Source organism: Ixodes scapularis, unplaced genomic scaffold (genome assembly GCF_016920785.2).
Source record: "Ixodes scapularis isolate PalLabHiFi unplaced genomic scaffold, ASM1692078v2 PGA_scaffold7__128_contigs__length_106722199, whole genome shotgun sequence".
Lineage (NCBI taxonomy): Eukaryota > Metazoa > Arthropoda > Arachnida > Ixodida > Ixodidae > Ixodes > Ixodes scapularis.
The window spans coordinates 86396881-86468969 of NW_024609882.1; the positions used below are offsets into that span (position 1 = coordinate 86396881).

General features: G+C 45.9%; 1 protein-coding gene across 1 annotated transcript; it reads right to left on the minus strand.

The window, feature by feature from the left end:
- Positions 1-27198: 27198 nt before the first annotated feature.
- On the minus strand, positions 27199-28067 carry LOC115330848. Its single transcript, XM_029992895.4, has one exon. The coding sequence runs from the start codon at positions 28065-28067 to the stop codon at positions 27210-27212; it is 858 nt and encodes a 285-aa protein (XP_029848755.2). The 3' UTR covers positions 27199-27209.
- Between the last annotated feature and the right edge of the window lie 44022 nt (positions 28068-72089).

Consider the following 72089-nt stretch of genomic DNA (forward strand, 5'->3'; position numbering starts at 1 on the left):
ACAAGCTCTGTTTGCTGTCGTCAGGGCCTACGCTATTCTTATCAATTCCAATCTTCGCAAAAGAAAAGATAGGGGAAGGGACAAAACCGGAGGAAAGTTGCGCCGTTTACGTGGTCGATGTAACTACTCATGCTAAAGATAAATCACATGTAACTATGGTTGTTTGAGATAAATCTGTTTGAAAGGGTGTCTTCGCTATGCCAATCTGTAAACATATTTTTCTTTAAAGCTGGAGACCAAGTGACACAAGTATCATCGCTGTCTTCTCAACTGGTTATTTCAATATTTTATTAGGAGTACTTGGCCATGACTTAAAACAAACCAAAGACCAGATTCGGGCTCATGTTGGCCTTAAGCTGAATTTTGCCAGAGAAATAAATGCTGAAACTAGACAACATAATTCAAAGCAAACTTTCTGCAGCGACAAAGAGTTGGAAATAGTTACTGAAAGAATAGGGGAAGCAGTTTCGGGGCAACGGTATACAGATTGGACCTACGAGAGCCTAACCAGGCTTTTTGCTCTGGAACTAGACAAAGTTCAGAGTAAACGAAAGGGGAAGCAAGGACATAGACCAAAAAGCTGGTGGGACAAAGAAGTGAAGCAAGCGATACAAAAACGTCAAGAAGCCTATACAGAACACAGGTATTCTAAGCGCAGTGGGGATTCCGAAACGGAAGTAAAGTGAAAATGGGACACTTTTATAACTTGTCGCCGAGAGGCATCCAGTTTGATCAATGCGAAAATTCAGAGAAAGGGTGAGGAATGGATGAGTAATGTAAGCAAGAAAGATAGAAACGCAGCTAAGAAGTTTTGGGAGCACTTGAACTCACTCGGTGAAACGACGCAAGCTAGACAGAGGTTCATACTCTCGCGTCAGGGAGATCAATTAGAGGGAGATGATGCGTTACGATATATAGGAGCAGTGATAGAGGAGAAATATCGGGAACGGGTACTTGTGGAAGATAGGAGAACCGAAGGAAGTAGCAGTCCAGCTTGTGATATCGCGGATTTTGGACAAACAGAATGGGAAAAGGCAGAACGAAGAGTCCCTAGTGGCACGTCGACAGGCACAGATGGGATCCCAATCAAGCGGGTGAAGAATTTGGGTCCTAAATCTAAGGCAAAACTAAGGGATGTAGTGAGCGCTATGATAACAGAAGGAAATATTCCAGATGAATGGAGGTTTAGTAGGATGAGTATGATATATAAGGGAAAGGGAGATATTTCTGATATTAGGAATTATCGCCCCATAACCGTGACACCAGTTATTTACAGGTTGGTAATGCAGATTATAAAGCACAGACTGGAGGAATGGGTAGATTGCGAGGGCATACTGGGCGAGTTACAGAACGGGTTTCGGAAACAAAGAAGGTTGGAGGACAATATATTTTCTCTAACACAGTGTATAGAAATAGTTCAAAAACAAAACAGACAGCTCTGGCTGGCATTTCTGGATATCAAGGGTGCCTATGACAATGTGAACCAAAGGAACCTGTGGGACATACAGGAGAGCTTAAACCTAGATTAAGGACTAACAGCCCTATTAAGGAACATTTACAAAGATAATAAGGTGATTATAACATGGGAAGGAAAGGAGACGGGGGAAATAGAGGTAAGACGAGGCCTTAGGCAGGGGTGCCCATTATTGCCTTTGCTGTTTATGTTGTATCCGAGAGGATTGGAGGATAGACTAGAGAAGAGTGGGCTTGGATTCAACCTTTTGTACAGTAAACTAGGCCAAAAAATTTAGCAATCCTTACCGGGATTGATGTATGCGGATGATATTGTACTAATGGCTAACAACAGGACAGAGTTGCAGGAATTAATGAGCATCTGTGGTAAGGAAGAAGAGGAATTAGGTTTAGAATTCAGTAGTGAAAAATCAGCAATCATGATTTTTAACTGTGATGAAGTTGAGAGGCTGAAAATACAGAATATTACAGTTAAGAGAGCTAGTAAATACAAGTATCTAGGAGTATGGACATGTGATGGTGCAGAATATCTCAGTGAGCATGAAAAGTATATAATAGGTAAGGGCAACAGAAATGCAGCTGTAATGAAAAATAGAGAACTTTGGAATTACAACAGGTATGAGGTGGTGAGAGAGATCTGGAAAAGGGGTCATGGTGCCTGGCTTGACTTTTGGAAACGCAGTGCTATGCATGAAATCCGAAGTGGATGCAAGACTAGAAATAAAACAGCGCGGAGTAGGTAGACTGGCTTTGGGGGCACATTACAAAACGCCAAACCAGGGAGTACAAGGAGACATGGTTGGGCGTCTTTTGAGAGCAGGGAAGTGGTGAGCAAGATAGGATTTGAGGATCGGTCGAGGCAAATGGATAGGGACCAATGGGCACGAAAGGTTTTCAGCTATTTATGCATGAGTAGTATAGACACAAGGTGGAGACAGCGCACTAGGAAATTAAGAGGAAAGTTTTTAGGCTATAGTGGAGATACGGAAGAGCAGGTCTCAGTTAAGAAGAAAGTTAAGGCCACAGAAAGAGATCGGTGGCTAGACGGAATGCAGACAAAGACGGCTCTGGAAAGCTATAGATTAAACAAAACAGTTATTGCCAAAGAAAGCATTTATGACGACTCTACGGGAAGCTCGTTGTTTGAGGCGAGGACGGGTGTTCTGCGAACCAGAACATACAGAGCGAGGTACCAGGAAATGGATACAGTGTGCACTGGTTGTGGAGAGGAGGACGAGACGGCTGAGCACTTGATAATATACTGTAAAGGGCTTCACCCTATGCCTACTGAAGACAACATGAATTTAATAAAGTCATTGGGTTTTAGAGACAGCGAAGGGAAAGTGGATTTCAAGACTGTAGAGATTACCAAGCCAAGATTAAGTGAATGGTGGCAGAAAGCGAGAGAAAACTAGGTATTTTCTTATTAACTGATGGCAAGGGGTTTCATAGCCCCACTTCCTTTGCGGTGCGGAGTGAATATAGATTTCACATATAAATATTCTAAGCTTAAATGGTGAAACAAAATGGCTAAGTGGCATAAGCTACCGTCCGATCCAAAGGGCTCAGCCGGATTCATCCATCTATCCATCCGTTGTAAGAGGTTTTAAGGAACCCAGTTTTAAGAGGTCGCGAGAGTGTGAACGGGCCTTTAGAGAACCATGCAGTGAATGGAAAACTTAACAGTTCATGCGTTCTTGGCATTTCATCAGGTTCTCGGCAGGCCTCTTCACGATGTATATTATGTGCATTACTTTGGTATTTGTTGATTTTTCTGGAAACAGGTGCCAGCAGGTAGGGCATAGACAATGGTAATTATATTCGTGCATCTGTACAACTTTTTTTGTTATTTTATTTTAAAGCTTGCTATTTAGTTTTGAAAGAACTTTGTGGTTCCCATGGCAAAGTTGCAAACATGATATTGGTGCACTCAAAACCAGTCCAAGGTCAGAACTAATGCCAAGGCATCTAAAAAAAATAATGTGACCAGAAACAATGTCATTTATTATGTTGTCAAGGTAGGCCTCGCAAATGTTAGCCAAATCGGGTCCACTAATGCCCACCCATGTAAGAGGGTGTCTTTAGTGCCCATGCCTGTTGTTTAATTAGACCTTGAACATGATTCCTTACTACGTAGGACTTGCATTTTGAATGAGTGTTCTAGTTAACGGCGGTGTTCCTGTTAACAAACCATTGTATTAGGTTGGTAGAAAATAAGAGTGAAGAAGTGAACTTTGGTCTTTAATGGCAAGTAGGTTCATATGGAATCATTTTTGCTTCAGTGGAGGCTCAAGTATGCACGACACTGAAGGAACTTTCCTTTCAGTCGACGGAGACAAGGGTACTACAAGAGCCAGCGAGGGAAAGAGAACGGGACCTCTTGGTGTCAACGCCTTGCCGCCTGCGTGGGTGTGCCCCGAACCGTGCAGTTTTTGCCGAGGTAAACAATTCGGCCTTTTGAAAGTTTTGCGGATAAAAAAAAACATGACTCACTTGCATGCCTTGCTGTAAACAATCCAATGCAGCACTGAAATTTGTGAGTTGCAGATAATGTCACAGGTAGGATAGATAATCTCTACATTCTCAGAGTTCTGTGGACAAAGGGGCTGCCCAAAGATTACACAGCAGGATGGCGCCCCGCTACAGAGCACCAGTTTATGTCGTATCATAGCCTCCTTTATACTGACGAAACCTGGCAGATTGCCACGAGGAGCGGTCGCCGAAATGGAAAAATGTGGGGTGGCATACAACGGAGAAGAGTCTCGCTGCAGCGGACGCGAAACACGAAAAAAGTATGTTTTGGGATCTCGCCACTGCAAAAGCTGTGTGCTGACGTCCAGGTTCCCCGAGGAATGGCTCTTTAATGCTTTGTGCTACCAAATCCTCACGTTCCAAATCTGTGACCAGGCACTCTATGACTCCGTCGTCGAACTGGCAGGCTTTATGAGTATAGAGGTGCTATGGTCATACTCTAATCCACTTCACTCCTTTTTTTTTTTTTCAGTGGGAGAGCATTCGTTTGTTTGCATTCTTAAAAAAGAGGGTTAGACTGTTATGATTAAATTGGTGCGGACAACCACTAACAAGCTCAGTTTGCTGTCGTCAGGGCCTACGCTATTCTTATCAATGCCGATCTTCGCAAAAGAAAACAAGATGGGGGAAGGGACAAGAGCAGAGGAAAGCCGTGCCGTTTGCGTGGTAGATGTAACTACTCATGCTGAAGATAAATCACATGTAACTATGGTTGTTTAAGATAAATGTGTTTGAAAGGGTGTCTTCGCTATGCCAATCTATAAACATATTTTTTTTTAAAGCTGGAGACCAAGTGAGATAAGTATCATCTGCTGTCTTCTCAACTGGTTATTTCAATATTTTATTAGGAGTACTTGGCCATGACTTCAAAACAAACCAAAGACCAGATTCGGGCTCATGTTGGAAGGCGGGTCTTTCCTGCCAAACTTCAGAAACATTTATCTAAGCAAAGATGATAAACAAATTACTATTAGTTTTAGTGTCCCGCCATTCCTGCATGCAAAAGATGCCTATATAGGTACAGCACATGAAAATTTATAAGAGACTTTGTAGTGCAGAGATGCATTATGTACTCTTTTTTTTATTGTTGATGAGTGATGATGGAAATTGTAATGATTACTACCTTGTAGTAGGCCTTGTACATGAAGCATTCCCTCACATGCACACAGATGTTAAAGCAAGCTTTAAGCCCTCTCTAAATTCCATCGTGGCTTGCTTTCGTTACAACTCAAAAGGGAGCACAATAAGACGGGGACTAGAAAGGAAGAAACAAGCGCTCACTACCAACTAGTTTATTCAGAAAAAAAGTCTTCCCTTCCTTTCTTGTCCCTGCCTTAATGTACTCTTTTCTTTCATTGCAGCCGCGAAGCACCTTGCCCAGCAAAGAATTTTATAATGCTTCCTTTGACTGTACTAGACACTCTCAGTAGATAAGCCCCAGTCTTGCCTAGCAACTAGATTATGCAGGGTGCTGCAGAACAGGTTCAGCTAGACTTGGTATCCTCCCCTCTTTCCTCAGTAGGGACCGTGCCCCTTGTGCTTCAAGTGCTCTCAGTGCACTTACTGATTTATTATTTACGTTCCCTTTGAGCCTTAAATTGATATTCTTTTAAAAGAAAAAGCAGACAATAGCAGCAGCAGCCTCCCCCACCCCTCCACTCTCTATCTCTCTCCATGGGAATATTTTAAGTTCCTCCTGATGGCTAAAATAGTTTTGAATGCAATAGTCTGCATTTTTATGGTGTCCATCTGTAACCTGATACATCATCAGGGTGTCTACCAACCTGAAATTCTCAGGGAAATCGTCAAAAAGTTGGCTTCATCAGGGAAAATGACCACTGAGAGTGGAACGGCGATACGAAACAAAGCTTGATGGTTGCACATGGGCACGACTATGCTGAATAATGTTTCCGAATTATGATCCTTTGACCCAGGAGTGGTCAGGAAGTTTTTATCAAAATAGTCAAGGGAAATTTTAGAAAAGTCGAGGAATTTGAAATCAGAAATTTGGTAGACACCCTGATGCACTAGTTCCACCGTACAAAATGCTTCACAATCAAGTGAGAATTGGGGAAAGCAAAATATAGAAAGGCAGCAATGGGCGTCTGCCTCACTTGCCTTCACCCTGTTGCATGGACTTTCCATCTATGACACTGCGAGCACTTAACATGTCCTCGACAATTTTACTTTGCTCACCTACAACTTCGTCCGACTTCCAGAACTTATTTCTTATCATTGGCTTTTTTTTTCCCAGGACCCACCCGGTAAAGACTTTCGGGAACCCGGCGTTAACTTTTCACTGGAAAGCACCCATGGACATCTGGCAGCATGTGCGTTGTCTGCGAGGCCCTATCAATCGACATCCTGGACTTTTCAGCAGGAATCTCTCGGGTATTAGCCATGTACTGAGCATAGAAAGGTCAGTATGTGGGGGGAATCGACGAAGCACACTTTTTGTGTTTGAGCACCCTCATGGGTAAAAAAAATACAAAGATTTCGGTAAGAGCTGTGAAAGTTGTGACAGCACTTAAAGCACATTCCTAGAACAGGGAAAAAGAATTACCAATATTGGTTACTCTTTTAATGTTTTCCATATGTATTTGGTGAATATTCCAGCTATAATACAAAGGTTTGTGTGTTCCATTGTGTATCTAAACTTCTGTTAGATTTTTTTTTGTGTGCATCTGTTGATATGAGGATTCAAACCATAGAAGAAGAAACTGCAAAAAGAAAAACAAAGCTTTGAAAAAACAGCAAGTAGGCAAACAAAGCTTTTAGGAAACTTGTTGTAATTTTTTTTAATTCTAATTTAATCCTCAACATCAAGCAGGCAAAGCAAGCCTTCACAAAACTTGTCATTGTAATTTATTTTCGTTCTTGTCTATTAGTTATACCAGTTTTGTGTATTAGTATTATTTCTTATGATGTTATTTGTTTAGTGTTTGTGATAAAACCCCTGTGATAAGCCGAAGCAGGCTTTTGAGCCAATATGTATCACATTAATTTCTAATAAAGTAATTGTTTTAAATACTTGTGGCTTGTTTTGCAGTGCCTGCATGGTAGGACTCATGAAGTTTCATTTCCACAAATGGCAGTGATATGAGCTGAGAGAAAACAGCTATCTTTATTGTTAAATTTGAAGATTCCTGCAATTTATTGCCACCCACCTGCCCACTCAAAGCAGGCATAAAGCAACAGAACATGCTCGTTCACACCAGCTCTTGCCAATAGTATAGACATGTGACAAAAAAGATATACAACCTATTGTAAATGATAAGTATAACCAAACTAATAGAAAGTTAAGCTGCCGATTAAAAAAAAAACTTTTACTTTTTTTTTTGTTGTGTGCAAATTCCAATGTAACAAAACAATGCTGTCCTGAAAGCTTCTGTTGTGTTTCATGATAAATTTTAGAGCAGCATTCAGTTCAGCATCGTTAAGGCCACCATCGTTCATTTTTCCATGTTTCATTACAGGAAATTGTAAGATATCAGTTCTGCATTTCGACGTTTACACTTGCAGACAATTGATGTTACCGCTTCTTTTAGGTGGAATCGAAATTCCCATTTCAACTTTTATATTTTCACACAGTTGATGTTACTACCCTTGTTTTAGAGTAATTCAAGTTGAACCTCGCAGGCGACAAGAAGTCTCCTAGCGATCACAACGCCTCCCTTTGTTCAACAAACTGATACTTGACTAGGGCTGCTATACTCCAGACAAAGTGAGAGCCAGCACTGACTATCTTTCGGAGAGTCGCTCATACACTCCCATGACTCTTTTGCGATAGGAGTCGGGGGACTCTTCATAAAAGGAGGGTCCTCACAACTCTTGTTAGAGAGTCACGGGGATTACCAGGATGGAGTCGTGTGACTCTTTTTCTTCGTTGGATAAGAGTCGTTAAAGAGTCGCAGTTGACTATGTCACCTGGAGTCGCCCATACACTACCATGACTCCAGTGTGATGAGAGTCGCGGGACTCTTTTTTAAATAAGAGTCAAGTGACTCTACAAACGAGTCGTGGAGGAGTCAAATCTGTAGCGCGCAGAGACCCCCCACGGGGAGTCGTGGCGACCCTTTTTAAAAAAAGAGTCGAGGGACTCTACAAACTGGAGTCGATTCTGCGGCGCGCCAATACCCCCCAAAGAGAGTCATAGCGACTCTTCTTTTTTTAAGAGTGTACCGGAAATGGAAGTTCTTTTAGCCGAGCGAGAGAGCCGCGTTGGACACGAGCCGTCGCCAACAATTATTCCCCTTGACGAATATTTGAATTCGTTTTTGTAGCCAATGGGTGCCGTTACGGCATTTATCGTCTCTTGAGAATGACAAGTTCCACGGTGTGCTTAAAAGCCAACTAACCATGGCCTCTTTGCAACTCCGCAGGAAAGTCCCTCAGCTGTGCCTTCTTCATAAAATCTACTACTACATTTCAGACCTTAAAAATGAGCTGTTATCACCCCCCGAGCGAACATCATCGCGCCTTAACAACATACGTCCCATCAAACGTATTTCAGGCTCGACGAACGCATTTAATCGATCATTCCTTCCTTAGGCCATCAGCGACTGGAATAAACTCCCATCATGCACTGTCACCACCCTGGACCCGAATAATTTTCTGTCTTGTATTAAACTTCATTTTTCTTCTTACTAGTTTTATGATTTGTGTAATTACGAGCAGTCCTGAATTTGTTAACTGCGTTAAGTTTATTAGTTTCCTTTTGTGTTTTTTTATGTATTTGTGTTCTCTGTGTTGTATAAATCTTGAATACCCCCCCCCTCCCCTTATGTAATGCTTCTCACGGGCCCTTTAGGTGTAAATAAATGAAATAGAATGAAATGAAAGTACGGTGGAAGCTTGGAGTCATCGTACCGGTGCCCAAGCACTTCGCGACCACGTGATTTCTGATTTCGCTTTTGAGTTGAGAACGAAAGCCAAAAAGAAAGAATTTGAAAAATTATTCCATGGTTCTTTTAAGGGTGAATGAAGTATATTATTTCTTTCTAGGCAACGCCAGTCGCCAAAAAAAATTTGAGAAATATGAGCATCCTTCATTCCCACTACTCAGAGCCCAAACAGCGGCCACGTGGCCTGGCACCTATCAACGTTAACCAGAGCCACGCGCTGGGGTTGGCAAAGTAGAAAACGGGTGCTGAGCTCCAGGCATTGTTGTAGTTCGGCTATTCTCCTCACCGCAGTGGTTAAGCACGAGCCACTACCTGAGTGTCCGCCGAGGCATTGATTGTTAACAGACGAAGTCAAGCGATCACCGCAGTTCTCGTGTACAACTCATGAGCCGCGATCAACGGCCGTCATGCGGGTGGTTTCGATCCCACAATTACGTCATCAAATTTTGCGAAAGCCAGACCTAAAGAAATCGTTTTCTTTTATCCTCGCAATTTCACCGCGGGTGGTTTCAATCCCACAATTACGTCATCAAATTTTGCGAAAGCCAGACCTAAAGAAATCGTTTTCTTTTATCCTCGCAATTTCACCGCGACACAAAGTTTCTGAATAGGTGATTGTCTGTGCGAGTATACTTGGGCCAGACTATAGGACCAGTACGCCTCTGCAGGGTCATGAACATTCCAACCCGATATCAATTCATGACATCTTTGAGGAAGTAAGTGGCGAGTGCAAGGCCTTTTCCTCCCCCAAACATCATGAGTAGGTTCACGCAGTGCCGTCTAAATAGCGTCAGTGTCGCCGTCAATGCGTCTTGCAGCGTCTAACAGGGATCTCGACGCTAGCAGACGGCGGCGCCAAGACGTACCCCCGCGTCTGCCGCTTTCCATCATACTCTCATTAAGCTTTGGCGTGCATTCTGCTTGGGGAATTGTCGGAAATACCATAACGATGACGTCATGCTCAGGCCTTGCATTCTAGGTGGTATTGCGCCAAGACGCAGGAATCTACCGCTTAGCGGCATCCTTTCATCCAGCGTCATCACGTTTGCCGCTTTAGGTGGATTGGGAACCTAGTAATGTAATGAGCAGGCCTCGTACTGTTGGCGGTCTCGCTTTAATGCCTTCTCTACTCACCAGAATCGACAGGCGAGTTGAACAGTGTCATCTCTCTCGACGCTCTTTACGTGCACTTCGGGCTCGAGGAGTACCGTAGACGATGGCAGGATCCTCGGCTCGCAAACCCCTCGGACAGATACCAAAGCTAAAACCACAACGAGAAAATAAACTCAATTGATCGTACCGTAAAATTCTTCCAAAAGGTGAACGACACGTTCTATGATGAAACAAAGCATCGACTAGTAACCCCACGTGTAATAAAAACTAATGGTATATTCGGCTGGTCACTTTCGAGCACTCCAATCATCCGAGTCGTAGCTACCAGATCCCGGAGCACCTCCGCATCGGAGCGAGAGAATCGGCGCGCCCAGCCGAACGCTCTTCAACTTTTCAGAGCGGCAAGCCGAGCGGATAGAGGGTGGCGTGCGCCACTACGGATGGATGGATGGATGAATACGGCTGAGCCCTTTGGATCGGGCGGTAGCTTACGCCACCTAGCCATTTTGTTTTACCATTTAAGCTTAGAATATTTAAATGTGAAATCTATATTCACTACGCAGTGCAAAGAAAGTGAGGCTATGAAACCCCCTTGCCATCAGTGGATAAGAAAATACCTAGTTTTCTCTCGATTTCTGCCACCATTCACTTAATCTTTGCTTGGTACTCTCTACACTACAGGACGGCGCGAACCGCCCTCTAGCGGAACTTTTGCTCTTTGGATTCAAAGGGTTGAGCAATATTCAGTGATCCATCCATACGTAAATCCTTGAAAAATGGCAACCGTCAACGCGGACGCTGATAAGGTCATCGCAAGCCAGCCGTGCCAAGCGGAAATTCCTGCGAAACTATCAAAAAAAGACAACATTACAGATTGAAAACTCTCGTACTTTTGTACTTACCGGTTTGTCCCAGTAGGTTCGCACTATAAAAACGTAGGCCTTGACCTTGGGCACAGTACAAGGCAACGTTGGTACAAGGCAACGTTGGTACAAGGCAACGTTAGGTACAAGGTGCGTCAAACAACTCGGCAAACTTCGCTTCGCAAACACGGTCCTCGTCGTCGTAGTCCGAGCTGCTGGTGTTGTCCCTGTCTGCTAGCAGCACTGGCGGTGCCACCACTAACATTAAACGTCTTCGTTTCAACGACATTTTACTTCAATTCGGGGAGCATAACACAACGGTGACGGCGTCGAGACTGACGGCTGTTTTTCACAGCCCTCTTTTTGCGGAGTATCTGCGTTCTCGCCGTTCGCTTCCGACACAAAAGCAAAATGGCGGAATGGCTCGAGTCATGTGACCGGTCGGCAGCCAGATCTCTCGCGCGCTCCCACTTCCAAGTCAGAGCGCCTCAAACCGCTCCGATTCGGAGGCCCGCGAAAGTCAGAGCTTCGAGAGCGCTCCGAAAGAACCTAGGCGAATATACTTGGAGCACCTGGCATCGACCAACCGAACGCACACCGGCTTTTCAGAGCGCTCCAAGAGGCCGAAAAACGACCAGCCGAATATACCATTAGAATGCCTCAGAGCACCTGGGTGGAATTATATCGCCCTTTTGACAGCTATCCTGCACAAAGGGCCATATGAAAAAAAAGTAGGTATCACGTAGAAAATAAAGGATGATGTATTGGTCTCTGCCAAAGGGCCTTTTTAAGAAAGGGACCAACGGTCAGCACGAAGGTAGCTTTCACACGGGTCCCTTTGCAATCGGCAAATGATCCAGCGCTCTTACGGAGCGAGCACATGCCACGTGCGGGGGTTCGCGAACCGATTCGTCGCTGGCCACGACAATCCCTTAGCTAAAGGTACAGATGTGGAAATAGCCAACGAAGCCAGAGGAGCGAGCAGTCTCGAGCTAAGCGCTTGCGTCACACTGGCGGCGAAAGGAACCACGCAAGCCGGGCGCCGGTCGTTTGCGAGAATAGCGGCTATCAACATCCGGCTACCGGCCTTGTTATGTTCAATAGCGCTGACCTATTTGCGGATCACTTAAAAAAAGGGCAGCGCTATGAAATACTAGAAGGCCGGATGGTCGATGGAGATAGCCGCTAGTCTCGCAAGCGGCCGGCGCCCGGCTCGCGTGGTTCTCCTGGCCGCCAGCCTGACGCGCGTGTGTAGCTCGAGGCCGCAGGCTGCTGTGGCTTCTTTGGGACTTTCCACCGCATTTATTATAGTGTGAAGAGGGCGTCATTACGCTATTCACACGGGCAGCATTAGGTACCTTTGATATTAGCGATGTGCGCGACCAAAAGCGTCGCTGCAATCAGCTTTCCACGATTGGCCAAATCATAGGCATATGAGCATTGTCAGATTGTAAACCTTGACGGTGTTAGTTTCGGATTGCGGTGGCTCCCAGCTTCCACTGTGCTTTTTAAAAACACCACCGAACTCGTCGTTGCACCTGATGGTAAGTAGCCAGGATAACAGCTGGTGACGTCACGGCGAGGCAAATCCCAGTCATGACGTCACGGATGGAAACCATAAGAGGGCGCCACCGAAACATCTCGGCGCTAATAGACCCGTCTGCGAGTCATTCCGCGCTCTTGGGTCGTGGACACCCGTCACGCGCGGAGGATTGCGAGCTGATTCGCACCCGACTATAAAGGTCCCGCAGCTAAAGAGACATTTATGTTCGCTCGTGTGAATGGGGTATAAAGTTCAGTGTGATAAGGTTAACATTTACTTTTGAGTAATTACATTTTAATTATTGAATTTAAATGCATGCTTTCAATAGGGAGCTTTCTCTGCACAGATGGAAACAACTAAATCAACCCACTTCGCCAAAATATACGGCATTCGGAGCATACCAGAGCATCCTGACAAAATAATAAATTCGGGCGCGTTTTAATTTTCTCTTTCCTATAGAAAAGATGCGGAGATTTTTCTGGATGGCGACCCCTAATATACTTAAATGCTGACCGGCGAATCACCCTCCCCTGTCCCGTCCCGATTTTGTCGTCGCATTTTATTAAAGGCCAAAAATAACTCGTAAACAATTTTTAGTAAACCATGGTTTCCCCCCACATAAAAAACTGCTGTTTGCGAACGTCAGTGTCTGAGGGCTGCGGCCTGTGTGCTCCTCGCAATGGCGTCGATGCTTCGTGGAAATTCAGGATATCGATGGTCGACTACACCAGCTCGGAGCAAGTGGAGCGAAAGCTCGCGCTGCAGAAGCCAGGGATCCTGGGTTCAATCCCCACACCTGCCCGGTTCGATCTGGATGAGCATCATACCCGCGTGCGGTCGTGTATCCCTACTGCGTGTACTAGACGGTTGTACTTACTGTACTGCAGTACACTCAGTACAACCGTCTAGTACACTGCAGTACAACCGTCAGAGACGGTTGTACTGCAGTGTACTAGAATACGGGGTAGTGTTGGGACCGGAGCGGCTTGCGCAAGGCGTGTGGTGTAGATAGCGAGAGGTGTCGACACCGGCGCGTCGGCAGGAGGCTCAGTATGGTGGTGGTTGTATGCGTGCACCTCATGGTACGCGCACGTGCGGGAGCACATGCGGAGTGCTGCGACTTTCTGCTGCCTTGTTGACTGCAGCGCCGCGTTTATTGTCTACCCGTGCAGCCTCACTAGTTCCCAGTATCGAGTGTCGCCGGTCCAAACTCTACCCGGTATTCTAGTACAATGCAGTTGTGCTTCACTGACTAAATTTCTCATCGACATCTCAGACACCTGACGCCCATTGAAGCTAACTTCCGGCTGTCTTAACATACACACAACGTTATTATACTTTAGCGAAACTTCAGAAACGGCTAGTCTGAGTTCAGCCTCTACTTGCAGACGTGACTGTTTTTTTTTTTTTTTGTCGTCATTTATTTATTCAAAGTTACTTAAGGTTCCTTGTTAAGGACTTAAATGACACGAGAGAATTAAACAGTAACGACATAATAAATAAATACACGGTTTGTTGCAAGACAACGCGTCCATCGCCAAGGGCATTGCCCGTGGCGGTGCCCTTGGATTGTTGCACGGGGAATGTTGTCAAAACTGAGAGCTCAGATGCGCACAGGTACGTTGACCCGAAGGTAGGAATGCTTCAATAGCTCTTTTCGGTCGTATTCGCACTGTATTTCCAACCAAAAGGTTTACAACGTCACACGCTTAAAGTCTTCCTCCCATGTACCGTAGTCGTCCATTTACATGTTTGGTCTGGAAAAAGAATGAGGCAAGATTATTTTTATTAAAGTAATTCATAACGCAGTCACTTTTTCCATCTGGAAATTCTTGAAATATATTTAAGAAAATGGGTCTGTTTCTACGGTGCTTCGTAGCAGTTGTTGTTGTTGAGTGTTGTTACACACGAAGAGGGGATGCCTGCACGTAATGTTAGCCTCCTTAGGCAGGGGCAAGACTCGCACAGGCGGGGATAGAGGGTGAGAAAAGAAGAGAAGAGGGGTTGAAGGTGATTTGGTCACCAACCTCTGGATGAGTAGGGTCGAATCAGGAGGCTAATTTCTTGAGGGAGAGGGGACACTGCAGAACTGTCTTCTGGTATGGAGATCACAAATTAGTCGATGACAGTTGAGACGAGAAGGCGTGGCTGGTCTAGGTGGCGGGCCGGTGGGCTAGAGGCGCGTTGCAAGTCCAGTGGCTTGGAGGTATTCAAGAAGAAATTTATAAACAAGTTCTCTTCTTCGTCGACCTCCGGTAGGAAAAAAGATTTCGTTCTTTTGAGTCACAGTTGTGCTGGCACTTAGGATGGTGGTAAAAAAGGACCGTCGAGCTTGATCGTATTGAGAACAATTAAGGAGGACGTGGTCAAAGTCCTCTGGGACATTGCATTCGGCACAGTTGGGTGTACTATACCTGGAGATCTTGTGAAGTGTCGTTGATGTGTAGGCGCAGTTTGCACGAAGGCGATGGAGTAGCGTGGAATCTGATCTGGTTAGGTTTGACTCGGGCAGCGATGGAGGAGGATTCCCGCTTGCAACTTCTGAATGGGGGTGACGCATTGTGGTAATTAATTTGCACAGTCTGCGCGCTTTGCAATAACGTGGGATGAAAAGACTGTGTCTTCTTCCTTATGTGCCTTTGAAGCAACGGTATCGGCGCGTTCGTTGCCGAGGATACCCATATGTGACGGAATCCATTGAAAAGCCAACTGCCACCCTCGCATGCAAAGATTTCGGGCCTTGTCGGCCACACAGTGGGCCAGAAAGGAGCTTGGTCTGAAACTTCCAAATTGGATAACGCACTTCGAGAGTCGGAGAGAATAACATTCTTGCAAGGATTGAGGTTGTGAAGCGCATCTAATGCCGCTGCTAGTGCAGCCAGCTCCGCTGTCGTTGACGTGGTTGCGAAGTTGAGGCTGTGTGATGCTTCGATTCCGGCATCGGGAATGACGAATGCCGCTGTAGATGTTGCAGTTGTGGGATTCGTTGACCCGATAGTAAACACTTGGAGCCAACCATTATACGTGCTTGTCAGTTGGTCAGCTACAAGCGACCTTCCGACAGTGGCTGAGATAGAATTCTTCGGGAAATAAGGAAGCGTTTCTCCTACAATCTACGGCGGTTGGGTTATGAAAGGTACCGGAGGAAAGTAATGGCTATTAGGAGGTCCAATTTGTAAATTAAATTCTTGTACACATCGACCTATCTGCGAATCAAAACGCTCTTCAATGTTGGACAGCAGTGATGTCGCAGATCGTGCTCCATACATACGAGCGATACGATTCATTGCTCTTATTCTTATGTGCATAGCTACTGTTTGATCCTTGGCCTCTACGAGTGTCGCCGTATTGCCCGCGAAGCGTGGCAGTCCAAGGCTCTGACGGAGGGCAACACGGTGAAAACGTTCGAGTTTGGTCATTTGATGAGCCCTGATTGTGATGAGAGGTAGGCTGTATAATATTCTTGAGAGGATAAGGCCACGATAGAGAATCAGGAGTCCCTGAGGAGGCAGTCCAGATTTCTGGCGATGGAAGTGACGGAGCACAGTTTACAATTTAGTACACTGCGTTACAAGTCGTTTTATCTCGGGTCTCCATGTAACGTGGTCATCGATTTCCATCCCCAACTATCGGTACGTTGAAACTCTCTCGATCGGTATTCCTTTGATGGCTGGCGTATTTGCAACTTTGCGGTTTGGATGTCGACCAGGGCGGTAACAGAGGAAGGCTGTTTTGCTTGTAGATGAAGTAAGTCCTAGTTCTTCTAGAGTAGAAGTCGGGCTGTCAAGAACTTTCTGAAGCCTTTTTCCGATGGTCCTTGACAGTCCGGATGGACCGACACACCAAATTGCCACATCATCGGCGTATATCGTCATGGGAACTGTTTTACTGGACCAAGTTGGTGAAGAGGAGCGTCGCCTCTAGGTGCGTATGGCAGGCCATAAAGAAATCTTGCCACCACAGAATGTCAGAAGGCCTGCAAAGGCAAATTACCCGACTACAAGCAAGCGGCTACCCAGAGCCCCTGCTAGTAGTGGTGGCAGAAAAATGCATAGTAACACTCAGAGGCAATCACAAACCCAAGGAAAAGGACCAGGTCAAAAAACCACTGGTAGTGATGCCATACATTCAAAAATTTTCGCACCGACTGAAGAAAAAGATCGCCGAAACGCACGAGGTCAAAGTGGCCCTATCCGCCCCATTTAAGCTAAAAGGACTGTGCAAAAAGGTTAACAAAGAGGAAGGCGACACATCGGGTCAATCGTCGTGTCGGGTAAAGCACAAAAACAAGTTCGTCGAATCCGTAGAAGGGGTCGTCTACAGTGATACCATTGACGTGCGGAAACTCATACGTCGGGCAGACGGGGAGGTGCTTAAGGCTGCGGTCCCACGGCAGCCATCTTGAACAAGGCGTTAGTTCGACCAATAGATGGCGACACGCACCCGTGGGGTGGCCGAAACATTGGTTCACAGTGGGATGGCTCGAGCACCATCACGTTCCCCTCGTGGCCTTGCTCGCGCCGCTGCCAGCTGTGCTCAGCTAGCTCAAGTAGCGTGGCCCATCAAACGAATGTATGCGATAATGTCAGGCTGGGTATACATTTTTGTCTGATATAGGGACATACGGTTCGGCGGTTGTAACGGGCTTTCGCAATAAATCTTACCAAGAAGGAATCAAATGTTGATTGACATGTCAATATTCTATCAATGAAAATTTCCTCTGCAGGAATGCACGCTCAGTAGACTCAACCAGTGGAAGCGGACGTCAAGTAAACTGCTTCGCGATTTACGGTACTTACCTCACCATTTTAATGACGACTAAAATAACGTCACGAAATATTGTGTTTCACGGGGTCCGGAAGATGTTGTAAAGGTTGTTACATTATAGTTCCCGGAAAACAAATGCCGTTGCAATATTTTCGGAAGTTCCGACACACATAATGTTGTAAGTAGAGCTTAGGAAAACCATCAGAAGAAATAGGAAGGCATTTATTTGCAATGAAGACGCTATGAACGAACGGCGTTTAGCGACGGCAAGTTATGAGCGGTCGGGAATTTATAAGTTGACGTGGTTGCTAACTATGGACACGCGGATAATGAAGCCCAGTTTTGTCGGGAGATGGTGTTGCGCTGATGACCTGATATCGAACGACTCATGGCAGACGAACAAGCAAATTTCTTCTCAGCGAATGGTAAGTGTCCAGTGTCAAGCACAACACGTGGCTACCGACGTTGTCGACGTTTCGAGCACTTACCGCTTTCGACAAAAGTCCTGGCACCTGGGCTAACTTTGTGGAAAGACTCGAAGTCTTCCTTGAGTCCAACGCCATCATGAACAGTAACTGAAAACGATCCACTATTCAGTCGGTGGGTGGCGAAACGTATCCGCATCTACGGAGTCATGGGCGATGCGTACTCTAAGTGGCTCGAAGTTTACATGATGCCTGCCACGACGTCCAAAGACGTCATTGACGTTCTACGGTCTCTTTTACCTACTTTTGCCCTACCGAAAATACTTTTCTCTAATAACGCGCAAAATTTTGCTTCAAATAAATAAACAAGTTTTTGAAGAAAAAAAAAAACGGCATGAGGCATCACATTAGTGCACCATACCATCCTGCAACTAACGGGCAAGCAGAGCAGATGATGTGAGAAACGAAAAAAAGCCCTTTTGAAGCTTACAGAAGAAGCAGTTCAGTGAAGAATCGCCAGGTTCTTGTTCCGGCAGCACGCCGACGGTCTCATCTTACACGAAAAAAAACCCGCCGAAGCAATATTCGGCGGACGAAGAGCCACACCCCTCGATCTCATAATACTGTGGCCTACGAACAAAGATCGAGAGATACCCAGATAGAGAGTAATGGCAGTTTAATCGGTTGGAAAACTCGTCTATGTGAGGAAATTCAGCGGAAGTGGGGCCTTCCATGTAAAACTTGAGTAGAAAAGGCTCTATGTTGGTTGACCAGGAGGTGTCATCTCTCTGAATACGTTGGATATCAATGCCCTTCAGTGTAAATATAACTAAATCACAAAACTCTCTTTGTGTATTGTGTAACTGCCCTTGTATTTGATAGTAGAAGCTATGGTGGTGATTTGGACCTTTCACACCAGGCTCCTTTTTCTTATTTTTCGCCTCATACTCCTTTGCGGTTTAAGTATGCTTCAAGAATCTTTTGGAACGGGGACACATTACGTCAACGAGGCCATTTGTTCCAAGTAGTCAATCAGGGAATGCTGCTAGAAATCCGATCTTCATATTAATGAATAAGCCGCACTTCTGCACTGTGCAGTTTTCCTGTTCAACGTACAGTTGTAAAGCAGCATCCTCATTGATTCTACCTTATACTGTTGCGGGTGAAGAAAGTCTTTGGGTACACGATACTTGAAACAAGTCTGTCACTACGTTGTGGTTCGACACCCACTAATGTCGTCGTCCTTATGGAGCCTCATCAATTAATAATTACCTCGTCACCTCATATTGCTCTTCATCAACAGTAAGTACAATAGGCTACCGCCATATTACAATCTAAGAATTGAAAAATTTAGTCGTTCAGTCCTTCAACAAGTTTATTATTTGTAAATTGTTATTACGTTACATTACATCGAGACGATCGACGTCCATCGTCGATCTTCAAATACTTATACCTGTATATAAATTAGACGCACAAGAAGGGGGGGGGGGGTCGGTGGCCGAGTGCATGGTCTAGCGCACACTAGGGTGCCTCAATGACCTTCAGTTTAGAGTGATGCCACCCTTTGTAGTTCCCGATGCCGACAGCACGCGCTCACGGGGAAAATACAAAGAAATCGACGAAAACAAAATGTCGCCATAGCGCAGTCAGCGCCACAGACACGTGCAGGGACACACTCTTTCACGCGCTTCTGAACAAAAAATAAATGTAAAAGTGGGAACAAAATGGCCAGATGTCTCCACCCTAAGCATAGCGCACATGAAGGCACCCTAGCGCACACCAGCTCGGAGCACTTGGAGCGAAAGCTCGCGCTGCAGAACCCACCCCGCCCCTGCCCGTTTCGATCCGGAAGAGCATCCTACCGGCGAGCGGTCGTGTATCACTACTGCGTGGTGCACGTTAAAGACCCCAGGTTTGCGGCTGTCCCGCACTGGCTAAATTGTTCATCTACAGGTGAGACACCAGACGCCCACTAAGGCAGACTAACTTCCGGCTGCATAAACATACGCGCAACAATTTGCAATTAGACGCATAATAACAAAGAACACAGCGTGCCGCATCGTTTCTTTTGGTGCCTTTTTTTTTTTTTTTTTTAAACCAGCGCAAGCTTGTGCGTTCTTTCTTTTGAGACGGTTAGAACGGTCGCAAATAAAACCCGCGTTTCTCCTACCCGCCCGCTTCCTCCTCTCATTATGTGTATTTTGTTATAACTAAATAAGCTATAATAATGGTGTATTATTCATATTTACTCTCAGTTTCAGTCAGGGAAAGGGAGTTTCGCGGGAACTAGAGCCAATAAATGAGCTACGCAAGCCTTAGAGGATAGGCACTCTCTTCCCCGACAGTGTTGTGAACGCCGCCAATTTGTTGCTTGTGCAGAGCAGGCGCAACTGCCGATCGTCATGATTCAAAAGTGCGACATCCTCAGCATTAGATTCGGTGTTAAGAAGCTCATGCAATGTTGCTTTGCTTTGTCGAAAACTGTTTAAAGTGGAGGACGGAAGGGCGTTTCTTGTGATTTCAGATAAAGCTTCAAATAACTGGCAACCATGATTTTAAGCCACAATACGGTCAAGTGTCGCTACTCTGAAGCGTAGCTTATTTAATGACACTATTCATGCTCTTGTTCAAGAGGCTTGTAATACCTGGAGGGGCCATGACGTAAGCCCCGTGGATTCCACAAGCCACTACCTTTTGACACCTGCCTCTTCTTCATTGTTCCCGCTTGTGCCAGTAAATTAGCTGTGGTTCCGAGTAACGACACTTGGCTTAAAATTGTGGCTTAAAATCATGGTTGCCAGTTATATGGAGCTTTATCTAAAATCACAGGAAACGCTTTTCCGTCTCTCACAAATGTATAAACAACCCATGACAGAGCATTTCAACATTGCATCAGCTTCCTAGTACCGCATCTAATGCTGAGGAAGTAGTACTTTTGGATCATGATGATCGGCAGTTGCGTTTGCTCTGAGCAAGACCCAAAATGGCGGCGTCAAAATCAATAAAAAAAATTGGGTTGTGTGTGTGTTTATACAGCCTAGAACTTGGTCTGCCTCACAGGGGCGACGAGTCTCCCAGCTGTAGATGAGAAATTTAGCCAGTGCGGTACAGCCGCTAGCCTGGGGTCTTTAACGTGCATCACGCAGTAGTGATACACGACCGCACGCCGGTACGATGCTCATCCAGATCGAAACGGGCAGGGGTGGGGCTCGAACCCAGGATCCCTGGGTTCTGCAGCGCGAGCTTTCGCTCCACGTGCTCCGAGCTGGTGTGCGCCAGAGCCTTTTATACTGGGAGAGTTCGGCGGGTGGGTGGGGCTTACGGCCCGCTAGGTCTAGCGGACTCAGCGGGCGCCGCTTCCGCCATGATGTGCCTCCCGGCGAGTGGGTCCCCATTGACATGCGATGTATACGCGTGTAGGTTTTGCCGTTTGCGCTTTTGTTGGCGTAAGGACAAAGTCGAAAAATCAAGCATTTTGGGACGTTAATCATAGGTTAATCATAAACTTAACTCGCACAATCGAGAACTCGGCTTCCAGTCAGCCCTTCTTGGTTCCCCAGATCTTGTGCCTTGCGCGGTTTTCTTTTCCTTGCGGGAACCGGTACATCCTGATCCCCTTTTTCGCGTTGTTCGAGCACCCAACGGCACTGCAGCCCCCCATTTCTTTTTCATGTCTGGCAGAGCGCAGCGCAGAACGATCATTTTCATCGTCGTCTCTCGCTCCATGGACCCTAGCGAGCCGACTGCCGGCTCGCGTCAGTAGGACAAACGGGTTTTATCAGCCGCCACCAGCCTTACACCAAACAAGGGTGAAGCTTGCAATTTAAGGTTATAATTATAATGCAATTAAATGCAAAGGTGCAATCAAGCTAGACGGCAAGGCACATCATGGCGGATGCGCACAGTTGCCAGACTGTTTGATCAGTGCTGCCAGACTGGCGGCTGGATCAAAGAACCGCCGAACTCTCCCAGGATAAAAGGCTCTGGTGTGCGCTAGACCACTCGGCCACCGATCCCCTCGTCAAAATCAATTTTGGGGAACTGAGTGCCGATACTTTAAAGCTCATGTAGTGACTCTAGGCATAAAGTGAACCCGGGTGTATTTTTTTCCTCTTCGTCTTTATTGTTTATTGACTTCAATCCTATCGAATAATGAACGCATTATATCACGGTACGCTTGTGTAATTACTTGTCTTAGATTTATTAGCCTGACCCAGTATTTAAACCATTCATTTATCGATAGTAAATCTTCCAATATATTTTTTAAATGTGAAGGTATAAAGACACGGAGATTGATGATGATACAGACGCCAACGCCGCCCTCGGAAATTTTTTGAACACTAGAAATCAGCAGTTTGTCTGCCATCCGCCAGGTAGCACAACAAAACACCCAAACAGTTTTTAATTGTTTTTAAAATTAGCTAAGCTCTACACATATTAAGAAACCAAAGTAAGATCATTGTGAAAATTTAATACATCGCAATGTATATTTATTCCAAACAATAAATGTTATTAAATGCCAATAAATCTGTTTGATGTCCAAAACAGATATGCGTCAAAAACAGGTAAGTTTGAAAATGAAAAAAAGCCATCGTCCACCTCTTGGGCAACCATTGTAGCTCTAAATGTTATAAAATATTTTATCATAGTTTAATTATTTCTTCAGCGGCATTTGAACTACCATGACTCGAAGCACAAAAAAGTGCTACGTTTGCTATAAAATATCTAAACAAAAAAAATTTTACACAACATTAAGTTTTTTCCTGCATATTACCAATTATAAGTACTGCATCTGTAGCTAATTTCATTGCCCTAGCGCTTGTCATTCAAAACATATTTGTGCTGAAAAATGTCAATTTTAGGGTAATATTTGGAGGGATCAAAAAAACAAAGTAGTGCAAATACCAAAAAAGTGTATCGTTACATTCTGCTCCGACATCATCTTAACAAAACTGCTATATTGGAACCGTGTTATCTTTAATGGATCGTTCATAAAACATGAACTCGCGGAGCAAGTGAGGGTCCGCGCCATCATATTCGCAACGCTACAAACGCGCATGAACAGTAAAAACCAACACATACATAATATCAAATGAAAGAGGATTGCATTGCCTTTCGAATGACGTCAATCCCACAAAACAGTATTTAAAAGGAGATGAGTAATGGCCTGCCAAAAAGTACCTAAACTGCCACATTCAGTGGGACCGTGGCCTTAAATGACAGACTCAGAGAACATAAATATGCATGCGGGCAATTGCAAGCACCTGGCAACTTAGCAGCGCATTGCGCAAGATGCAGCTGCGAACCGCTATTTGGAAATACATCAGTTATGGACAGATAGGAAAACAGAAACAAGCGAGAAATCATAGAAGCCTTCCACATGGCACCAGGGAAGCATGGCACGTGTGTCAGTGATCCTTCCATTGCACTGAACGAAAAGGAAATTGAACTGCTGAGACACTACATAGCATAACGAGGCGGACACCAGCGCCAGCTCTAAGGTTTCCTCTCACACCACAAAAACCGAACGTTTGTCAGAAAAGGGGAAAACACCACAAAAATCGAAAGTCCACACATCTTCATGAAGACATTTAATATTCTTTCATAGCTTTCGCTCCTTTCCAAACTCACGCATTGGGAAACGCATGAAAAAAAGAAAAAAATAAACAGCTCTTTGTCTGCGCCCATTCGTGTTCGTTGTGTTTCTACTCATCTCAATGTAAACTCATCCTTTTCCTTTCAATTTCTGGTCACGCGTTTGTTCTGTATAACTTCGCAGCGCAGCACGTCTATTAAAGGTGTATCCACACGACGGACCAAATTGCTCTTTTGGTCCGCGGGCCGCGCATCATGTGATCTTACGTCACCGGTTTTTGAGGTCCGCCGGCGGTCCGCGGCCCGCGCTTTTGAGAAATGCGAAGCGACTTTTCTCGCCCGGACCTTGGCGGCGGACCGCGGCGTTTTTAGTGTAATTGAAGCGCTAAGTCTGGCAACAAGCTGACTTTCGTTGTTTGGATTGAAATCCAAATCCAAAGTCGTTTTCTTTTGGCGCCAACTGTGGAAGACGAAGAAGACGAACCTTTTGTTGTGCGACGATGCAACTTTTTACTTCATCGCGCTCATGGAGCAATTCCCCGCTCTGTGGGACAATAGTCGCGACAACTACCCAAATAATCATCTAAAGATGTCCCCATGCCTTTTCCGGTTCACTTAAGTCGTCCTCGTCCTCAATATTCAACGCCAGGGCCACCTCGGCCAACCGTCTCTTTCGTTCAACCTCCATCTTGGCTCCTTACAAATAGCCTCAAAGCAGCTCGCTGCATGCGTTTGGCGGAGCTGTGAGGTCGAGGGTTAGACCGGCCCGTTCGGTCTGTCGTCTGCTCTTCTGGTCCGCCGTGTGGATGCTCATTGCAGCCGGGCGGCCCGCGGGCCGTGCATCACGTGATCAATCGGTCCGCGGCCCGGTCCGTCGTGTGGATACACCTTAATGTACAACCAACTAGCCCAAACCCAAGTCCAAGCCGGTACTGTGTTCATCCAGATAGGAACAAGCAGGGGTGGGGCCAACGATGTAGAGGGGCTTAGAATGAGAAACCGGAAGTTCGGAAGTGACACCCCCCCCCCCCCCCCCCGGTTGCCGCCATGTTTTACGCAAATGTGACCACTCGTCACGTGACCTCACAAGAGCCGTGACGTCGCAGGTAAGATGGCAGCGCCCAGAGCTGGCGGATGCGAGTTTGTTCGGTGCGCGGCAGCCGTGATGTGCGGCGGCTTTCCGACGATTTCGGGTTTTTTCATGCTCGCTGACGCAGATATAATGTGAAAATATAAAGGAATTACACTTTTAATCCTTTTTGCGCAAGATAGTTCTGGATCATCTGGATATTAACACCTGTGAGACAGCATCAGCCGTATCGCCGTACCGGTGCTCAGATTCGGGACCTCTCCGAGGATCGATAGAACTTTGAGTGCTTTTAGCATGAAATTTTCGCATTCTCTTAGCTTTGTTTAAACGTTGGAATGTCTGAGAATCGACGCGAAAGGTATACGTCGCGTTAGAGACTAGGAGAAGTTGTTTCAGGCCTGCGTCACCGAATAACCATAACAACTTTTACCGAGGAAGCTCCTGCGATCTTTAACGCTTTGTGCTAATCGAAAATTCTACATTCAATCACTTTTCTTTCTTTTTGGTGAGTGCGAAGTGCACACTTATTTTGAGCTACGAGGATGACGTTTTATTGAGTGTGGGGATGACTAAATCGTTGCAGGCACCTGCTTCAAAGCTATTCGACTTGCAATAAGAACAACTGTTTTGGTGTAGGCATAGATTAACTGCACCTTTTTCTCTTTCGTAGTATTTATTGCAGCAATACTTTTTTCATCAAGAGGGCATTGTATTAGTCGGTCAATTATTTACTTGTTCTAATTACCTGGATAAGATGATTCATATTTGGTTCATCCCTTGCCTGAAGAGCAGTCTTGTTGAAAATAGTTTACCATTCCTTTCGGTCTCTTCAGTAGCCTTTTTTGAAAAGTGTGGGTTTCCTATACTTCGTATCATTGTAACCTGGAAAAGGGCAACCGCCACAGCCCCCTCGAGCCAATCAGAAAGACAGAGCGAAGGTGTGTCACAAACCTGTGCAGACGAGCACTCTGAATGGCATGTTGTCATGTGCCTCTCTACAACGTGCATATTGGCTCACTGAGACTGTTGCCTTTGCTGTTTGCAGAATTGTGATGAAATGAATTACAGTAGCTACTACTCTAAATACCCCAGGCTTTCATACTTTGGACATTTGTTCGACAAGAATGTTATGTCCGCCATCACTGTGAACTCGGCTCAGCGCCTATTGGACTCGAATGCTGCATTAGCATTAGCCGTGAACTGGGGCCCATTTCTGTGCTTTACGCCGTACAAAAATGGTGAGAGTTGTGTTGCTTAATGGGGTTCTGCAAAGGGTCTATTGTGTCATACGTATAGGAAGTGTCCTGCTATATAACGATGCATCAACACATTCGAATAAAGTTTATGCTCAGAGGTGCCTTCAGGAGAAGTGGAATGAGTGCAGCCCAATCCAACAAGTCTGCCAGTCTGGTATGCCCCATTAAATAATATTGAAGGGTCAGAGATGCGAGTGTCCTCAAAAGCACCTACGCGTGTGGTGAACACAATTCTTGGTGTATAAACTCTCAAGGCGTAAAGGTAAGCGGAAATAGGTTTATCTGGTTAGTGTATCAAATATGTTTATTTCCACTGGATTACATAATTATTGATTTTTAGTTAATGGTTTCAGAACGAGTTCTTTCTGCGACAGTCTCCTGTCAGGCGCTCAGTCGTAATACCTGTGGATCTTGTTGTCGGATAACGCTCCTGGCAGGTCGGTGTTCAGTTTGGTCGAGTAGCAACTTTGACTGACTGATGCCGTCTTGTAATCATACGTCATGTGCGCCCACTGACATCTGATGCACTGAAGCTGCTGCAGGGCTGGCTTCTAATCCGCAAAATGTTCCTGGTAGTTTTCTGCATCAATGCAGCAAGCTCGGGCATGTATTGCTTATGTGGCTGTGCCTTTTGCTGTACCGTTGACTTGATAGCTGGCAACATGTTTGTTTGCTATCCAAGCCATTTCACTTCCATTTCGTAATGTAGATTAGTTCTCCATCCCATGAGCACTGCAACTTGGGCAAGTCTTGTGTGGCAAAGTGAAGTCTCGTGATGCTTGCGATCCACTTTTGAGAGCAACCAACCATTCTATTTGTTTAGGTCACTGAGCGGCATTCACCCTCAAAGTTCAAAATTGTGTGCTTTGAGGCGTGGACACAGATATTTAGTCTCAGCAAATTATTAGGTATTGTCCTTGGACGACAACCGACACCAGATCAACTCTCCTTGCATTGCCACTCACCTGCTTTGTCGTGCGTACCTTCCGTCCAGATGAAGTAGATCACGAGCTTCGGGGTAATGTCGGCACCAGGGACAAAGACCGCCAAAGATAATCCTCAATCTTCCCCAGACGCTCGTGGAGACGTGGTCGAGGGTCGTTAGGCACGAACCCTTGTAGGCCAATTCATTGGTACGGGCACCTCCAGTAGACATGGTCGGCCACATGCAGTGGTAGCAGAGTGGTTTTCGGTCGGCCATTCGCAGTATCTCCGTTTTCCTCGGTGTACTTTGATTTGATTTTGATTTATTTTGCACAGATCAGGCACGTACACGGCAGCGTGCAAGGCGAAGCAGAGAGGTTAAAACCCTTACGCCTGTGCGCCTGCTTGCCTGCCGCCGTGTACATAAGAGTCACAAATTGACGTCCACAAAACTAAGATAAGATGCGACAAGGAAATAAAATAATGACAATGAAGCTAAATACAGGGTGAGAAAGCTGAAAGTTTGCGCCAGTTTAGATTAGAGCACAGTTCACACCCGCAACCGAGTAGGACGGAGAGAGGCAAGACCGGCCCCCAAGCCCCCCGCGACGCCCTAAGACCAGCTCCGCAGCAGTGCGTCCGGTCCCAAGACGTCGCAAGAGGCCCAAAAGGCCCAGCCCCACCCCTCCTTCGTCCCACTCCACCGCAAGTGCGCGAGCGGCGCCTAACCCTGACTCGAAGACATTTGTCCTGCGAAGACTCTACAGAGAGCCTGGGACTCCTCAGGCTCCCTGGGCAAAGGACTACGGGCAGCCAATGGCATGGACAAAAAGTCCCTGATAGCCGCAGGCAACAATGATTCACTGTGTCGCAGAGTCCTGCCACGGAGTGGTTGAGGCTGCCCGGTCCTTTTGCTGACACGTACGAGGGCGGACAGTCTGTTGCCAGGAAGTGACCCGTCGAGCAGATGGCACAGCACTCGGACCCGCGAAATTCTTCGCCTCTGGTCGAGAGGACGCCAGCCAAGGACCTTCAACCTCGCGGGGTACGATATATCAGCATGGCCTGAGATCCGAGCACAGATGATGCGTGATGCACGACGCTGTACACTTTCTAGGCGGTCGAGGAGGTGTTGTTGAGGAGGCGACCACACTGCGCAGCAGTATTCTAACGAGGGTAGGACCAGGGCAGTATAAAGTGTGCGCAGTGCCGCCGGTCCACTCGGCCTTGTCACTCGAGAAACAAAACCCAAAGTCCTCCGGGCAGTTGCAACAACAGTTGCAATGTGTGCGGAAAAGTCCAAGTTCCGCGAGAAGGTGACACCCAATATAGTCAGGTGGTCCGAAATAGTAAGAGGAGCACCTCCGGCAGTGTAAGAGGGTTTGTCGCGTTTTTTACTGTTCGTGAAACGCATCACACCACTCTTGGAGGTACTGAGACGAAGGTGTTGCGCTGTGGTCCAGTCCTCAACCTCAGCAAGATACAGTTGGAGGTGATCTGCGTCAGATTGTGATGACACTGACGCCACAATTGACGTATCGTCCGCGTACTGCACCAGAAGACACTTCTCACTGCGTGGCATGTCGTTCACATAGAGCAGGAACTTTGTTCAGCGCGGACCTACACTGGTTCTTCCTGATGTCGGGAATGCTTCGGCTTTTGGGTGTCTCGTTGAATTGACATTGAATAGTAACAGGTAGCCGGTGTTGGTCGTTGTGGCTTTGTGGCATAAGTCGCCCTCCTTTCGTCAGATGCCGCTTCGCTCGAAGAAGTCTCCAGTTGAAATGCCTGCTGAACTTCTTCTGAAACAATCTCGGCGATCAAAATAAAAGCCGGGCAACTGATGGCAGGAACTAGCTTCCTTATCTCCTCCTTGACACCGTTGCGAATGATGTCACGGATGCCTGAGGGGCTGGCGTCGAAGTTGCAGCTGGACGACTCGAGTGTCGCGACGCCGGGGAGTTGTTGATAGTGACATGCTCGGGCCTGCAGTGTACATTCAATGTTGGAAGCTTCATTGATATGAACCCTTCGACTGTTAATACTGCAGATTGGGCGAGTTGGTAAGGCATCATTACGAACCAGCGCAAGTAGACATTTATTCAAAATCCAAACACACAAAAAAATACACTCACACAGCGCTGAACCATCAACTGAATTGTATTTCAAACTTCCTCTTCTTCGACCCCAAGGAATAGGTTGCCAAGGAAGAAAAGGGGAAAGACAAGGCAAATGGGGGAAGGCAAAAGAAAAAGAAAAGTAAAACAGATGAATTGAAGACAAAGAAAAGGAAAATAAAGGAGAATATTACTAATACACTAGAGTCCTGAGTTACAAAAATTACAAAAATAATTACAAAATTAATCACGAACAGGTATAAACCAGGTGATATGCTGGCCTACTGTCGACTACACTCTCGGCGTAAATAGTTTGAGTGATGCGAAAAGTCCAAGAGTTACAGAAATTAGTTTTTAAATAATATCAGATGTAAATAAAAATCAAAGGTTATACTGGCTTACTGTCTTAAACACCTTCTGTCTAAATAATGTAGTTCTTTCTCCGATAAAGCTAAGGACGGAGTGCTAACGCACTGGGCTTCTCGTCTTGCAATGTTCTCCGCTTCTATAATTTATTTATATATATATATATATATATATATATATATATATAATATAAATAATTTATATAATATTTAACAACTAATTTCTGTAACTCTTGGACTTTTTGCATCACTCAAACTATTTACGCCGAGTGTGTAGTCGACAGTAGGCCAGCATATCACCGGCTTATACCTGTTCGTGATTAATTTTGTAACTATTTTTGTAATTTTTGTAACTCTTGGACTCTGATGTACTAGTATTATTCTCCTTTATTTTCCTTTTCTTTGCCTTCTATTCATCTGTTTTCCTTTTCTTTTTCTTTTGCCTTCCCCCCTTTGCCTTGTCTTTCCCCTTTTCTTCCTTGGCAACCTATTCCTTGGGGTCGAAGAAGAGGAAGTTTGAAATACAATTCAGTTGATAGTTCAGCGCTGTGTGAGTATTTTTTTGTGTGTTTGGATTTTGAATAACTGTCTACTTGCGCTGGTTCTTAATGATGCCTTCGACTGTTGTCGTGCGGTTGCGGACAAGGCTGCTGAAGGTGTTGTCCCTCATATGAGGAACATGGGATTCTTAGCTTCTTGTCTTCTGTAGCATCTGCAGGGTTGGCGTGTGCTCGATCAGAAGCAAAACATCCTCCACGAAGGTGGTGACGCTCTCGTTAGGGCCATGTCCTGGACAGAATCAGAAATTCGGCTCTCTCTCGCCAATGTTGGCTGATGAACATGCACTTCAGCTCTATCTTGCAAACTTCCCAGGACGTTAAGGAGGATTCGCGGTTCTCAAACCAGTGCCTCGCAGTTTTTTCCACGAGAAGTATAGGTTCTGCAGGAGCTAGTTGTCTATCTACCCACTGTAGCGGGCGACATGGACATATTGTTCAATCCAGCCCTCGACGTCTTATGCATCTTGCGTGAAAGGGCATCAGAGTGCGAGGTGCGACGGGCATGCAGACGGTGGTGGGAGCGGACGTGGTTTGCTGCTACAGGTTTGTCATTGTTGGCTTCGTCAGCTTCGTTGTTTTCTGGCAAAAGACCTAATTGCGGTGGTTCTTGCTGGTAGCGGCGACTGGCTTGGATTTCAAGTTCTTCGTGGTGTATTTTCGAGGTTCGTCCTTGTCGCACTCGCTCGTCTTGCGGTTTTTCTGCCGGGCTCGGGATAGGACTTGGTTCACGGCACGCCGGGGGTTTAAGACTCGGGATAATGTGCCACCCGTGTCTTGTTATTGGGCAACTCGGCTGAGGAGCCGCCAGGGTACACACAGAGTGAAGGGCTATGGGTAAAGTGCGCAGCACCTCCACCAGGACATACAATGACAGCTGAGCATGGCCTGGAACTTTCCAGAATAGTAAATATTGACAGAAAATAGGACTGGAGGAAGCAACCGTGACAATATAACAAAACAGACAGAAAAGAGTCTATCCTGACCACTGAAGAAGCTGCACTGCTTTAGTGGCATTGTCCGAATAAATCCTCTCCTTCGGGGTCTGGCGACTGCCGTGGACGAGCTCAACTGAAATCGATGCGAGACCGCTTTTGTGGTAATGAGCCGCTGCAGATTGTCATCGCAAAGCGGCGTGAATAGGTGGACTGGGTAGGTAACACGCGTGATGAAATGTCAATACAGCTTGCAATTCGCGTAACGAGTGTTGATGAAGCTTTGGTGTCGACGAAGCGTGCGACAGACCAGCGGAATCAATACCAACTACAACACTTGTGCTCCCTGAAGGTGCACGTCTATGCCAGAACACTTTAGTAGGCAGACCAGCATCGCATAAAGCACGGTACCGGAATTACCAGCTTCGGCGCGCCGCACACCTGTGCTCCGTGAAAGTGCATGTCTACGCCGGAACAATTTGGGAAGCAGTACAGTATCATTTAGCACGGCACAGGAACTACAAGCGGCAAGGCAGCTCTCCGGTGCACCGCACAACCAAAGTGAGCCTTCGGGCATTTGAACAAAGCGGCACCACGATTCCACACTGCCAAGCACGACTCACGCAATTTCCGTCACTAAACCGTGTATCCAAAGATATTGCACACGCTTTACTTGAAAGTAAACATTTGGCAGAAATCTGCCTGGTTGGGTAAGAACAATTAGAAGAGGAGGAAGGAACGCCAACCAAAAATAAAAATGAGCCCAACGTTTCGAAACCTGCTTGGTTTCTTCTTCAGGGGCGACTGTGTGCGCGAGGAGCAAGTGGTCTTCTTTTATGGCGGTGGACGTGATGTTTTCGCGATCGTAATGTGGCTGAGCCCGCTGACGTAAGCCGACGGTAAAGCGCCAAGCGACCGATTGATGTTTTGCGGTGTGGTTTGAATGTGCCATGACTCGACGAAGAGCCTTTGCCGGGAATTGGTCTCAATGTCGAGGATACGTGTGTCGTCGAAGTCAATGCGGTGGTCATTCGAGTCACTGTGTTCCGCAACCGCGCTGCGCTCATGATCGAATTTTCGCACGTCGGTTTTGTGCTGGCGAAGTCTTTCTTTAAAGTTTTTGGTTTCGCCGATGTATGTGGCAGGGCAATCCGCACAAGGAATCTGGTAAATAACGCCTTGCGCTCTTTCCTTTAGGGGACGATCTTTTGGCCGGGGCATCAGGTGTCCAAGCGTTGACACTGGTTTGTGGGACATCTGGATGCCTTCTTTTGCCAGCACACGCGCGAGCGCTTCGCTGGTTTCCTTCATGTAAGGGACGCAGATGCGCGTGGTTGAGCGGGGATGTGCGATTTCTTGTGTTTCGCCGATTGGTCTTAGGCGTCGATCAGATTTACGTTGACGACGAGCGATTCGCTGAATAAAACTGCGTGTGTAGCCGTTATTTAGCAGGTCGGAGATGATGGTTCCTTCTTCCTTTTTTCTGTAGTCCTCCGACGAGCAAATAGACTTCGCTCGGGACAGGAGTGTCTGGACGACCGACGCCTTGTGGCTCGCAGGGTGATTTGAGTCAAATCGGAGATAGCGCCCAGTGTGTGTCGGTTTCCTGTACACCGTGAATTCCAATTGATCTTTTTGTCTTTTGACCAGCACGTCAAGAAACGGCAGGGCGTCGTTCTTTTCAGTTTCAACGGTGAACTGGATGGCCGGCTCGATGGAGTTGAAGTGTGCCAAAAAGTTGTTCACTTCTGATTTCTTCATAATGCAGAAGCAATCGTCGACATACCGTAAAAACACTTTAGGGCGTGCAGTGAAAGACTCCAGCGCGCGATGTTCAATGGCTTCCATTGTCAGGTTGGCCGTGGTGACGGAGATGGATGCGCCCATTGCGGTTCCGCTGGTCTGCTTGAAGAATTCTCCTTTAAAGCTGAAGTAGGTGCTCCCCAGGCAGAACTCTAGCAGGCGGCACAGTTCGTCCACCGTAAGGCTGGTCCGTTCGCTCAGCTTCTTGTCTCCCTCGAGGGCAGCTCTGGTTGTGGTGACTGCCAGGGGAACCGGCACGCTGGTGAAGAGCGAGACGACGTCGAACGACACCAGGCTTTCGTCATCGTTTACCTTTAGTTGCGCAACCTGTTCCACAAAGTGCCCGGTGTTCCGCACATAGGTCGCTGTGTTTCCAACGAGAGGAGAGAGAGTGCTGTGGAGGTAGTTCGACAATCCCCGAAGTGGTGAGGTTGTGAAATCCACGATCGGCCGGAGAGGGACGTTAGGCTTATGAACCTTAGGAAGACCGTAGAAACCGGGCGCAAACCCATTCCTGCAAAGAAGCCGCAGATGAAGGCTCCGCGCCTCAGGGTACTTCTTAAAAATTTCAGAAAGGATATTGTTCAGTTTTGTCTGAACTTGTGATGTCGGGTCTTTCCTGAGCTTTTCATAGGCAGAGCTGTCAAGAAGGTCCTGAATCTTATTCTCGTAGGCATCCCGGTCAAGGACCACAGTCGAGTTTCCTTTGTCCGCGGGTAGAATCACGATGTTTGTGTCTCCTCGTAGCTCCCGGAGAGCTGCTATCTCTTCCCGTGGCAGGTTAGGCTGTTGACGACGTGGAAGTTTCGATAGGATGCCGATCACCTTCTGCCGGACTCGGTCTCGGGCACTTGGATCTAGGTGCAAGATGCCGTCCTCGATATTTGCAACCATTTTTGGCAAAGGGGGTTTTGTCGTGGTCATGTTGAAACCGTAACCCTTCGCCAACACACTGACCTCGCACGGGGTTAGTTGCCTGGAGGAGATATTCGTAACAAACCTAGTGGAATCAGTGCTGTGCAGTGCTTCGCCTTTTTTCTTCAGTCTCAAAAGCTTCTCCCTCTGAGATACTCGTTGCTTGTCTGCGGAAGTGGAGGCGACACTGTCGGCGAAAGTCTGAAGTGCTGGAAATAGGCTTGTGATGCGGTGTTCTAGTTGCCGACGAATAAAAAAAGAGGTCTAGTCTTTTTCGCTTTAGCGTGGCTTGACAATCGTGGATGCGAGCTTTAACCAAACGGTGTTCTGCCTGTGCGATGATTTGGTTTCCTTCTCGCGTGTGGACAAGGCGTTTGAGGCAAAGGCTTCGGGGTACGACGTGTAGGTCCCGGCAAGTGCTTGTGAAATCTAAGTGATTCTCAAACATGGCGATGGAGCGATGTTTGCGACGGTCGCTTGGCGCTTTACCGTCGGCTTACGTCAGCGGGCTCAGCCACATTACGATCGCGAAAACATCACGTCCACCGCCATAAAAAAAGACCACTTGCTCCTCGCGCACACAGTCGCCCCTGAAGAAGAAACCAAGCAGGTTTCGAAACGTTGGGCTCATTTTTATTTTTGGTTGGCGTTCCTTCCTCCTCTTCTAACACGCTTTACTGCATATCTCGAAGGTTCCGATGGTCAACGAGAGCACAGAAACGTCGCCTTAAATTTTATCCTAGCGGTATCCGATTCAATCCGAGGTGCGAGCAACGTAGGGCAGATTGTCTCTTCCGTGGCACTATCGCCGTCGGTCACCAGCGATATGCACACCGTTCCTCCGTATTTTCACCTTGTACGTACGTCAGACACCACGCTGAACTCTGAAGTCGCTGTCGACTGGCCTCATATGACGGCTTCTGCGTCTGAAATCAACTCGCCGAGACGAACGACAACCAACAAAGCATCCGGCAAGCTCCGGCCCAGCTGGGGCCAGCCGCTGCATGGGCGCTGCCATCTTTCCTGTGACGTCACGCATTTGGTTCGGTCATGTGCCGAGTGGTCAACTTTGCGTACAACGGCAGCCGTCTTATAGGGGTCACTTTCGATTGCAGACCGGAACCCCAGTTTATCACTCTAAGCCCCTCTACCTCGTTGGGTGGGGCAAATACTGTACTAGGGGGAATACATCCTACCCTGCTCATTCGCATTAGACGGCGCGCCTACTGCGCCACTTTCTCCCCTGGTGGATTAGACGTCTCGCCGCGCAGAAAAAAAACACCTCTGTGCTCTAAAAACGTTTCGAGAACAAGCCACGACACATACGTGTGATGATCGTGATCCCCCCCCCCCCCCCCCCCCCCCCCCCCTACGATAATGCCCACGAGGCGATGTAGGTATTCTGTCAATAAAATAAAATAAATACTGAGCAAACACTTGCGTCGAGGAAACGGCTTGCGTCGCGCCCGTCGCCACCGGCAGCGAATGTCTGATAACCGCGACCTCCATGGCAGTAGGTGGCGCCTTCTACCACTTTCGATTCAATGCGGAAAAACACAAGGTTGCTGGTCCTCCAGCCATTCAAGTGGCGCCAAACCTGTCCTCGCCCAGGCCATTGTATTATCGGGAGCAGGATGTAATGCAATGCATTTGTCCCAGTTCTGGTCCCGAACGTGTTAGAACGCGGAAAGCCGGCTCGCACATTCCAACACGTTCGACGAGTGCATTGGGGTGCTACGTTGCGCTTTTTGGACTCCCAGGAGACTAGGGAGAGTGAAGTGACGTCAACGACACAGCAAACGCAGATTGGGTGTTGATTTCGTTTTCTTCTGTCAACATCCAATCTGCGTTTGCTGTGTTGTTGACGTCACTTCCCTCTTCCAAGTCTCCTGGGAGTCCAAAAAGCGCAACATAGCCCCCTTGGTATAGTCATTCGAACCAGAGCTGGGCGTTCTGGTGTCCCCGCATACTCTCGTCTCCTCAGCTTCTTGGCACACACGTGTCTTGCCTGAGACGTCATTACGGCGTACAAAGAGTAATTCCTGCTCGTTTCTGTCATGAGAAACAAATGTGGTGGTGCGAAATATATTCTTCAAAGTGTACGCGTGTAGCACCGAGCTTCTTCCCAATGGCCGCTGATAGGAGGTAAATGAAAGTTATGTATTGCAACTGCAAAGCGGACCCGCCCGTTTTTGTCCTCAAACGGGTGTGAAAAATAATTTAAATAATTACACAACGGCGATCGCAACCGCTTTGCGAGCGTCTAGGCACCGCTACATGCGAATGCGGCGGAGATGGCGAGAAGAAATGGCTCATTTATTTCGAGCTCCACATTGATCAGCGAAGAAGGTGGCGGTCTTGAGATGGAATTTAGATTCACGTGACCTTATAAAATGTAACTTCTGAGGCACGAAGTATATGAAAGGTGCTTACCCGAAAGAATGCAGGACGCTGCCATAAATATTCTAATGTCTGCCATCGTTCCTTCTTTTTTTGCCCCAGGTGCTCCTGGCGAGATCAGCAGACAGATGTGGCACGATAGTTTATATGCTTCGAGACAATTTTTCTTAGCATTTTTGAGGAGAGGAGAACATCACGCGCACAGCTTTAATCCGCACTCTAAATGGGAGAGGGAAGGCGTGCCAGCACCTTTGGCTGCATTGCCAAGATAACTTGTCCCAGAGCACGAGCCAAAAACCATAGCCTCCTTTATTCTAGAAAGCCTGTAAAATCGCCGAGGAACGTGGCGGTGTAAAGGTAAAAAAATGATTAAAGAAACAGGCGCGGGCAGGGGCTCCGAATCCCCTCTATCCTGGGAAAAGTGGGCATGCATTGTTGTAGAAATGCTCGAAGCACGTGCCGCGCGCCACTGCTCATTTAGTGACTCTAGCCATGATCTTCCCAAGGGCTGCAGGTTGCACGTTCCTCATGCATTGACGCACCTTGCGCCATTGTTACTATATCAACTCAGTTGCGGAACTTTCCATACACGCTGTACATTGGAGGGAGTCCGAAACCGTGTCCGATTCTTTTGCGGCGAGGTGTGCTGCCGGCGCATTAATCCGCGCATTTTCGTCTGCTACTACTCCGCGGCTGCCAACCTCTGCAACTGTTTGCGAGTCCCAACCCGACTCCTCGGCGACCAGCATGGTTTACGGTTGATTTTCGCCCTTTCGCCAGTAAAAATACAGCTTGAGCATGATAAGCGGTAGGACCATGATGGCATACGGTTTTCATTATTGTAAAATGCTGCTGCCTTAGGTGTGCTGACAGCGCGAAGCGTTTCAAACAACCAAAATTCGTCGGGGCCACAATCCGGTGGCTGCAATCAGGGCAAGTTTGTACATGCTGTAATAGTAGATGTGCCGTCTTACCAAGGCAATTCCATTGCTGGCCGTGATCGCAGCACACCAATACGAGCGTAAGTATTCGAACGCTTCAATTGCGTTGGGGGCATTGCTTTCGTTCTGTCGCCGCTATTATCTTGGACACGCTGATTTGATGGACGAGCTAAGTTCAGCACGCCTGATTCTCAGCCTACCTGGAGCTTTTTTGTAGTCTGCTACTGTCAGAAAAAGTGTCACGAACATCCATAAGCTCAGTAGGCCAGATGCAACGGCCACAAGCGCGCCGTCAATGATGATGATAGCGAGTATTAATGCGGAGCGCGCGACCCCCCCTCCGGAGCGAAGTTCCAGAACTGAGTTGGGTCGAGATATCAGTGGTTGGATCTAATAACGTTGCCTTGCGCTACTTTTGAAATATGAAGGGTCAGAGCCGTTTATACTGAGAGAGTTTGGCCTTCTTAAGGAGATTTTGACAGTCTGACAACCACAGCAGCGTAGTCTGACAACCGGGGGATGACTACTTCCGTCCGCCATATTGTGGCCCTGACTCATAGGAACTCTACGCGATTTCTCAGGAATGAACAAGACAAAGAAGTAACGCCATATTGTGTTATCGCGAAATCCGCTTGTTCTAGCGGCCAACAAGCTCCGCCCATCGGCCAAACTCTCTCAGTATAAACGGCTCTGTGAAGGGTCTTTAAGGGGCTCCCCCTGGCAACACCAAACAAATGCCCAGCGGTAAAATCCGGAAACACGGAAGGTCTCCTTTCTTTTTTGATCTTTAGAGAAAAGAAAAAAAATTGCGTCGACTCTCTGTTCCCCCCTTTTTCCTTTCTAAACACGCCTGTAGCCTCCTTTCTTTTTCTTCTCTGCTGTTGCTTGGTTTTACGCGGATACGAGACTGCGCGTGTAGGTGGCGCTGGCTGAAGGGTTACCCTAGAGTAACTGTATTCGCGGCGGGAAGTTTGGGTATTGCCGCTTGGCGGAAGTTGTTCACAACTTAGAGCGAGGATACTTGAACTTCCTCTGCTGGTGCAAGTACGTGCAATGCTAAGCTTCCATGGCAAAGCAAAATTGAGACGTAACCACGTCTCAATGAAGAGACCGCCTGGCGTTGTTAGCAGTTCAGTTACCATGGTAACCTTCAGGCCTTAAGTGGTAATCACTATGGCGCTTCTGGCGTTGTGCATCTAGGTCATTTTGCGTCTTGTCGCTACTCTGGCAGCTAAAGGGGACGTATTCTGAGGCTCTAAGTCTGCCTTCATCCCTGTAGGCGTGAATTAGGCGATTCAGAGTCGCTATCGATCCTCCCTGAAATATTGCCTTTTGGCAATACTACTGCAGGTTTCGTTTACATGGCGGCCATCTTGAGTAGCTACAAGCCGTCTTTTAATTTTTGAAAAAAAAATCGCAGAGTACGTATCTAACAGTAACTGTGAGAATATATTTACTATATGTTTATATATATATATATATATATATATATATATATATATATATATATATATATATATATATATATATATATATGTATATATATATATATATGTTCTTGGGGACTCTCGGCCAGGCGGTTACACTAATAGGTTAATTACTTAAGTAGTGAATGAGTAAATATTGCTACAGGCTTCTAATTTATACTTCCAACATGAACACTAAAAGTTGATAGTTTTACACCGCTCACTCAGAAATATATTAAAGAAGCCGAGGGCTTATAAAACAAATGTTGTTTTGAACTGTCTTCAAGATAACAATTTTTACCACAAAAATATTTAAAACAAAGAACTGCCAATCGAAGCGCCGCGGAAATTGTTGAAGGTGCAACCCCACCTTTGGTTAGGGTGAGTTTGAACCAATACATGGCAGTGGGATCGCCTTCCAGGCCTGCACATCAATGCGAGAAATCGTGCGTGACGGCGCTTCGATACAGTGGGGTATATTTCTATGTCCTGAATTTGACATCCCTGGTCCCTGGATTGTTCTTTTCTGCACGAGCTTTCTTTGGAACGCACACGGCTGCGCCAGTTCTCGTGCAAGGGGGCCAATTACCTACGCTCCGAGCTCACGTCTCCAGCAAATGTGGGCAGAACAAAACGCGAAAATTGTCCTGAGCCAAATGGCGAGACACTTGCATAACGAAACCACCGACGCGTTGAAAAATATGAAATTGCCCGTGCGCCGCCTATTGCATATTTCAGAGGCCAATTACACATATTTCAATGTGATCAGATTTATATTGTCACGAATGAAGGTGACGAGAGGACGAACAGTGAACTGAAAAATAAAGGTTTTATCGGCGAACTTGTGCCAAACAAAAAAAGTAAAGAAAGAGCGTCGAGGCCGGCAGCAGAAACCAAGCGGCGATTCGGCAGCGTAACAGAGAGCGAGAGCGAGACTGACTCGACAATGTCGCGGGCAGCTGCTTATCTACAGTGCGTCGCTATCTCGAAAGTTCGGCAAAGAAAGTTCGAGCATCACGTGCTCGGGGCGAGGATGAACTGGCACTTTCGAGAACAAGAAAGCAGGGCGAAAGTTAAGTCTGGTGCAAGAATGAACGCGAGTCTTCTAGAAGTCCGTGACCGAGCGTTGCTTTCTCGGCTCTGCGGGCGGCAATAAGACGGGCCGGCCCTTTTGTCGTGCATGTGTTTTGCTCTTCGTGGATTTCCAGCAAAACGTGATGACGTGATAGACATGGGTTTCCAAAATTTTAGCTTGAGGAATTAGCTACCTAAAATATCAAAACAAATTAACTATTTTTTTGGGCGGTCAGGTGTCTCATTTAGGTAGCTGGGTGTTTAGTTTAACCAAAACCACGAGGCTGGAAAACACAAAAAATGACACTCAGGTTTAGATGTTGAGTTTGTTAAGCCCAAAGCAGGACTGGTGTTGGAGTCACAATAAAAAAATGCCGAGGTTAATAATTTACTCACAGCAATAAATTATAATAATTAATTTTAATACGAATCCAGTGATAAATGCATGACTGGTAAGGCAAAGATTCTGGGTCTGCGGATAGATAGCTTTTGCATATAGTCTAAGCAATGTACAGTCTGTCACAAAAAAAAATTACAGGATTTTTTTTACCGCAAGACTAAACTAGGCATCGCCAAACGCTCATTCTCCGCCCAAAGGTAGCACTAGAGGTCACAACCAGATGTCAAAGTTTTAGCCCAATCCGATACCTTATTCAAAGTTATAAGTGATTTTTTGAAAATTTCAATGGGAAAATAACGGCCGACGTAGTTTTCAAATACATGGGGCTCAATGGCACCAGAAACCGAAAACAGTCAAAAACGGGCCCCATTTTCTCATTGAAATTTTCAGAAAATCACTTATAGCTTTTGAATAAGGTGTCCGCTCGGGATAAAACTTTGGCATCGGGTTGTGACCTAGTGCTACCTTTGGGCGGAGAATGAGCGTTAGGCGATGCATAGCTAATTTTTGCGGTAAAAAAAACAAAAAAAACTGTAATTTGTTTGTTACATCCAGTACCAGTCCTAATTTGGTGAATTATGCGCGCAAGTAGTGGTGTGCGTAAATAAAAAAAGATGCAAACGGGTAGAGTTTGACGTTGCATGAAATGCAGTGTAAGCACACGCATGGTACGCTGATTAAGACTGAAACAGCGCTACATTTTACACTAGCGTTGAGCGTATTGAAAGTTAAGCTTGCATCAAAAGCTAAAGTTTGCACCCATATACTGCCCAGGCAGTAATGTTTGAATGTTCATAGTACTTTATTACTCTAAGATTAGGTTGAAGTTGTCTCCTGTTTGCTTACAACAGAAAGAAGGAAACATTCTAGCTCTGTGTTGATAGAAAAACTCCATCCGCTGACAGCTACCAATCATCTCGGCGCCGATATGAGTATTCACAGCATGCTAACGGTCGTGTGCTTAGAACGAGTTTTTCCCACGTGATTTCATACAATCGCAATCGTTTTTGAGAAACAACAATGTTTACTCAGGCCAGCGGTCACATGTGAAGCTTATAAAATATTTTGTATTGATTGTGGCACCCGTGTCAAGTTGCATAGGTTTTTTTTTTTTTTTTTTACAATCCGCGAAATAGAACGCTCCTGGGTTACCTCGGTCTCTAATGGATGTAGCGCACGAAAAAGCACGAAATGAATCGCATTGGGAAACGAAAACAATAATGATAAACAAGCATCCGTGTAATCACGCAAAAACTGAGGGCCTCGCACATATGCAGAACGTAGCTTTGTTTCACTAAATACATTACCAGTAGAGTTTTGATTTTATCGTGTGAGCGAAGCGGAACATAAAAGTGCGAGCATACTGCCCTGAACTACACTTCCAGTGAACAAGCGCATCATCCAATGCATCGAGCTTGCTTTTATAGCCTTTTCGGTGCGCTCAAACCTTTGAAAACACAATTATATTCAAATCTATTATTTCAAATATTTTTATAAAGTGCGCCTATGTGTATGTTTTTTGTTTGTTTTTTTGTCTTTCGCGTTTACGTGCCATTTTCTTAGTTATATAATACTTTCCAGTAGTCCAACAACTGCAGCCTGTTTCATAAGTAAGAACCGTATAGTCAAAGATGTAGAAACAAAAATTAACGCGAACACGCGAACACACATTAAAGTGCAATGTAACGGAGCATTCAGGGTTAGTCGTTAGTTCTTCAGAGAGCCGGAGTTTCGTAGGGCGACGTTGTTACCCGTTGAAGATTATAAAAAAAGTGCTGTACAACTGTTAGCTTGGTGTCTTTAACGTGCATTACGCAGTATATGTGGTACACGATCGCACGACGGTAGGATGCAGATGGGCGACTGAACCCAGTAGTAGTAGTTGTGCTTTATGAAGGAAAGGCAGAGATTTTAACCCGAACGTCAGTTCTAGTTTGCTACTCTGCACCGAGGATAGGGAGAGGGGGAAGGAAAGACATAGCAGTGGGGTAGGAATATGAGGTGAAAATTGTCAATGAAGATGATTATGATCTAGTGAATTATGTAAGCAGTCTCATATAAAGTTCTCAGTCATTTAGAGTCTGTCCGAAAGTCCTGTGTCTCTCAGAAATCGTATTTGAGCCTCGGTGGCCTTCATAAACAGTTCGGTTGTGTCCCAGCTGCCAAGCACTTTGAAAGCGCTAAACGGACGCGAATCTATTTTTTGTAATGTTTCTTGAAGCGTTTGGCGTTCTTCCTCAAACTCATCACATTGGCATAATATATGCTCAATTGACCCCTCCACCTCACAGCTGGTGCAATCCCCGCAGATGCGCTGTCCTATTCGACAAAGGAACTGCGGTGTATATGCTACACCTAGTCGCAGTCGGTGCAGAGTTGTCTCCAGTCGTCTTGAAATTCCGGATGGAACGCGAAAGGTTCGTTGGGGGTCTAGGAAGTATAATCTCCGGTCGTGTGTTTTTACGTTCATCCAGTGTCCTAATGAAATTGTCTTGGCCAAGGCTTGAACCTTAGCGTTGCTGTCACTTTTGGAGTAAGGTATCAGAATTGAATCGGCACTAATCGTTAACTTGGCGGCTCTGTCTGCTGCATTATTTCCGGGGATGCCACAGTGGCCTGGTATCCACTGAATAGAAATATGGTGGCCCTTTACGAGGGCATGATGGCAGAGAGCGGATACCTGATATGCCAGTTGGTCGTACGCATTGCGCTTCATGAAAGTCTGTATTATTTGTAATGCTGACTTTGAGTCACTGAAGATTGTCCATGGTTGCGGTGATCGGGACATAATGTACCGTATTGCTTCTCGTATGGCAGCTAATTCGGAAGCCGTTGATGTCGTTCGATGTCTTATCTTCATCTTGACGGTATGGTTGTGCGCAGGTATGACAACTCCAATTCCAGACTGTTTCAGAGGACGACCCATCGGTGTATATATGTGTGGACAAGTCGTATGCTTCATTGATGAAGCATACGACTTTTACTAAAAACGCTTTTACCAAGGGGCTTTAGCAGGGACCCAGGGTCCCTGCTAAAGCCCCTTGGTAAAAGCGTTTTTTACAAGTACCGCCAACCATTGTTGTGGAAACGCGCAAGACACGTGCTACGAGTGGGTGCTTAACCGCCATTCTCTATCAAGGGCCAGTCATTTTAGTGCTGCGCCGCCATTTGCCTCCAAGGGCCGCTCGAGAGACGGGCCTCGTGCACTGGCACGTTTGAGGTTACATGAAAGACCAGCGCTAACGGCATCGAGGGAATTTAGTCCCCACAGGTCAACGTCGCTACAAATTCTGCAGCGTGAGCTCCGTGCCCTGAAAGGAGCTCGCACTCGAGCATTTCTCCACGTGCTTTGGTCTGCGGTGCCATAACCACGGGCACTCGATTAGGACTCCCCTTCCGTGCCACAACACAATCGGCCAACGACCCCCCACCGCACTTGGTTTAGCTAAAGCCCCTTCATGTTTAAAAAGTAGTGCAAGCTTCGTCGATGCACGAGGCAGGTGCAACGTGCAGCTCTTGGGAAGATCACGGCGGCACAGCGCAGCACTGAGCTAGATTTCAGACGCCATTAATTTCCCAAAAGTGTCGCGCGTCACGTGCCTCGAGCATTTCCACAACAATGAATGGCGCCACTTTTCCCAGGATGGAAAAAAAAAAATTGGGTTGTGTGTGTGTTTATACAGCCTAGAACTTGGTCTGCCTCACAGGGGCGACGAGTCTCCCAGCTGTAGATGAGAAATTTAGCCAGTGCGGTACAGCCGCTAGCCTGGGGTCTTTAACGTGCATCACGCAGTAGTGATACACGACCGCACGCCGTTACGATGCTTATCCAGATCGAAACGGGCAGGGGTGGGGCTCGAACCCAGGATCCCTGGGTTCTGCAGCGCGAGCTTTCGCTCCACGTGCTCCGAGCTGGTGTGCGCTAGACCACTCGGCCACCGATCCCCCCTTCCCAGGATGGAAGGGCTTTAGGTTTAGCCTGTGAGGCAAACTAAGTGAGCTACGCTCAGAATATCGGCACTTGTCCTCCCGATATTGTTGTGGGCGCCGCCATCTTGTTGGTTAGTAACAAATCAAACGTAACTGCCGATCGTCATGATTCAAAAGTGCGACTTCCTAAGCATTCGGTGTCAGGTAGCTCACGTAATATTGCTTTGCTTTTTCTCGAACTGTTTAAACATATGTGGAGGACGGAAAAGCGTTTCCTGTGATTTCAGATAAAGTTTCAGATAACTGACAACCACCATTTTAAGCACCAAGATGTGTATCAAGCGTAGCTTATTTAGTGGCTCTAGTTTAGCCCGACCGTATAGGCACAGAAAGAGAACGAACAGCTGAACCTCGTGCTCTTGGCGTTGCTTCAGTGGCTTCAACAGCCCGTAGCGTTTGCTGCGCTCTGAACTACGTATCTCACAAGCCAAACCAACAAAAATCACTACTCACGCTCTAATTAAAAAAAATGCGTGTTTATTTCGACTAACTGGAGATCTTTTGACGTGCAACCGAAATCTCAGATTGGCCTCCGTCGGATTGCGGGCACCTCGGCCGATACTTAAATCCGACAAATATAGATTCATGGGCCAGCGCGTTAGCTCAAAGACACCGAGACGGTTTAATGTCATTGCCATTTAAGAGCCACCGAGGTGGTTTTTGAAACAAAATATAGTCGAACCATTCCGACAAGCATAGTTTGATTGCGAAATTATTTTTGCAAGTGATAAAGACATTAAAATGTTTTCGCATAAGGGGCGGAATCTGAAATGGCAGAGCGCATTTCATGGCGCCTATTTCATTTGGATCGCGACGGGCATGTGAAATGACGCACAGTAGAACGCGCGAAAAGGAGCTGTGGTGCACCCGCAGTCTCGCGCTTGTTGTTGTGACATCTCTGGCTCGCTCACTGCGAGCATCCAGGCATCTGACACCCTGACATCTGGCGCTTTTTCTGTCTTTCCCGTGGCGTTCCAAGCGGCACACGACGGAAAATGCACATCAAGCTCTTCTTGAACACGTGTCGCCATCTGTATTTTATAATAAGAAACTACAATTTGCCGTCACTGAATGGGAAAAGTTTCAGGTCTTATAACATTATTAACGTGTAATATATCAATATGGAAGTTCTGGAAATTGTAATATCGAAGGATGCTTCATAATTTAATGTCTCGTTATTTCGATTATTTGACGTTATTCCGTTTTTACAGCGCAATAAAAAAATACCATTCTAAACTTTATTTTGTATATTAAAATATACATTATTTGTACAGTTCGTTGCTTACTTTTTTACTTTATTATATCCAACCGAACGCTCACGTTAGATATCGTGGGCAATGGGACGTTATAACTCGAGAAATACATTTTTCAGCATTAGAGACTGTGGTCTATTAAAAGCTAAATAATTAAATAACCACTAAAAGAATTGTAATATTGAGACATTAAAATATCGTTGAAAAACAGCTCTTTATATTGACATTAACTTTATCAATGCAAGATACATAGAAAGAAAGTCATAAGCCGTCAAAAAAGCATGAAAACTTCATGCACGGTGGGGTTGCACCTTAAGACAGTTTAGAAATAGATTCATGTTGTGTTATGCATAGGCTTTACGGTTCGATTACACAGAAGAATGCCGCCTCCACCTACTTCATACACTCCGTTCCACTTTAGCCGACGATGTAAGACGTACTACGGGGGACACCGCGCCGTAGCCGGAGCTGTCATATAAAGTCCTCTCCTCGCCTTGGTCGCCAGCGGTGCCCCTGGACGGCTCCTGGATATGCGACTAGGAGCAGTCTGTCACGGTTCCCACTTCCCATGCTTCCTGCTTTTTAAAGGTCATTTTCTGGGTGTGCCATATCATGTAGAACTCTGCACTTGCGCTTCGCGTGTTCCGCAGACACTGCTTCGTCATTGACCGTCGCTATGAAGCGGAGGGGTCTCTGGCGCGGTGTTCAAGCCAGCGTTCGTTAAGGTCGGAGCAGACGCTCCAAGCGGAAAGAGCACGCGCCAGGGTCATGGGAATGAGCCAGTTCGTTTCTCTCCCAGTTTCGCCAATTTAGCGGCGGAGACGCAGTTGGCTGAGGTTAGGCGCGCGCCAATGAACAGTATTTACTGGTGGCCATATTTGTGTGCACGGCTGCTGAGCGCGTGCTAGGACAATGCCTGTCCTAGCAAGCCATTAAGGTAAGCTGGTTCCGAGCATGCTTTTTAAACATCGCCCTCAAATATGGCGTCCAGTGAATACCGCCTATTTTCGGCGAGATGTTTCGGTGGCGCCCTCCTATGATTCCCTCTCCTGACGCCATTACCTTGCGAACAAGAAGTTCTATAGTGTTTGATGTTTGTAATTAGCATGGTGGATGCTTGAAATCATTGCGCTCTGAAACCAACAGTGCCAACACCGTCAAGATTGAAGTTCTTACGCTACTCTTATTTCCTCCGATTAGAAATCGTCTGCTGACGTCATAACCAGCATTCGGCCAATCACGGCAGGCCGACCACTTCGACACTTTCGATCGCTCACGGAGCCAATGCGAAGGGCAAGTTCGTCTGCTTCTTGCGCAGGGGGTAGCGGTGACGTCAAAACGCCGAGCCCTGATTGGCTGATCGCGACCCCCTATCTGAGCGTCGTCCGCTCCTTTGCAACGTCGCCTGCTCGCAACGTCGCCTGGGTCTGTCTCACCTTTCCTGCGACTTTTGAACGTGCAGAGGCCAGATTCACGAAGCGATTTTACGCCAAAAATGTGCGTAATACAAAACTTAAGAACAAATTCGTATTCACGAAACGAAATTAATGTCAGTTTTGCGCAGCTTAGGACGGAATCCTACGACAGCTCCGAAGCTGTCTTACGCACTTCTTGCGATCAAATCAGCATGGCCGACTGCGTCGCTCAGTTACTTGGTCGCGACGACCAACGGACGTTTATTTTTGTATGTGCTCTTCCCACGTGTCCCGACTACAAGCAGCAAGAAAAAAAAGTAAAAAAAAAGTACTTGAAATAAACCACGACGAACAAGAACACTGCATCCACAAACACCCGGGAAATGCTCCAACGGCCACGATTCGATTGACCCCGACCAAGCGAGCTTGGCAGATAGGCCTAGCAGGCACTCCGACTCGGCGCAGCGGTGCTCCGACGGTCGTTGGCCAAGACCGACTGCCCACCGGCTGGCGTGCTGAATGGAATATGCCCGCGCCACCCTTGTGAACCCTTCCCGTATTATACTTTGATCGCTGACCTCAATTTTAGATTTAGAGGTCAATCTTTTCCTCTTGTCATAGTCTTGTTTTCCAAGGCGGCGGTGACTCTCGCTGGTGAAAAAGCGGTGAATCTCCGACAGAATGGTAAAGCAGCCATCGCTTTGACTAGCAGACGTAAAGCATACGTTAACTGCGCCAACCCGCCGACGCCGTTAAAGAGTGAGGAGTCTCGCCGCACACGAAAGGAGAGAAAAAATATTTGGGAGGGAACTTGCGGACACTAACCACCCTCACTCTCGGTTCTTAGCAAACAAACCCCGGCGCGTCGGGACAGCTTGCCAGTGTGTCCTTTGACTTCTCTCCTTGATGCGCGTCTGCTAGCTGTTAGACAAAAGCAACGTACCGCTCGAGTTCTTTCGTCTGCCCTCTCTGAAAGGCGAAGTCGAGCTCGCTTGCAAAGGCCTGCACTTCCCAAAGTCGCGGGAAAGGTAAGACAGACGCAGACGACGTTGCAAAGGAGCAGATGACGCTCAGATAGGGGTCGCGATCAGCCAATCAGGGCTCGGCGTTCTGACGTCACCGCTACTTCCTTCCTCATGCGCAGAAGACGAAAATGAGCCCACTCGCGAGGCGTGTATACTTTTATGCCGAATTAACTATGCATCAAAGAGAATGTTGGGAAGGTAAATAAACGCGCAGTGGAACGCGAAGGCGTTCCACTGCACTCGACGAACGCGGTCTAACGTGTTCGACGAGTGCAATGGAGACAACGATAGCTTTGCCTCTACACTCCAAGTCAAATGGGTGCGGGACTTAGTCCCTCCGGGGCGCAAATGCTTTGCCACAGCAATTAGCACCCTGGGGGACTAACAGGACGGGAACGACTTTTGGCGCTCCTCCCGTTAATCTCTCAAAGTTGGACCTTCAGGAATAACATTTTCCCGCTTTCAGTTAGACCCCTTGGACTAAATGTTGCGCTCATGCATGTAAACCCGCAAAACAAAAAAAATGTTTACTTTTGGTCCTGAGCCAATAAATTTTAAAGCCTTCCTTTTAGTCCACTTGGAAAAAATTGTGACCCACAAATCCCGCCCCAGTGAAGAAATGTGCTTCGCGCAGACCACCGCAGATATACTGGTTGCCCAGTCTGCAGCAATCTCAGAAACAAAACGGCGCACATCAAGTTAAACGTAGCGTTATTGCCTCGTGGATATACAGAATATTCAAGGGTTAAGCGAAGTCAAATTTTCTATGGGACAGAATCCACTCAAGGCCGAATTGCTAAGGCTGCACTTGAGTCGACGATGACTTAGACACTGTGTGACGTTTCTTCAGACCGATCGTGCTCCAAGCAACTTTTCTTGGGGCATGGACGGCTTCTTGCCTGTTCGCAAGAAATTTTAATTTGTTGCGGGAAGTACCTAATCGCTCAACAAACGTATGTGACATAACGAACGCACTCACAATACAATAAGAAGTAGACTGTTTGAGTGCTCCAACGGTTCACATAAAACATGCGGTCTATTCGCAGCGGGCCAGCACAATATTAGAGTTTTAGTATTCCGTACCATAGCCTCCTCTATACTGGCGAAGCCTGGCGGATCGCCACGAGACGCCGCCGCCGAGATAGAAAAGGTATACGGCAGACAACAGCTGAGAGGGCAGCAATGTGACGGGCGCCCCGCTGCGGCGAGACGCCGAAACACACTTCTCCCGAGCGATGGAATGTCCGCTTGTGCTCCTCGCGTTCCTCGCGCCACTGCTTATTTTTTCGTCGGGTTTGAAAACCATGTTTCGGATCCTCGCCGCTGCAAAAGCTGTGCGCTGACGTCCGGGTTCCCCGAGAAATGCGCTGTGCTACCAGAACCTCGCGCTCCAAACCTGAAACCGGGCACTCTATGTCTCTGTCGTCGAACTGCCAGGCTTTGGGAGTATAGAAAAGGCTATAACCGTACGTTTCGAAATACGAACCGAGCGAGCTCGGGCTCAATCTATGCTGCAAACTGAGGGCACGAGCTCCTGTTAGCAACGCGGAAGTCAAATATACGTGGATAAAAAGTCTCCATTATGGTCAAGCGGTGCCTGCCTAGGTCTGCAAATTAAAGATACACCATCATTAGAATTGATATTTCGCTCGTTTTTATGAGGTTATCGCATGCCATTGCATCTCACCTCATTTAGGCCGCATGACCAATTCAGTACCCATGGCGTCAAAAAGAATAGAGCACGGCGCGCTTTGTCAGTTCGAGAACGCTCTCAAACTGAGCACTTTCTCAAGCCGCAGAGAATAAATACCAGGGACTCAAACCGTAACCGCTACCGAAGCCGAAAACCATTTAGAAACGAGGTCTTTTCAGTTACCGTAGCCGGAACAAAACCGTTATTTAAAATTTATAAAACCTTAACCGTAAACTATTTACCGGTAATCAATATCGACCTATAATAACCGAAAAAAATATTTATTTTTTGTCAAGAATGGGACCTCGGGGACGGATCTTGAAGTGTTGTTTCCATTTGACAGAGTTACTGTGAGGGAGTGGTGCATCTGGTAATACGTTTCCGTCCAATCTAATTTTCAGATTGAGAATACTAAGTTGGAAGCAGTGTTCGAGCCTATAATTAAAAGTCTCGGACACACTCCTGCAGTCGCTAAATGTATTCAGTACTTGTCGATTTCTGGGTATTAACTAATAAGTTAGAATTCTGAGATGTCCAATCAACTTGGTTCGTTAAAAACCGCCTATGTTCCTTCCTGACCTGCAACTAGGGATGTCGCGAACCGTTTGAGTTTTGAGTTCGACCAAGTTCGACGTTTTAAAAGTTTGAGGAAATTTCATTAGGGTCTGACTGTTATGCGCAGGCGGCGGCGGGCTGGCTCAGTTGACTTTGGACTGGATGGTGATGACCAAATGATCAAATGACACATACTTCTTATAGCAACGTTACTAGAACAACTCAGTTGGGAAACTGCTGTTGAGCTTGCTTTGAGAAAGTGGCTCCGATCCGTAGTCGAGGACCGAACTAAAGGCGATCGAAACGCCACCATACTCCCGCAGCGGCCACTGTGGGAACTGCTCGGCTGCACGAATTGGTTTAGATCGAGTCGCGCAAGGGCTGGTGGCGCCATCTCGCAGTGCCATTTTGCAGTAGCTATGCAAAGGAACATATATGTTTTGACTCGCCGCTAAAGGGCGGCATGTTATAGTATTTAGTTCGGTCTCGGTGGATGCGAGATGCCGGGTTTCAAGGGCGAGCTTTCCGACCGAGTGTTTTACTAATGCTGACTTTTAGTAAGGACAGCACTGTTGGGTTGTTTTCACGATAGCAAAAAGTTGTTAACTTTTACGTTATTAAACATATGTTCCGTTCATTGTAACTATTCATAAAATCAAGCAACCTATTCCGTACAAATGTTTTCTCCAAACCTAGACTTGCGTGAATCAAAGTCTAGCCACACTGTCCACAAAGTCCAACCTTCTAGCGCCTGGTTAAAAAGTCGAAGGTTCTTCGAACCAATTGAACCTAGAGGTTCGACGTAAAAATCCGGCTCGATGGAAGTTTGTGACATCCCTTGCAACACATCTGTAGGAGATGCTCCGCCTCCAAACCAGGAAAAAAATAGCACTTCTACATGGATGCACAATTTTTCTAGCGCTGTAGATTCTGACACCGAGAAACGGGCGCTTCTATAACAATGTGCATTTGCTTGGAAATGCCAGGCATGACGTAGGTGTAACAGCGCACAATAACTAAGACTAGGGAAAGAAACGAACAAAACAGAACATATTTTGACAGCTTTCTGTGTTGTTCGTTCTCCGCCTTAGTCTTGCTCGTTTTTCGTGATTGCATTTGCAATATGTTTGACATTTACCAATTTGCCGAGCGCTCAATCAATTTTTTTTTTACTTTACTGCGGTTAGCAGAATTTCACTTGAGGAGGGCTATAGTTCTTTTCCTTCCTTCAGTGTAGGCGAAGCCTCTTCTGTATATCTTTGGTTGCAACAAACTATAGTGACGAGAAGGTGCGTATGGATCTTCCAGCACCCAGTGGGGACTTCCTAAGGGTTGTTGGCAAACGCTGCTGAACCACAACGCAGCGATGTTTATTTTTATTACATAAAATGCAATGGACCTCCGAGTACCGGAGGGGATATTTATGCTTGGGTATCAAAACTTATAATGCAAATAGATGTAGTGAACAAGTGCTAGAGCTAGTAACGTGTGCAACTTTTTACCAATTAGAAGTACTAAGAGATTTTTAAGTTCCTGTTATCGTGAATGTCTTGATGTTGGATATCTGGGACTATTTTAAACTGTTTATTGTAAGGAACGAATTTCGCCTATTGCGTAAATTTTTTTTTCGCAAGCTAGATATAACTTGTGACGCTTACAATGGCATATGTGTGTTGGGTAAATATCTATGCCTTGCTTTTTTCTAAATAGACGAAACAGAAACCGAAATGTCGACATTTGGTAAGCACTCGATTCCTTCACGGTCTTCGTGGTCTGCGACGACTTTTTTGCTAAGTTGTAACATGCAGCGATACTCGTAGGTTGAGTCACAATACATTCCAAAACATCGACATCGAGAAGACCAGTTTTCGCGTACACACACCTAGTGCTACGAGATCCCATATTAAGCCAGTTTTGTTGATTTATTCCAAGCTCTCAGTTTTGCCGAAGAACAGAAAAATATAAATTTTCATAAGTATTTATTAATCTGGAAAAACTGCCAACCACAGGTAGTAATTCTTGAAGGAAGGAGGGGTAAATAAATTCATCATGGTCACAGGTCATTACCGTAGCATGCTCGTAAAACGACAGGTAACAGTATGTAAGATGAAAAATAATAGTAAAACAAAGCAAAAAAGCACTAAAATGCATAATTCACATCTCATCATCATCAGGTTATGCAAGCAAATGTTGTGGTATAAATCAGATAGCAAAAAAGTGAAATAAATAGGGAAGCTATCTAGACATATAAAAAAAAAGAAGCGAAGAAATAGAAAAGAACCAGGGTTATGCATGACTGTGCAAAACTAACGACGCGGATATAAGCAAATCAAGTTATCCCAAATAATATTGACTTTTGCGTCGCTTATCACTTGGGCGAAAAATGCTGAGTCATTGAGCTGTGGAAGCGTGCGCAGCGTCTGATATACCGCACAGCGGAGCAACAGCGCATGCTCAGAAGACTTTCCTCAGCGCAGCAGACAAAGATGGCAGCGCGCAGAGGGCGATTTTCCTAAACGTCTGTATCACGAAATAAAAATGTTAGTACAAACTTTGTAAAAATATGGTGGCGCTTTACTATCCAGTTCGTCACTTATTACAAACCGAGCGTGATGGGAAGGTTTATTAACATACGAAAACATAAACACATATGGCGTAGCACAAAACAACGGATCTCTCATGTTCTGTGCTTATTCTTTCCTCTGTAAATGAATCCATTTCCTGATGGCTAGAGAAAAAATGAGTACCGGCAACAATCGCCAATAGGAGTATTCATGTAAGGTTTAATGGTGTTCATCCGGTTTGCCTTGCGGTAGGTAATGAAAAATATACTTCGTGTTGTCAGTTTTAAAGGTGTTATTACGTATTAGGTAAAGGAACTTAATAAAAAAGCTAAAGAGGTTCCTGCAAAAAAAAAAAAAAAAAAAGAAGAGTGTTAGAGATGAATTCTGGAGTATGTTTTTTTTCCCGTGAGTCTGAATGCCACGTTGGTTCTCCCCGAAGATATAACTAAACGCGAGAATACGCAAGAAACCTCCGACCAGTTGTTACGTCATAAATGGATCTTTCGGACGCCAAGCGCGTGTCGCTCGTGTGGGCAGTGCGTGTAGCTGGCAAGCTTACCAGGTATATTCCCCCGCACTGACACGAGTCGTGACGTCGTTTTATAACATTTCCAAAAATAGCAAGAGGGGGCGTGCATAGGCTTAAGACGCTCTGAAGATGCGCGGGAGCGGAGATTCCGAAAACTGCTTTCGTGACGTAACGCTCCGGGAAAGAGGGGCTTCAGCCGTACTTTGAAATACGCCTCTGTAGCCTCCGTGCGCCAAATTAAAAAAAAAAAAAAATCGATATTTGTAATACTGGGGGTCAAATGAAGACGATTCAAGTATTTTTACTCGAATACACAACGTCTGCAAATTTCCATTTTCAGTTTTAGAGTTGTATAGCTCTGTTAGCTAAGGTTAAACGACATATTCTTTGGAGAAAGTCGCTAGATCAGTCAACATGCTGTATTGGAAATAAAACGTATTGCAACTGTCTCTAATTTGCTCGAGCCTCGTTGTATTAGTCTTTGTATAAGGGAACCAAACTATGTTGGCACACGCTAGTGTAGCTCTAACAGACTCTGTTTAAGCCAGGAGCTTCGTCGTCGAGGTGGCTAATTTCAGTATTTTTTTAAGAAGATAATATTTTTTAAAGATTTCCATCTGGCATCCTTTACATAAAGATTCTATTTTATATCTGACACAATCATTCTTTCTAAATATTTCAATATTTGTTAAAACTGGCTCGTGTGTGAAAATGTTATATTATCAAAACCGTTACAAAAATTCTGGAATATTGTTTGTTACTGACGCGCAAAGAGATTAGTGAACACTGAGAGCCATCTGCCAGTCAATGTAAAGTGAGTTGTTTAGAGATAAATGATCATCGAGAGATTTCATTTCTCTGCTAACAATGGAGTCTCCTACGAACAGCCGGATGTTGGGATAGATGCATTTTGATAGGTCATTCACTAAATAACCTAAAGCGACAGCCATATGTGGAAATGTTTCAAGTTTTGTGCGCTTTTTACATATGTAATTCAAAATCGTAGACAATTTGAAATAAAGCGTCTAGTTAAAGTTTTTGACTTCAAGTTTTTTTTCTATGAAACTTTTTTTTTTGTTCCTTATTTCTTAGTTCTTTAATAGTATAATGCGTCTTTTATTTATATTCACACCTTTTTTTTTTTTGTAAGGAAGACCACAGAAATAATGTGCTGGGAAAATCAGAAATAAAGTTTCGAACGTACACAATTGCTTTTTGAGACCTCCTTTAACCACCAGTGTATTCCCTCCTCCAACCGAGCGCGCACACGCACACGGAGTATTTTTAACATATTTCTTTTTTTTTTCTTTCTTGAAGTAATGTTCGCCTGTTTATTGTAATTTTTTGCAGTGTCTTCGGAGACGTACGCATCTACCGGACCAGAAGGTGCACCTCCAGAAAGTAGTATTTCTTTGATTGTTTTCACTAACCCTAATTTAAAGAAATCAGACGGACAGAAATGGTGGTGCGCTTTGTGCTAGAGGATTAGAGCGTACGCAGCTAAATGGGATGATGTTCGCTCAAGTAGTACTGTTGTTGAGGGGCCGAGAATTGTTTTTTGTCTCAAAATGTTGGCAATAGAAAGCCGAGCAATTCAGGGTAAAGCTGAACTTGACCCTCTTTGGTCAAAGTATGGGTATCTGGGCCCAAATTCGTTAAACAAATGTCAAAGTTAGGTTTCACTGCGGGTAGTCTGGCTTTAATCTGGCATCTTTGGGCCAAAATGGCCAAACAGGTACTATTTAGGCTTCACATTAGTCTATCTAGTTTTCGTGTAGCATTTTTAGGCCTAATGTCAGGAGTGCCAGATGTAGGCTTTACTGCTCGTTCTTCGGTTAACATGTGTCATATTTAGCTCAAATCTGGCACATTAGCAAAAAAAAAAAATGCCATTGAAACGTTTAAGATAAGTGCTCTGGCACTAACTAACGCCTTGGAACATAACCATATTTGTCCTAATTAAGAGACCCCTAGGATCGCCAATCTTATGCAAAGTTAAGCGTTTCTTTCGCGTGCTACAATCCATGACGTCCTTTGGGGGGGGGGGGGGGGGGGGGACTATGATTAGTGCTCAACAGCACCAGAGGCGTATATGTAGAGAGTTTGGCCATTCGTTGGGAAATATAGGAGACAAATGAGGAGGCGCCATTGGTCGAAAGCGGGCTGGGCGTGCTCCGGGGCGTTTTCAGAAATTCGAATGTGACCAACCCGAAGCCGGAAATAATTGCCTGGCGGTGGTCGCGAGAAACAAACCTGATAAGTGAATCAGAGTAACTCTCGGTGACGGAAAATATGGTACACGTGATGTTTCAATAACGCTCATTCAAAATGATGGTGGAAGAGTGCGACTAGCGGAACGATCGACATAATCCTTACGCCAAGCGCCGAGGGCCGGGAATCTGCCGTCCGAGCGGTCACACTCTGTCCGAGCAAAACAGAGTTGAGCGGCGCATTCGTTTCTTACATCTTTCTGCATGATCATGATCGAAACATCACGTGTACCCTATTTTTAAACACAAAGAATTACTACACTTCACTCTTACGCGCTTATTATAACCATATACGAACATATACCTGTGATTAGAACTGTTTTTGGCTACCACCGCTAGGGGATTCTTTTCGGCTTCTGGTTGGTCAAGCGAGCATACCAAGCCCTCTTTTCGAGCCTCGTGCACGCCCTGGCTCTGCCCGCGCCTCCCATTGACCAAACTCTCTGTATACACGGCTCTGCACAGCACTAATCAACCCGGTCGCCCAGTCACCCGAGCTGAATCACTACTTGCAATAGAGCAATCTATTTTTGGAAGTAGTCAGTAATGTATGGCGAAAGTTGTTTACGTTCTGTGTTAAAGGGGTAGGAAACAAAATGTTTGCTCTTATTTTTTTGTTTAGGTATGGTACTTTTTGTGGCGGCAGCCCAGAAACACTAGTCTAGACCATTGCTTCTGGGCTGCCGGCAGAAAAGTCAAGAAAGTTCATTTAAAACGATTGGACATAATTCAAGTTTGCACGTGGTGGCGGTTTGTGAAGCTCCGTTAAAATGCCGTCATGTCATCGGCCTCTTAGAACCAGAGCTGGTTTGCAGCGCCTTGGCCCTTGAGAAAGAACGCTAACGAGAGAACGCTAACGAGTCTACTACGTTCCCTATGTTAATTTCAACAGTGCTTCCACAACGCGCATTCAACACAATCGGGATCATTTCATTTCATTTCATTTATTCAACCCTTAAAGGCCCAATGGGCATTACATAAGGGGGGGCAAGGAGTATAAAATCAAAAATACAGAACACCGCACGAAGCGAAAAAAAAAACAAACAAAAAACACATCAATTATACATTTGTAAACGCTATAAAAATAGCAGGGAAAATCCACACAGAAACAAATGAGGTCAAAAATCACCAACATATCGTCTATGTAACCCCCTCGACAAAAAAAAAAATATTAAAAGAATAAAACAAAATAAGAAATATATAATAAAGTATAAAAATAAGGTAGCCAACTATGAAAACAATGTAGAAATCGCCTCACGGAAATCGCCTCACGGAGAAATCGCCTCACGAAATCGACATTCATTGCACCATATACCATGGGACCAAAGGAGAATACAATATGATATCGCGTGCATATATCTCAGAACGCGGGTACCAAGTTACCAACATGAATTACGTTGGCATATCCACACAGCAATACGCGAGGAATATATTGGGTGTGGATACACACATAACATAAACGTTCTGCGTTGCGAACACATTAACATTGATCGACAGTGCAAGTATGTACAGCTGTTGGTACGGCACACAACACACAGCCTCGCGCGTTTGAAACTAGACAACCACCAAACCATTCAGAATAACTATAGCCGGAACACCCGCCGCGACCTACCTTTTAATGACAAAGCCCAATAACGACGTGCTCATTGGAGTGATCGTTTTCCAACAAATGTTTATTGCACTTGTAATACAACAAAAGTTGATCGCCAAACGATAAACCCTACGTACCGGGATACCATTCGATGTTGCAACACAACATCGCAATACAACAAGAAACTATCGGTGTTGGGACACGACCACCACATCGAATACGATATCAATACGAAGTTACCGACGGTGAGAAATACATCATGACACGATATACTATTCGAAGTTACCGGTGTTGGGACCGAAATCGAACGCCATACGTGACAATGTCGGTTCGCACGATAAAATAATGAGGGTGAATAGGTTTGACAGGTCACGTGCATGTAGTTGCTTCTTACGCGCACATTTATCGATATTGACCCACCTTTCTGGGTAATCCTACGTGGTACACAAAATCCACGACAACATGCGAGCACATTTCAGCCACCACTTTTCGTCGCCTGTTTCGCGAGATTCACAAACTGTCCAAAAAACGACGTGAAAAATACGTGCATTTGCGCCATCAAACGATACGTTACAGCCTCGTTTTTCGAGAAGATAGTTTCCATCGCCAACCCGCGCGCGCGCACAAGCAGTTTGGACTTTGAACTGTTCGAACTTCGAAGGGAGCGAGCCCAGCTGGCCCGGCGCGATGCCGGCGTGCTCCGTGTTGCCGAGCCGCCAAGCCGAGCATGCGCAGTGCGCAGCGGGCGGGCGTCGGTTGCGCCACTCTGGGTTGCGCGACCCGGCCAGCCTGGCCAGCCGGCGTGATTGGCGTTCGTCGCACTTTGTGCTCGTGGGCATCGATCGAAACCTACACACTTTCAATTGCTTCGAAAGGTACGTATACGCGACTCTATTCTTGCAGCATTGAGTGCTTTGGTGTACGCGGATCAAAGTTAACACCGAAGGACAGAAAGTAGACGTGTTTTTAAATCGCGGCCTTTTTGAACGCCTGTGTCCCCTGTTGAAAGCCCGTAGCTGTGCTCTGTTGCAGGCGTCATTTCGGCTGCGTGTGCTCCAATGTAACGTTAGTCACTGTTCACACTCGGCTAGCTTTGCCAGTTTGTTATCTCATGTGCGAAATAGACGTAGAAACCAGCGCCGCGTCTCTTTCGGATACTCAGCCTCCAGCCCCCTTCCTTCCGGCGTGCTTCCTGCCGCGCTTTTCGGCGCATTGGATTCGCGGGCGCGTCAGGCTTGTTAGAAGAGGCGTTGTTTGAAGCTGACGAGTCGCCGAAGTGTTACGGAGCTTCTCTTTAGGAAAGTCGCAATCGACGCTCGGCGGCTCGGCTCTGAGCTCGTACTTTTCTCCTCCCGGGTAGACCATGAGTGCCGATGAACGAATTTGAAAAAGCGCTAGCGAGTTACTTTGTGACGCCGCCCAACTGTCCTTCTCTCAACGGCGCAGAGCAAATGATGTACAGAAAAAAAAAGCGTTTTTTATATTTTGTTGGCCATGTTTCACCTCAACGCAAAGTGAATCGCGGCTGTATGTTAGTTGACTCATTACTGTGCCTAGATTGTAACGGAACCTTTTTGGTGTGATCTTATTCTGATATCGTTATATCTCGCCTTTTCATCTTGGCCGCACACCTCTACACGACATTCTACACATTGCACTCCTTGTCGACATGTCGCTGGTGCTTGAGACTAATTGGAAGTCACTATTTGCTCACTCCTTGGTGCACATATTTTATGTTCAACATCAGTTATCTGAAGGAGGCACCATGAAACCCTGGAATTTGTTTAGAGGTACCTCTACATACTGTATTAGAGTGCTGTTTTGTGTGTTGTAGGTTTGTACAAAACAAAATTGGGCACTTTGTAATATATCCTATGACTGTTTACTACAATAGACCCTTTCCGAAATTCAGTGCCATCTGGTGGTTTGTAAAGCAGTTTAGGTTTTGCCATATCAATGGCGGAAATGAACTTGTATCGGCACCGTTACTTTCGCAAGTCAACGGCACGCGAGGAATTGTTCAGTGTGAGGTCTTTCTCGATCACTTTCAGTTCGGTGGTGACCAAGAACCTGCATTCAGAACAGAGCTCCAACCCACTCAGATGCCTCGAGAAACTTCTATACACCAAAGTGCTTTAAAGCCTATTGTGTGCCGCCCAGATTGACTGAATCTGAGTTATTAGAAATAAACGCTTACGTAGGTCTTGTGTTTCGTTCCAACGTCCCGTCGTACTGACCCCCCTAATGTACAGGGTTCGCAAGATCCGCTTAGGAGCATCTTCAGCATCTTCCTTTATCAGTCACTATAAGGCCGCCATTGGTATGGCACAGATGCCGTTCCAGAGATGATGATAGTGATCAAAGTGGCCAGACTGAATTTCGGAAAGGGTCTATTAAAGTTCCAATGAAACATTGGCCACGAGAGGTGACTCGGCCAACGTGGCCGACAAAGTTCTCGCATAATTTTCTCCATGGGTCATTTTGGATTTTGACAAATTTTCTTGTGAATAATGAGTGTTATGCACGTATGTTTTTTCTACTTTTCAGGCAGGTACTTCAGTTAGATAAACCCCAGCAAAGGCAGCAAGGGAGTCTCGTAGGGTCACACCAAGAATAACGGCATTCCTGCTCGAGTCCCGGGTCTTCTCACCGAACTTCACTGAACATAATGGTACATTCCCTTTCCTTAACTTTGTGGGAGCCAAGGGTGAAAGACGACGCAGAGGGCACGTGACAGCCGGTCGGCGGAGAAAGAAGTCACGAGCTGGCGCGAGACAGTGCGTACTGAGCGAGCCTGGAGCTGGGCAGGAACATCGGAGCCGGGCTGCCTGGCCTGGCCCATGCCGAACCCCGGAGCGGTCCACCAGCGAGGTTCGAAGTCCGGACCGGTAGAAACGGCGAGTCCTGGCCATCTAGCCTAGGCCACGATGATCCCGGGGTGGTTCCGAAGCGAGACTCGGGCAGTGATAGCCCGGGACAGCCAGCCTACGCAGCGCTGGCATGGGAAGGACGATCCGCAGGCCTGGACACTGACTCCGACTGTGAGCTCTGATCGACGGGCGACAACAAGGGTCGGCGTGCCTGGACTGCCGGCTCTGAACGACGGGCAACCGTGAGGTAGTTAACTTGTTCGCTGTCTTCTCGTTGCTGTATGTCACTCCCTGGGTGACGGGCGGAGCGCATACCGATTGGGCGGTGATTATTAGTAGCTAAGCGAACTCCATAAAGAAACCAACATTAAAATGGCACATCCTACGTGGGGCTCGTTCGGTATGCCTCTGCTTCTAGTCGTCCCCAGGGAGTCTCACGGATTCGTTGAGCGGGTTGTTCACTAACGCTAACGATGCCCGTTGAGACAAATATGTTGGAATTTTGGCGACTTGTCTCACGGCAGAGCTCAGCAGGTCTCTCCTCGAATCAAGTACCTAAAGGGCTCGAAGAACGAGGTTGCAGACACGCTTTCTCGGGTACCCCAGAATAGTGGTTGGCAGGAGACGGGGAGCGCGGTTAAGATGTAAGAAAGTCGTCTTCAGAGGCAGAGGAGAATCACGGCATGTTCGCTGGAAGGCAGGATAACGAGTGGCAGGAGGGGAAACAGTCAGGACTCATTGCAGATTTAGGATTTAGGCTTGGGGTGATGCGGTAGGAAAGTAAGCGCTTGTCGAGGCCTGGAGTGCAGATGGGTTTTTGACAGTGGGTGTTGGAAAGATTGCGGAAATGGGAGTTGACACCGCCCTTACAAAAAAATTGAACCAATTTCTACAGAATTTCTAGACATAATTGTAGCTAGAGAGCTTAGATTTCCTAGGGAGAATGTATCCACTTTTTTAACCATTGTCTACAGATTACTGGCCGCTGCTTCCTACAGGTTTTTTGTAGACTTCAGTGTACAGATAGTGTGGCGACTCAGTACAGCAAACATACAGACATTCTAGCAACACTCCTGTCCCATTTCTAGCGCCAATTAGAGAGTTTCTAACGAATTGCTGTAGACAAATTTTTTATCATCTCATTACGGAGAATATAGTAGTTTATACCCATTTTCTGCCCACTTTCTACAGAGAAATCCCCTCAACTCTATCCATTAACTACAGAAAATAGGCCAGTTTCTATCTTTGTGTAATGCTAGTTATCAGTTCTGAAGTGTACCGATGCATATGCTGCCTACAGAGCACTTGCTTCATTATACACTCAAAGACCAGACAAAATGTTCTTATTTTACGTTTTTTTTTTATTCTCATTTGTTGAGCAGTGTTTTTGTTGTACTTGTCCAGCTTGCTCAGCATGCTTGATAGGCTGTGCTTGAGCTTTGCTGCATCGACCTTGAAAAGTGCGAAGCTAGGCCTGGAAAAATAGAGAGAGAGAGATGACAGGTTAGCATCTATTAAAATCTCCAGTTGTGCAGCTCCCCACTACTCAACTGGGGAGCACATGCCCCATTCACAGCCTCACTTGCTCGATATTAGGAAAAATGGGCATGATACGTTGGAAGCAAAAAGGGTCACCAATACAGCTGGCCCGGCCAAACTTTCCAATCAACGCCAAGCTACCAGCTTCTGCCTGCAGCTTTCATAGAAGCCTAGACTTTGCATGGTAATGAAAAAGTGAAGTGTCTTCAAATTGCTGCTCCATTAGCAAGTCTATTTTAAACTAGGGACGTATACAGGGTGTCTTTTTTTGTTTAGTTGCACCAAATGTTCAAAAAGGGAACTTGAGATAGAGTGATTTGAGCCCTGGGGAAGTGTTAATGGCCATGACGGCTTCTAGAAAATACGTGAAATTAGGTAATGAGCAAATTAACTAAAATGTTTTAATTAACTTTTTAATTTTTGACTTGAGGGCGCAAAAAGCACTTACAAATAGCGCTGTACAGTGCCTTTCGGGCCGATCGCTGTGGATTACACGTTGAACTCGTCGGAGATTCTTGGCACAGAGTTCGACACGGTTCGAACTCATGGGATAGTGACAAAACGTACATTGCGTAGCAAGAATACCTATCCCAAATGGTCAGGAGGGCCCTTCCTTGTCACTCACATGGAAGAGAAGGCGGTCCGTCGTGTGTTCAGTCCGTCGAACCGTCGAAGCTAGTGGGCACATGTATGCCCACAACAAAGGAAGATCACTGGTGTGTAGGCGCTGCATGTTGAAGATCGCACTTGGAACTAAGACGAAATGCACAGCTGGTGATCGGAACTCTACTACTAGATTTACCGCATTTACCACAGAAGCGAAATCCACAGCAGGCCCGCAGGCCGCATCACCCGCGAAGCTAGGTACGGTCTTCGCAGGCGTTCCGGGTTTGTCAACGGCTAATGCGTCATCCGCCAAACCACGGGATCAGGCTTCTGTCGTTAGCCGCGCACAGAGAGAGGATTCAAGCGATAAAAAGTATACGGCTCATTGGTCCGGCGAATACGCCCCGTCTACTACGCCTTCAGCTTAGAGAGAGAGAGAGAGAGAGAAAGAAAAAGAAAGAAGTAGAAAGGAACCAGCAGAGAACGGGGGGTGCGCTTACAAAGGCCATTTCAACAATGAACACAATGGGAGGATTTGTCACTTGTACCCAAGGATGATAATGCAGTGGATGTTATGCGTGGCCTTGGGCTTTTAGTCAGGTTCCGTGCTCTGCCTTATCACCAGCTTCGAGACTGTAGTCACGTGACCCTAACCGGAGACATGATTGGCCTAAAACACGCGTAGCGTTACCCTGCTGTCAATACGGATTGAACAGGACAGCTCTTTGAAGGCCAGCTTTTGAATTTCCAAAGAAGCTGTCTAGCCCAAGAGTGCTTCTAAACGGGGCAAGTTTGAAGACACTATGTTTTACGTCGTATAACTCACTTTATAATTTAGAATAAAGAACTAAGCGCGAATATTTTTTGCGCACGATGTTCACAAATAAATAAATAAAGATATATATTACCAATAAATTTAAAATTATTTGTACACTGTTAGGTTCGCGTTTTTAAACTTCAATTTTTTTTTTTTTTTTTTACGAAAGAGTTACACATAAAAGACACCACGGACAGCACATCGTCCGACTTTCAGCACACGATGAATCGCCGAAGCTCTGACAGAAGGTTGCGATGCTGCGCTAACAATTTAGGAAAGATGCTGCGTAGGGTACGCTGGGCGCAACTGCTTCGCGGCCGTTCAAAGGGCAAACGATTCGCGACGACAAAGTAGCGTCTTCCAACTTCAGTAAGCTAACGGGGCTCGAGAGTCCCACGCTCACATTCCCGCAGAGCGAGCGCGGCCGGCCACATGGTGCGCAGTATGCTCTCGCGTCGCGATTGCTACGTCGTTGCTCTGTCTACACTGATGGCATGTGCACTGGCAGTCGAAGCAGCCCTCTCGAGACTTCATTCGAGTCCAATAGACGACTTTATAGCGCGATAGACTCTCGTAAAACTGAGAGTAGAAGTCACTTCGGTTGGCGGCGTAAGCGACGGCTTTAAGTCTGTTGACACCTGCGTCGACAATGACAAACACTCACAGAAACATTAAATATTAAAAATAGGGCACGCAGTGGTCGAGGTTGCAACCAACAGCATGTTTGATCGGAAACCTGTGTTATTGATGTACGTGATTATCACTATGTGATAATCACATACATGTTTATCAGGGCATGTTTATCATGTTTATGTAGTTCACTTCAAGCCTGTTGTAAAAGCGTTTCTTACTACACACGAAACCTGCTTATGACTCATATCAACGATTTTGTCATGTTTTCAGTGTGTATGGTCTATCAAGTCAGGTCTGTAGAAAATCTAGGAATATGTCGACGCAAAGTCTAACGACCGTTGGCGACAAACAGTTGGTAGGATTTCTGTCGACAGTGCTCTGTAGACTGCTGTTGACAGGAAATCTGTGGAAACCTTGTAGAAAAATGGCGATAACATGGGAAGTGTACAGGTATGTTAAAAAATCGTTAAGATGTCTACAGACAGGCCCAAATTTTTTTGTAAGGGCGGGAACACTGGCAGACGAGATTGTCAGCGGGTGTCGGGTAAACTGGCGGAAATTGCGGTTGGCACCGGGAACGCTGGCAGGCGAGTTAATGAGCACTATGATTTGTAACTGCTGGGCCAAGAAGGCTAGTTGCTTCGCGTCAGTCCAACAATCGACAAAGGGCGGAGGGACGACTCTCCCTTCAGGGGGGTCGTTCCAAGAAAGCTACGAATTGATTTAGATGATTCTTTCTCGACTTCACTCTGGGCGGTCGTGGCAGTGACAGCAAGACTTTTAATAAGTTATGTCGCGTCACGGCCTGGCCGGGGATGCGGCAGTAGACATTTAGGTGGCTTGTAGCTGTCCAGCTTGCCTCGAGGTGTGAACGGTTGAAGCGGGCTTGCTCGCTGAGCATGAACGGTGGGAGCGAGCCTAAGGCCCACTTCAGACGAGCAATTTCCCTCAGCAACTTAATGTCGCAACACCAGCAACACGGGCCGCCTGCATTCAGACGCTGCAGCCGAATTGCTACGACTTGCCATCATCATCATGAAATTTGATTTTTCTTGCACTATATAGACGCGCAACTACGTGCTAAAACGTGTTTTTATATCTTTGAGTGGCGTTGAGAATACTCACTCATGTTTCTGAAAAAGTTTATTTCCAAAAACGATCCATTTCAAACCAGGACAGAGTCATCAGCTGTCATCCTCACCACCACAGGGGTGTCACGTGAAAATATTGCGTCCCTGATTGGCTGCTGCCGCTTCAAACTTCTCCAGTTTGTTCGAGTTGCGTGTCTGTTTAAGACGTACCTGATCTCAGAAATTCGTGCTGATCTGGGAAAACCTAGGGAACTACCCGCCAGCAACCTCAAAATGGCTAGAAAAGTTGCCCCATCTGAAGCGGGCCTGAGGGAATGAAATCAAGGGCAGTGGATCTCTGGGTTCAAACCCACCTGGAGACGTTTCTTTTCTTTTTGCCTTTTTTTTAGTACACAGTATATATATATATATATATATATATATATATATATATATATATATATATATATATATATATATATATATATATAAATAATACTTCTTTTTAAGTTTTAACGTATAGACGCATAATTTACACACTAATTGCCATTCAGAAGTGCTTTTATTCACACACTGTGGCTCCCTAGTACTTGCAATAGCTTCTTGCTAAGCTATTGCAAGCTCTGCAAAGGGAGGGGCATCTTCCCACCCTTTGCAGGCTGTAAAGCTGTGGCTTGCACAGCTCTAGCAGGTCGCACCTCGCACACTGGCTACATCATCAAGCATAGGGGCTGCATGAGTCGCGCCACACCGTAAGGCTATATACGGTCGGATCACAGCACCTGGGACCATTCGTCGCTGCACTCAGCTATGGTATGGTGGCATGGTCAGGGCATGAAGCAGGGGTACAACTTGGAAATGCTCATCTTCATCACATTTGAAGCACATTTTTTATTACTCTTGTGTCGAGTTGTCAGCATTTTAAGGGTGAGGAAGCAAGCAGCAGCAAGAGCAAGAAAAAAAATTGAAAGCCGCTCTTATTGACAATTTATTACGAGCACTAGGAAGCCGTGAAGTATTCTTAAAACGCTTCTAAAGGTGAATTAGCGTATAAATTATGTGCTAGTGCCTCAAAAATAAAAAAATTAACAATTTAAGTATAATAAATAAGGATAAAAATATACACCAGGAGGACTCCAACCAGAACTACACAGTCTGTAAATTTGAAATTTGGCACCATAAACCGCTTGGCCACCACCCAATTTTATTTTTAGGTCGTTTATCGAGATATATGAATTTCGTTTGCAGCTGTGGGCTGCAAGAGAGATAGCCTTATTTTCATTTACTTTACTATTCCCACCAAATATGGCAAGTGACCAAGAATAGAACCTCATTTGTCGGCCGAGGCACTGTGCTTGCATCAAGGCAAACTAGCCTGGCTTGGTAGGCTTATATTTTGTTTCATCACCCGTTTAGGATTCTGTTGTCGCTCATCAAAAGAAAAAAAAAACTGACTAAGTCTGACTTATACTAGTGTGCAGGTACCCTTGGCAGTAAACTCTGCTAAATGGGACAAAATATATATTATACATTTTTTAGCAAATATGCATTGTTTTAGCAAAATGAGCTACACTATTTGACTAAGTTGAAACAGAACGAGCCTCTCAACCTGGGTCTGTTTCCACCTCACGCAGACACTATTTCCTGCTTTTTGTGGTTTGTATCAGACTTTTGTGTCTCTGTCCGGCCAAAGCATCTGTGTTAGACTCGGACTGGTTTCTTTAGTTTACGTGCAGGTATTCTTCGTAGCAAATGGCAGCCAATCATGAACACGAGTTTGTTCTCGGCCACCAAGAGCAAGTATCTTCAAGGTGAGCTATTGCCTGCCTATATTTTATTTATTTATTTATTTAGCAATACTGCCAGCATTCTGTGAAATGCCCAGGCAGAAGGTGTACAAAAACAATATTCAAAAACAAGCGGAAGTAGTACAAACAAACAGACAGCGCCACTACTCAACAAAGTGCGAGACTAGTGCTTCAATAAAAGCATCGAATGATCTCAAATTTACAACACTTTCAAGAAGCTTATTCTACTCACACGTGGTTCTAGGAAAAAAGGATGCTTTGAACAAAGTGGTTCCACACAATGGTTCGACAAGTGTTAATTGGTGTTTGCCTCTCATGGGCCTTGTTTTGTTACATGAAGTATAATCACAGAGACGCAGTCGCAAATTACCCTGTATCATATTATAAAGAAACTTCAGCCGTCCTGTTATTCTCCGGGTTGCTAAATCACTCAATCCCGATCTGGGGTACAAATCTGAAACTGATGACATAAAACCATAATGGTTGTACACAAACTGCAATGTTTTTTTGTTTTTTTTTTGCACAGTCTCTAACATATCGATTGTCAGCTTTGTATGAGGGTCCCATACAATACATGCATATTCTAGCATTGGTCTTATGATGGTTTTATAAGCAGTCAGTTTAGTTTCAGGTGAACACATGTTAATATTTCGTCTTAAAAACCAGAGCTTCCGCATTGCTTTACGAGCTATAAACTCAGTATTTGCACTCCATGACAAATCAGAGGTAATTAAAGCTCCGAGGTATTGATATTGGTTAACAGTATCGAGTGGTACTCATTTGATAGAATATGTAAAAAAACAAAGGGTTGTTCTTCCGCGTCAAGGCCGTTTGAACACACTTTTTACAGTTTAGAACCATATTCCATTTTATGCACAATGCATGAACCAAAGATAGACATTAATTTAATTCTTGATCAGACGGGTTGTTTACCTTAGCAAATAAAACACAATCGTCAGCAAAAAATCGGCTTTGTACATTGGAATGGTGTATCTTTAAATCGTTAATAAAAATTAAAAACAAAAGTGGTCCAAGGACCAAGCCCAAGGGCTCGCTCGAGAAAACGGGTGACTTGGGGGAAAAAACAGTCAACACTAACACACTGCGTTTAGTGTTTCATTCCCCTTGGATGCCATTTCCTATGTGTCGTGGTCTTGCATTAGTATTTTTTGTCTCCCATCTGCAAAAACACCCAAGTTTGACTAAGACCGGGTTCTTTCTTATACATGCAGGTCTTGGTGCCAAGCACCAGCCAATCAAGGCCAGAAGTTTGCTCTTTGCCGCGCATGGCAAGTGTTTTCAAGGTGGGTGAATGATGCCTATCTGAGTTGTGTGTTTTATTCCTCACAGACGCTCTATTTCCGGTCTTTATAGTGGTCTTGTGTCAGGCTTTTGTGTCTCTGTCCGGCCAAAGCATCTGTATTAGACTAAAACTGGGTTCCCCTATTGAAAAAGGCCAATATGAACTCGGCTTATTGGAAATATTGTATTCCAATGAAGTTGATGGAAACCAATGAAAACTTATTGTTATCCGATTAACCCAATACGCACGATGGGAATTCATAACGGGGCACAATATCCCGATATAGTATGCGGCTATTGGTATACAACAGGATATTGGAGCACAATATCCCGATATAACTTGCGGTTATTGGTATACAACACGATATCGAAGCACAATATCCCGACAGAACTTACGGTTATTTGAATAGAATACGACACCGCGTGCATATTGGTGACCGACATGAACATACTGTGCGGCCACACGATATATAAATATCGGTCGTCGATCACGGGCCCAAAGGAGAATACAATATCGCGTGGATAAATCTCAGAACGAATTCCAAGTTACCAACATGAATTACGTCGGCATATACCGCGGACTAAGAGGATACGTAACACAGTATTGATCGCCCGTGAAGCAACATGTGGATGTCGGTACGCCCACATATACGACATCGCGTAAATGATATCGTAGAACAGCAGGAGTTACCATACGGCAATACGAGAGAGAATGATATTAGAGGTGGATACACACAGAACACAAACGTTCCGCGTTGCAAACACATTCACATTGATCGAAAGCGCAAGTGTACGTACGGCACACAGTACGCACAGCCTCGAGCGCTTGAAATGCTAGACAACCACTAAACCATTCAGAATAACTAGCTAGGACATCCGCGACCTACCTTTCAATGAGAAAGCCCAATAACCACGTGCTCATTGGAGTGATCGTTTTCAAAAAAATGTTTATTGCAGTTTTAATGCAACAAAAGTTAGGTTACCGATGTTGGAACCCAAATCGAACGCGATACGTGATAATGTCAGTTCGCACAATAAAATAATGAGGATTAATGGGCTTGACAGGTCACATGCTTCTTACCCGCACATTTATCGATATTGACCCACCTTTCTGGGTAATCCTAGGTCGTACATAAAATCCACAACCACACACGAGCACATTTCAGCCACCACTCTTCGTCGCCTGTTTCGCAAGATTCACACACCGTAAAAAACGACGGGCAAAATACGTGCATTTGCGCCATCAAACGATACGTTACAGACTCGTTTTATGAGAAAAGTTTCCATCGTCAACCCGCGCGCGCGAAAGCTCGAGCGCTGGAGCTTCGGAGGCAGTTCGAACTCCGAAGGGAGGCGAGCCGAGCGAGCCGCGAGTAGCCCATCGAGCCAGACGAGCGCCTGAGCGAGCCGCCGAGTGGCCGAATCCGCCGATCCAGCCAAGCCTAGCCGAGCCGCCGAGATTGCGCGTTGCGCCATTGCGCCATTGCGCAGCGACCGCGACCGCGCCAACCCGGCGTGACGGCGGCGATGGCGGGACCGACGGATGACAGCTCATCAAGTTCGTCGCGCACTTTGCTTGTGGGTTCCAAGTGAAACCAACGCACTTTCAATCGCTTCGAAAGGTACGTATAGACGACTTTATTACTTGCAGCATTGAGTGCTTTGGTATACACAGATCAAAGTGGACACTGAAGGACAGAAGGGAGACATGATGTTTTGAAATCGCAGCTTATTTGAACGCATGCGTCCCCTGCTGAAATCGTCTGCTGTGCTCTGTTGCAGACGTCATTTCGACTCCGGGTACTCTGATGTAACGTCAGTCAGTGTTTACACTCGGCTAGCTTCGCTATCTTGTTATCTCATGTGCGAAATAGACGTAGAAACCAGCGCCTCGTCTCTTTCGGATATCCAACCTCCAGCCCCCTGGCTCCCAGCGTGCTTACCGGCGCAAACCGTTCGACGTGTTGGATTCGTGGGCTTGTTCGAAGAGGCGTTGTTTAACGCTCACGAGTCGCCGAAGTGTTACCGGAGCTTCTCTTTACGAAAGTCGCGATCGACGCTGGGCTCTGAGCTCTTACTTTTTTTCTTCGCTGGTAGACTAAGAGTGCCGACCATTCATCTGTGGTGCCGACTGGCGCCGTACGAAGTTGAGAAAAGCTAGCGAGTCTGTTCGATTTTCGTGACGCCGCCCAACTGCTCTGCTACCGGCTGCGCTCAACGGATAATGTAAAAACAACAACAAAAAACGCGTTTTCTAATTTTTAAATTTTTTTTTTGCCATGTTTCATTTTAGTCGCCGCAAAGTAAATCGCGGCCATACGTCGGTTGACTCCCGATCACTGTCTCTACATCGTAGATTGTCTCACCACAATGGTGCCTCGTTGGTGCGATCTTATTCTGATATCGTTACACCTTGCTTTTTCATCTTGGCACACTTCTAGACGGCCTTCTACACGTTGCACTCCTTGTCGACATGTCGCTGGTGTTAGAGACAAATCTGAAGTCGCTGTTTGCTATCTCCTTGGTGCACATATTTAATGTTCAACATCAGGTATCTGAAGGAGGCGCCATGAAACCCTGGAGTTTGTTTAAAGGCACCTCAACATACTGTATACAACTGTCGTTTTGTGTGTTATAGTTTCCTACAAAACCAAATTGCACTTTGTTCGTAATATATACCCGATAACTGTTCACTACAATTGAAGTTGCTATGAAACATTGGCCACGATAGGTGACTCGGCCAACGCAGCCTGAAAATTCCTCGCATAATTTCCTTCATGGGTCATTTTGGACATTGACAAATTTTCTTGTGAATAATGAGTGTTATGCACATGTGTTCTACTTTTCGTACAGGTACTTCAGTTAGATAAACCCCAGCAAAGGCAGCAAGACAGTCTCATGGGGTCACACCAAGGATAACTGCATTCCTGCTCGAGTCCCGAGTCTTGTCACCAAACTTCACTGAGCATAATGGTACATTCCGTTTCCTGAACTTTTTCTTCTGAAATGTGTTTTTTTTTATTGTTGCTTTTTTTTCTATTGAAAAAAGGGTAGTACAACGTTTAAACACACAATGTTTTTTTTCTTTTTGTAAAATGTGTAGTACAGCGTTTAAACACCCAAGCGTTCATAAATGGTCTCTGTACCAGACAATAGGGTGTCTTATACTCTGTTTCATACTTAGCGTGCAACACTGTCAAAGGTACTAAAGTGGTGCGCATGAAAAAATAGAAAAAGTGTTACTCCGCGCGTTTCGTGGACGAGTGGTAGAAGGCGCTGCTCTGGCGATATTGACGTCTCGGTGGCCGTGGTTCGAAGCCATTTTACGCGCAAAGTTTTTTTTCTTTTTTTTTTCTTTTTTAGACATACTTTTTGTGCAAGATTGTGCGCATTGACGAAGTGCATATTTCAGTTCCTCCTTCTTGATTTTTATTTATAAGTCGCCGAGAGGCCAGATTCCTACCATCTGGTCTGCCGCTTTGCAAGTGCTATTTGCCTCCAGCACCGAGTTATATTTTTCTTTCGTGCAGCGTGGAATGAGGAATCGCCCTGGTAGCGGCCTTGTCCCAAAATTTATAATAAGACGTTAATCGACAATAATTGTGGCCTGTACAGTTTATTTTGAAATAGCTGTCAAGGGTAGGAATCTCCCTCTCGGAGCACTTGCAATGCACCTTCAGGCGAATGGCGTTCTGTGTGAACTCGTCATGCTTGACGGTCCCCGTGCTCGAAACTTTCACGTTGCGAGGTCTTTGCTTCGGGGACGCCACCTTGCCAGATAGGCGCTGCGCCTTGCACTTCGCGACAGTACCGGGCACACTCCAGTGTCGTTACTGGCCGTCTCCAGGACTTCACGACCGAATTCTCCGGGGAATGTGTTCTTATACTCCCGTACACATTGGCGATCATCTGCTTGCACTCTTTCAAGATTTTCGCACAACGAATCTTCGAAAACATCCGAGCAGGAGAGGTACTTGAGCTTGCTGCGTAAGACGCCATCTTCTCAAAACCAGCCAGTGCCACACAACGCGAAAACCCACAGCGGCTGCCACACGGATGAACACGAAAACAATTTAAGGTGGTTTACATTATCTTTTCCTTTTTCTTGAAAAACATTTGTGCTCCGTTGAAATCATAACGCCAATATCAGTTACTAGCCCCGAGGAGGCACATTTTCCGACTTTTTAAAATTTTTCTGCAGGGGACGCACTATCTTATGGGGCGAACGTAGGCACGGTCAGCAATGCAAACCGGTGCGCTAGCTTTGACTGCGGTGCACTCTATGTATGAAACAGAGTATAGGACCGCTTCAGACGGGGCAACCTTTCCAGCAATTTTGGTGCTGCTGGCGAGTTGTTCCCTAGTTTTCCCTAGATCGACACGAATTGCTGAGATCGGGTCCGGCTCGAAGCGGACGAGCAACTCTGACTACTCGGAGATGTTTGAAGCGGCAGCAGCCAATCAGGAATGCAATATTTTCACGTGACACCCCTGTGGTCGTGATGATGAGAACTGACGACTTAGTTCTGGTTTGAAATGGATCATTTTTGAAAATAAACTGTTTCAAAAAGATGAGTTAGTATTCTCAGCGCAATTTAAAGATATAAAAACATGTTTTTAGGATATAACTGTGCGCCTAAATACTGTAAGGAAAATAAAATTTCATGATGATGATGGCAAGTCGTAGCAATTCGGTTGCTGCATGTGAACGCGGGCGGCCCGTGTTGCTGGCGTTGCGACATGAAGTTGCTGCTCGAAATTGTTCCGTCTGAAGCGGGCTTTAGGGAACTGAAGTCAAGGGCCGTGGAGCTCTGGGTGCAAGCCCACCTGGAAACATTTTTTTTCCTTTTTTGCCTTTTTTAGTATTTAAATAGATATATATATATATACATATATACTTTTTTTAAGTTTTAACATAGATATGCATAATTTACACACTAATTTATTTTCAGAAGCGCTTTTATTCACACTCTGGGGCTTTCTAGTGCTCGCAATAGCTTCTCGGTGAGCTAATGCCAGCTCTGCAAAGGGAGAGGGATCTTCCCACGCTTTGCAGGCTGTAACGCTGTGGCTTGCACAGCTCTAGTGTGTCACACCTCGC

Coding starts and splice junctions, on each gene's coding strand:
- LOC115330848 (XM_029992895.4), bottom strand. CDS start 28,067: ATGCCACGCAGTGAGAAGTGTCTTCTGGTGCAGTACGCGGACGATACG.